Raw genomic sequence first — 72089 nt, 5'->3', positions numbered from 1 at the left:
ATTCCCTAACCTGATACCCTACAGCAGTGGTTCTCAACCTTCCTAATGCTGCCAACCCCTAAATACAGTTTATTTATTTACAGTATTTATATTCTGCCCTTCTCACCCGGAAGGGGACTCAGGGCGGATCGCATTATATACATATAGGGCAAACATTCAATGCCCATATACACATAGAACCGAGACAGAGACAGACGCAGAGGCAATTTAACCTCATGTTGTTCCTCATGTTGTGGTGACCCCTAACCATAACATTATTTTCATTGCTACTTCATAAGTATAATTTTGATACTGTTATGAATAGTGATGTAAATATCTGATATGTATGATGTATTTTCATTTACTGGATCAAATTTGGCACAAATACCCAATACGCCCAAATTTGAATACTGGTGGTGGTGGTGGTGGTGGATTGATTTTGTCATTTGGGAGTTTTAGTAGCTGAGATTTATAGTTCAGCAATACAACTATAGATCTGGACCACATTTGGCACAAAAACCCACTACGTGAATACTGGTGGGGTTGGGGAAATTAATGTTGTCATTTGGAAGGTTGACAGTTCAAAGCCTGGGTCAAGGTGAGCTCCTGACCTTTACCCAGCTTCTGCCTACTTAGCAGTTCGAAAACAAATGTGAGTAGATAATTAGGAACCACATTAAAGCGGGGAGGTATTTAGACTCAGCGTTTTGATCAGAAAAAGGAGGAAATTTAAGAACAAAGAAAGCTCTTTGGCAGGGAGATGGCCGGAACTGAGCACAACCTCCAAAGATGCCGAAAGATGGGAAAGCCTATATATACCTCTATTGTCTGTCTTGTTATTGTTATAATCAGCATTGAATGTTTGCCGTATATGTGTTCTGTGATCTGCCTTGAGTCCCTTTTGGGGTGAGAAGGGTGGAATATAAATACAGCAAATAAATAAATAAATAAATTCCATTGCTCTTTTTGTGTGTGTGCCAATTGGCTTTCTTGGGTTGGCCTTTCCATTGGATAGAAGAAGGTGACAACAGAATTATAGCAGCAAATTTGACTTAGGAAAAGGAAGCAAATAGGTGTCTAATTTGTTTTCATTGCTTTCTCATTGCCAAGCAGAATAAAATACACTTGTTGATTTTTGTGCCTCCATGTGCATCCCCACTCCCCAAATTGTCTGGTTTTGGGTAGCAATCACCTTGATCTGGGGTGCATGCTGCCATATACCTTATTATATACCATACACCATTTTCCCCTTTGCTTCAGAGTACAAAATAAACTCAAGCCCATTTTCCAAATGTCTCCCCCTTTACCATCTCGTTTTTATTTGGCCCTCTTATCTGTTACTGCCACCATATCTATTTTAGGCTTTCCATTTTCTTCTGAAGGAATAATATGTCTAGAATTCTGACACTCTATATAAGGTCAACATAATTGTGTGTGACGCTGCTGTAGTAACCTGTGCCAAGGCTTTAGGAGAATGCTACTGTGATTTCACCACTAAATAAATATTTGCTTTTGTTTCACTAAATCAATACAATTTTAAAGGACAACCCCTTTTATCATTTTCTAGAAATTCCCATTTGGTCCTTCAAAGCTGATCTTGACACAGAGCAAATCTATACATGTTTACTAGGCCTGTGCGATCAATGAAAAAAAATGTTTCAGTACTCATTACAAAATTAGGGGGTGGGTAAAATAGTTTCTAAAGTGTTTCCAAAATTGGATGGGATCTGTATCATAACTATAACGAGTCAGCTACTTTTTTTGTTACTTTTCATTAAATAATTGTGCCAATGGGGAAACTTTCTCCCTCATTTTTAGAGCTATTAGCATGAAACTTGCTATGATTATAGGACACATTTACCACTGTTAGTCCATCAAGTTTCAGAATGTTTCACTCATCTATGAATTTTTAGGGAATTTTCAAAGTTTTTACAAACAACATTTGTTTAAAAACTACAAGAACTATTTCCTTGAATTTTCTGTCCAATGACACAAGATAGCAGGGGATCATTCCCCACGGGTTTCAGAAATATTCATACATCTACTGATTTTTGGGAATTTTTCCAAGTTTTGACAAAAATGTTTTGTTTTTTTTAAGTCACAACAGCTATCTCATTGAATGTCTTTAAGCAAGGGAACTTCAATTTAGGAATTTCTTCCCATCCCAGCCCTGATTTGCTTATGTTGAAGTATCAGTCAATCCTCCTTTTTGCAGATTCAACAATTTATTGAAACTCTGGTTACTGCTATGAGGGATAAATCTTTCCCCTATGCTAATTGGGGCTTTCTGATGCTGAGCAAAATTCTGGGAAATGTAGTTTAGGACAGAGCTTTTTGAAGTTCTCAAATAATATGCTGGGTCCAGGTTGGTTCATCAAGTGCTTTGCTATGGCTGACTTCTCTGGTTGAGTTAATGTTCAGTGCCTTTCATGTTCCTTGATTCGTGTTTGGGCAATGCTTCTGTGTTTGGTGGTCCTTGTGTAGACTTGTCCACAGCTGCATGGTATATGGTAGACTCCTGAAGAGGTGAGATGATCCCTCTTGTCCTTTCCTGAATGTAGCATTTGTTGGATTTTCTTAGTGGGTCTGTAGATAGTTTGTAGGTTGTAGTTCTTCATCAGCTTCTCTATGCGGTCAGTGGTTCCCTTGCTGTATGGTAAGAACACTTTTCCTCTGGGTGGATCTTTGTCTTTTCTTTTGTGGCTTGTTCTTGGGTTTGCAGCTCTTCTGATGTCTGTGGTGGAGTATCCATTGGCCTGTAGAGCCCAGTTTAAGTGGTTTAGTTCACCTTGGAGTAGATGGGGTTTACAGATTCTTTTTGCACGGTCTGCCAGGGCTTTGATTGTGCTCCTTTTTTGACTTGGATGATAGTTAGAGATTTTATGAAGTTGGAGTTTCTATCCATGTGGGAGGGTTTTCTGTAAACTGTGTGTCCCAATTTTTGATAGGGTTTGTGGATGACTAGAACATCTAGAAATGGCAGTTTTCCTTTGTTTTCTTTTTCCATTGTGAATTGGATGTTTGGGTGGATGCTGTTGAGGTGGTCCAGGAACTTGTTGAGTTCTTCTTCTCCTTGGCTCCAAATGGTGAAGATGTCATCCACATATCTGAACCATATAGTGGGCTTTTTTGGTGCTGTTTCTAGGGCTTGTTTTTCAAAGTGTTCCATGTAGAAATTTGCTATGAACAGGCCGAGAGGGTTCCCCATGGCTACTCCATCTTTCTGTTCATAGAATTCATTGTCCCACTGAAAGTAGCTTGTAGTGAGGCAATGGTGAAATAGGGTGTGAAGTATTTTGGCCACATCATGAGAAGACAGGAAAGCTTGGAAAAGATCATGATGCTGGGGAAAATGGAAGGAAAAAGGAAGAGAGGCCAACCAAGGGCAAGGTGGGTGGATGGTATCCTTGAAGTGACTGGCTTGACCTTGAAGGAGCTGGGGGCAGCGACGGCCGACAGGGAGCTCTGGCGTGGACTGGTCCATGAGGTCACAAAGAGTCGGAAACAATTGTGTGATTGAAGAAGGAGAAGAAGTCTTCTGGGAGTCCTATCTTCTGATGGTATACCAACATTTATCTGGTTGTACTGATCCATTTAGTTTTCATGGCAAGAATACTGGGATGGATTGCCAATACCTTCCCCAGGGATCATATTTAGTCTGTAGAGTGAGATGGATGGATGGTATCCTTGAAGTGAATGGCTTGACCTTGAAGGAACTGGGGGCAGCGACGGCCAACAGGGAGCATTGGCGTGGACTGGTCCATGAGGTCACGAAGAGTCGGAGACGACTGTGTGAATGAAGGAGAAGTAGTCTTCTGGGAAATTCTGGTTGATTGGTGTGATGGTGTCTGCTACTGGGACCTTGGTAATAGAGACACCACATTGAAGCTGATCAGTATGTCCTTGGTGCTGAGCTTGAGATCGCTGATTTTTTAAATGAAATGGGCTGAGTATAATTAAACAGCATAATTTTTCTGTGGGGTATTGATGTTAAGAATCCGATTATTGTCCCTGCACCACGAGACCAAGCTGTATCATCTGTGAATTTGGTAATGATATTACTATGGTGCATGGAGGTCCAATCCAAAGTCTGTTGGAAGGCACACATTCCCAAAGAAAAATGGCCAAAGAGAAGAGTGTCTAGTATTTCATTCTTTGCAAATGCTAGGAACTGGGGGGCTGGAGGCAAATTTTATTGAGGGACAGATTTTTTTTTCAATTGGGTTGGGCCAAGCCCCTATTTTAGTCCCCCCCCCCCCCAGGCGACACCCCTGCAGAGCACTGAAGGAGAAAGACTTTAGCTCCTAAATGGAAATCATAATTCACCCAGCTCCAAGCCTGGCTGCGTTATTTTCTGGAGCTCGGATTCCGTTTTCTCCAGTATTGATCAGTCCTTTCGTTCTCATCAAAAGGCTGTGGCAGCCGAGGTTTCCAAAGCAAAACAAAATGGGGGGAGATGAGGAGGGATCCATATAGTAAAATGGCTGTTGGTGGTGATGATGATTTCCAGGCGTCTATAAAGGACATCAACAAAAAAAAAAAGCCTTAGTCTCCTCTCTCTCTCCCCCACCCTCTTGTTTCTGACAGATGTGGCCATTTAACAAGTTTAGGCCGAAACGGGTGTATAAAATGCACCCATTTAGCTCTGACAGGGCAGATTTCACGCCCTGTCTGCCCTGGTTGTAAATTCTCCCTCCACCTTCTCCTCTAGGCACCATAGATCACCATTTCACCCAGAGAGCAAAGCAGAAGGAGCTCTGGGGCTTCAGGATGCCCTCAAGGCAGGGGCTCCTCTTTGGCAAGTTGAATTGTAGGTATGGTGAGGCTCCATTATTAGCAAAGGAGAGAGGAGGCAGCTTGGTTGCTTTTGTTCTTGTGTGTCTTCAAGTCCTTTCCAACCTGCTTTCCTGGCAAGACTGATTCAGAAGAGGTTTGCCACCGCCTTCCTCTGGAGCTGAGAGAGTGTGACTTGGCCAAGGCCAACCAGTGGGCCTCCATGGTCGAATTGGGATTTCATAGAATCATACCAGTTGGAAGAGACTACATAGGCCAGTGGTTCTCAATCTTCCTAATGCCGCGACCCCTTAATACAGTTCCTCATGTTGTGGTGACCCCCAACCGTAAAATTATTTTTGTTGCTACTTCATAACTGTAACTTTGCTACTGTTATGAATCGGAATGTAAATATCTGATATGCAAGATGTATTCACTGGAACACATTTGGCACAAATACCTGATACACCCAAATTTAAATACTGGTGGGGTTGGGGGGCGAGTTGATTTTGTCCTTTGGGAATTGTAGTTGCTGGGATTTATAGTTCATCTACAATCAAAGAGCATTCTGAACCCCACCAATGATAGAATTTGGCCAATCTTCCCACACAGAACCCCCATGATGAACAAAAAATATTCGAGGGATTTGGGAGGAATTGACAGTGATTTAGGGGAGATGTAGTTCACTCTACATCTCCCCTATGAACCCAAACAATGATGAATCTGGACCAAATTTTGCACTGCAAGACACCGAGAAAGCCTGCTTTCCCCTCTCTGCTTGGAGTCTCTTTGGAGATCCCTCTGACACCTCCTCACAACCTCCGCTGGGATCCCGACCCCCAGGTTGAGAAACGCTGACACAGGCCATCCAGTCCAACCAACTGCCATGCAGGAAAAGCACAACCAAAGCACCCCTGACAGATGGCCATCCAGCCTCTGTTTAAAAGCCTCCAAGGAAGGAGCCGCCACCACACCAAAAGGCAGAGTGTTCCACTGTTGAACAGCTCTTACAATCAGGAAATTCTTTCTAATGTTGGAATCTCCTTTCTTGCAATTTGAACCCATTGCTCCCTCTTCCTTATAACATCCTTTCAAATATTTACACATGGCTACATCTCCTCTCAACCTTCTCCTTGAACCCTGGTCTTCAGAGTTGCAGGGCACATCTACACTTGGGTTGAAAACATCTCTGGCTGGTGCTACACTGGCCATTTAATGCAGTTTCAGAATGCAGTGTAATTGCATAGAGATTGATTATATGAATTTACACTGCCATATGATGGAGAATAATGCAGTTAAACTGCATTCTGAGGGCCCTTCTGGACAGGCCCTAAATTCCAGGATCTGATCCAAGGTTTTCTGTTTATCCCAGATTATCTGGCAGTGGGGACTCATATAATCCAATTTAAAGCATTAAACCTGGGATCAGATCCTGGGATATAGGGCCTGTCTGGAAGGCCCTGAAACTGCCTTGTATAGCCAGCGTAGATGGGGGGGCTCAGGCTAGTTCTACATTGACTCATATGATGCAGTTTTAACTAAATTATATTGTTCTATACACTGATCATAGCTATGGTCCTAGTCCTATCTATCTGACCCAAGGTTCATCAAAGGCAAATAAGTCGTATACTTGAACTACTTCCTTTGCTGGTAATTTCATATAGTTTTTCACTTCTTCCAATATCATTAGGATCACAGCCTGAGTAAGTAAACAGTAAATTTTCTAAATTTTCCCTAGAGGTGCAACTACACCAGTGGGTTTTTTCAAGAAAAGTAGCAATCCTGCATATCAGATATTTTCATTTTGATTCATAACAGTAACAAAATTACAGTTATGAAGTAGCAACAAAAATAATTTTAGAGTTGGGGGTCACCACAACATGAGGAACTGTATTAAAGGGTAAGTAAGGTTGAGAAACACTGAAGAATTCATGCAGTTTGACACCACTTTAACCACAATGGTGCAATGCTATGGGATCTTGAGGTGTGTGTGTAGTTTTACAAGGTCTTTAGCCTTCTCTGCCAAAAGGGTTAGGTCCTCAACCAACTACAAAGCCCGGGATTCAATAATATTGAGCCCTGGCAGTTAAAATGGCATTACAGTGTTTTAATTGGACAGTGTAGATACACCCTGAGACTGCTGTTGCTACCGTATTTTCCCGAAAATAAGACTGTGTCGTATATAAATTTTTGCTCCCAAAGATGCACTAGGTCTTATTTTCATTTTATTTTTCCATGAACAAGAATTCACATTTATTGTTGAACCAAAAAAATGAACATTTATTATATACTGTTCAGTAGTTGTCATCACAAACCAGCATGACCAAACTGTGCATCCTATCAAGAATTTCATGTTACTACCACTATTTTCATGTACAACAATCTATGGTACATGCATTTATCAATCCTGCATGCTCTGGTGTTCTGTTCGGAGGGCATGCTTCCAAACAAAAGCTTTGCTAGGTCTTACTTTCAGGGGAGGCCTTATATTTAGCAATTCAGCAAAACCTCTAGTAGATCTTATTTTCAGGGGATGTCTTATTTTCGGGGAAACAGAGTATATAGGAGTGGGCCTGAAGGCACCTTAAGCATCCCAGCTTCTAAATAATTTTACCCCATCTGCATTCCTTTCTAAACATATAAGACCATTACATCCAGATTTATTGTGTGTGTCATCTATCTATCTATCTATCTATCTATCTATCTATCTATCTATCTATCTATCTATCTATCACCTATCCATCCATCTAAGCACCCTAGTCTAGTTAAGTCCTGGTTATCTCTGGTTCTTTTCCCATTTCCTCAAAATCTCATACAAGAGCAAGAGCTCTCTAAATATGAACTTCAGATCTGCAGATGAGGGGCAGCTTCGCTTCTTCAAGTGGCCCCGAGCTGGCTTTCAAAGGTCCCTAATAAAAATTGATCTCCCCGGCTTTTTTTGCGGCACTTGGAAAATTGGCTCGTTGAGAGGCCTGTAATATCGGGAGCAGGGCTTTTTTTCCCTCCCCTGAAATGACAGATGAAGTCATAAACAAGTTTGATCTCCGAATCAAGCTTCGATAAATATTAAACACAGTCTCTCTTTCTTTCTTTGTCTCCCCCCCCCCTTTGGTTCTCGGTCCCCCTCCCTGGGTGCCACGTGTGGATTATGATATATGGAGCGTCCAAACTTTAAAATAAGGAAATACTAGAGAAAATGATCTCAATAAATTTTCTAAGTATAAACGTTGATTATGTTTCGATTTTCATTCAAGAGGCTATGCTGCTCGGGTTTCCCCCCTCCTGTTGGTGCAAATGACATCTCGCAATAGGCTTTGGGGTGGGGGTGGGAGAAAGGGATGGAGAAAGAAAGGGGAGGGAGGGAGAAAGGGAGGAAGAAAGGAAGGAGTGGCGTGGTGGTGGTTTTGGAGCCCGAGCAGTGTACAATTCATGCAATCTGTGGCTGGAAAATGGGAAGGGAAAGAAAAGGGAAAGGGAAAGGGAAAGGGGAAGCAAAGGAAAGGAAAGGAAAGGAAAAGGAAAGGAAAAAGAAAGGAAAGGAGAGGAAAGGAAAGGGGAAGAGAGGGAGGGGATAGAGAGGAAGGAAGGAAGGAAGGAAGGAAGGAAGGAAGGAAGGAAGGAAGGAAGGAAGGAAGGAAGGAAGGAAGGAAGGAAGGAAGGAAGGAAGTGATGGTGCTGGAGGAGCTGGAGCAGTGTACAATTTATGCAATCTATGGCAGTGGGAAATAAATTGAATAATATATTGAAAAACAAAAAGAAAGAAAGAAAGAAAGAAAGAAAGAAAGAAAGAAAGAAAGAAAGAAAGAAAGAAAGAAAGAAAAGAGGAAGGGGAGAGAGAAGAAGGAAGGAAGAAAGGAAGGAAAGAAGGAAGGAAGGAAGGAAGGAAGGAAAGAAGGAAAAAATGGTGGTGGTGGTGGTTTGGGAGCCGGAGCAATGTACAATTCATGCGATCTGTGGCTGGAAAATGAGAAGGAAAGGAAAGAGGGAGGGAAGATGGAAGGATGGAGGGTGGCGGTGGTTTGAGAGCCCAAGTAGAAAGGAAGGAAGGAAGGAAGGAAGGAAAGAAGGAGTGGTGGTGGTGGCTTGGAAGCTTGAACCACTGTACAGTTCATGCGATTTGTGGCTGGAAAATGAGAAGGAAAGGAAAGAGGGAGTGAAGATGGAAGGATGGAGGGGGGAAAGAAAGAAAGAAAGAAAGAAAGAAAGAAAGAAAGAAAGAAAGAAAGAAAGAAAGAAAGAAAGGAGGGAGGGAGGGAGGGAGGGAGGGAGGGAGGGAGGGAGGGAGGGAGGGAGGGAGGGAGGGAGGGAGGGAGGGAGGGAGGGAGGGAGGGGTGTTGGTGATGGTTTGGGAGCCCAAGCAGAAAGAAAGAAGAAAGAAAGAAAGAGAGAGAGAGGAAGAAGACCACGACGAGGAGGAGGTGGTGGTTTTTTGGGAGTCTAAGCAGAAAGAAAGACAGAGAGGAAGGGAGGGAGAGGGGAGGGCGAGAGGAAGGAAGGAAGGAAGGAAGGAAGGAAGGAAGGAAGGAAGGAAGGAAGGAAGGAAGGAAGGAAGGAAGGAAGGAAGGAAGGAAGGAAAAGGGAGGAAGGAAGGAGTGATAGTGGTTGGGCAGCTGGAGCAGTTTATAATTTATGCAATTGGTGGCTGGGAAATGAATTGAATTATATATTGAAAAGCGGAAGGAAGGAAGGAAGGAAGGAAGGAAGGAAGGAAGGAAGGAAGGAAGGAAGGAAGGAAGGAAGGAAGGAAGGACGGACGGAAGGAAGGACGGACGGAAGGAAGGAAGGAAGGAAGGAAGGAAGGAAGGAAGGAAGGAAGGAAGGAAGGAAGGAAGGAAGGAAGGAAGGAAGGAAGGAAGAGGTGGCGGTGGTTTGGGAGCGCGAGCAGTGTACAATTTATGCAATCTGTGGCTGGGAAATGAATGGGGTAATTTATTGGAAAACAGAAAAGTCAGGCAGATTGGATCAGCATAGCCTATCCGAGGCCCTCTATCCATCAAGTTCCAATTAACCACCTCACCCGAGAGCTTTAATGTGTTTCCAATCTAGTGGCCTGATAGACTCATCAATTCCTCGGGGAGAAATTAAGGAAATCGACCGCCCCTTGGCGTCGGGAGTGTCATTCCTTTCTGCAACTATATGTCAAATTAAAAACACAATTAAAATTTAAACTGTTTCAATCAGAGGGTGCCCCGCAACCTATGTTTCACTTAATAGAACTTTGATGAAAATCTGATGCTTCCACTCCATCACGAGAGAGCCATTCGGGTGGAGGAGAGCCGGGGATCCCTTGGATTTAGTTTATTTCATTTGTATTTAAGAGAAAGAAACCAGGGGTGCGTCTACACTATAGAATGAATGCATCTTGGCAGCGCGTTCACTGCGGTGGCAAGAGTGTCTTGAGAGCTGCAGTTTGACAAGGCCTTTACCCTTAGGTGCATCTACACAGGGAGCTATAGTTTTACAAGGTCTTGAGCCTTTTCTGCCAAAGAGTGTTGGTGCTTCACCAAACTACAGCTCCCAAGATTCCATAGCATGGAGCCATAGAAGTTAAAGTGGTGTCAAACTGCATTAATTCGACAGTATAGATACACCCAAAGCTTTCCCCTCATCCCTTCCATCTTATTAAAGTCTAACATTAAATTATCATGAATGGTGTCATTGATTCACAGAAAACTAGTGCATCTCGGATGACCACTTTAGCTTCCAGGGCTCAAGGTTATAGGGCACATATTCACTGGATTTTTGTGTTTTCCTCGGTTCCAGAAGCATTTCTCCTGACGTTTCACCCACATCTATGATAGGCATTCTCAGAGGTTGTGAGGTCTGTTGGAAACTAGGCAAGAGGGTTTATATATCTAAGGGAAGTCCAGGGTGGGAGAAAGAACTCCTGTCTGCTGGAGGCAAGTGTGAATGTTGCAATTAATCACCTTAATTAGCATTGAAAAGTCTTGCAGCTTCAAAGTCTGTCTGCTCCCTGTCTGGGGAGGAATCCTTTATTGGGAGGTGTTAACTGACCCTGATTATTTCTTGTCAGGAATTCTCCTTTTTTTTTTTTTAGTATTCTTTATTTATCCACAAGCATGTGGATAATTTCAATAGAAATCTTTTAAATAAACAAAACCCAGATGCCAGTATTTTTTTTTAAAAAAACTCTAAAATCAGGACCCTAAATAAAGAACAACTGGGGAATTTCCAACGGGAAACAATCAGGGCCAGCTAACACTTCTCAACAATGATTCCCCCAGGCAGGAAGCAGCCAGACTTTGAAGCTGTGGGGCTATTTAGTGCTAATCAAGGTGGCCAATTGCAACATTCACAATGACCTCAAACAAGAGTTCTTTCTCCCACACTGGACATTCCACAGATGTAGAAACCCCCTTGCCGAGATTCCAACAGACCTCACAACCTCTGAGGATGCCTGCCATAGATGTGAGTGGTTGAAGTGATATCACAATGCATTCATTCTAAGGACCCTTCCACACAGCCATATAACCCAAAATATCAAGGCAGATAATCTACAATATCTGTTTTGAACTGGGTTATCTGAGTCCACACTGCCATATAATCCAGTTCAATGTGGATTTTATACAGCTGTGTGGAAGGGGCCTCAGAATGAATGCAGTTTGATATCATTTTAACTACTGTGGTCCAATGTTATGGAATCATGGACGTTGTAGTGATGTCAAACTGCATTGATTCTAATGTAGATACATTCTGAATTGATATCCCTTTAATTTTTCAAAGAGAAGGGAAAGAGAAAGAAAACAAATAGGGCAGCAGTTTTTTTTCTGATTTCAGCATGAGCTTTTGTGGATATAAACCCACTTCTTCAGATGCAGTATGGCATGGTGTTAAAGCCTCAGGTTATGAAGAACATTCATACAGTTGAGGGAATGTAACAGAATGTAATAGGATCCAGACAGAAGTCAATATTATGGCACTTGTTCTATATTTCCAAAGGGCTACCTTTTAGATCTTTAAAGTGGTTTGTTAGTGGTGATGTGTGAAAGTAATAAATCTATTTACACAAAATTAGTTTTCCTGAGTTCCATACTCTTTTCAAGGAGATTACCTTTGTTATATGTACTCTAGCATGGCTTCTTGTATTAATACATGCAACTTCCATGAAGCCATTGCCTTTGTTCATACCTCTGCTTGGATTGAAATTGAGTGCTTCAATATCTCTCTGAACTGCACCTGAAGAAGTGGGTTTATATCCATGAAAACTCATGCTGAAATAATAAATAGTTAATAAGCCGCTTATCTCTACAATTAATTGTAGGCGAGGAAGAGAGGATTTGGGCACAAGATTGGCAATGGGAGGATTGCAATCTCCTCCTTGGGTGCATCTGAACTGTAAAATTAATGCAGTTTCACATCACTAACTGTAATAGCCCAATGCTATAGGATAATAGGAGTTGTAATTTGGTGAGATTCTACAAGGGTAGGATAAGACCATATAAAATCCAGATTATCTGATTTGACAATCTGGATTACATGAGTCTACACTGGGTATGGGCAAACTTTGGCCCTCCAGGTAGTTTGGACTTCAACTCTCATAATTCCTAACAGCCAGTAAGTTGGCTGGGATTTCTGGGAGTTGAAGTCCAAAACACCTGCAGGGCCAAAGTTTGCCCATGCTTGGCCTACACTGCCATACAATCCAGTTCAAAGCAGATAATCTGGAGTTTATATGGCAGTGTAGAAGGGGCCTCAGCTTTGTAACAGCCACACTGGTTTCCTCACACTTGTATTTAACTATTTACCAATAGGTAGACACACAGGAAGATCTTCCAGATGTTTGCTATCATATTTAAACCCACCCTCAATGAGGTCTGCAGTGGACAATGGTATGCTGAATGTAAGAGTTCAACAGAAAGGAATTTGAGTCCATGTAGTCCATCATCATCATCATCATCATCATCATCATAACTTCAGACAGGTTAAAGAGATGTAGGTTGCCCCTAATTTCATTGCCACCTTCTTCTTGATATTCCATGAGAAAGCCTTAGAGGTTGCAAACAATGTCAAGCACAGCTTGGGAGGAAGAACATCCCAACACACCAGTTCCTAGTTTAAGATTCCAGGAAGATCTAAATATATGAAGACCAGAAAAGGACTTCACTGACCTCATAAAGGAGGTGGATGTTAGCATGTGAGGCAAGACAAGACAATTTATGGAGTTCAGAAATGTTTACACTTTCCCAGACTGACTTGAACAACAGCTGTATTCAGCTTTGATATTTTCCACAGGTATGCAATGTCTCATTGAAACCAATGGGCTTAACTCTACATCAGCATAGACCAGTGGTTCTCAACCTGTGGGTCCCCAGATGTTTTGACCTTCAACTCCCAGATATTCTAACAGCTGGTAAACTGGCTAGGATTTCTGGGAGTTGTAGGCCAAAACACCTGGGGACTCACAGATTGAGAACCCCTGGCACAGACTTACAATTTTTAAAGAGTGTGGTTGCAAGCAAGCTTAATTACATGTATAATGTATAGGGTCACACTGTCATCAAAAATATTTGGAATATGGGTCTATTAAGAAGATGGACTAATTTTGAATTATAGCTATGGACTCAGTCATCTCATCCTGAATCTTTTAATTCATTTTTGTCAACATCAGTGGGAAAACAACTATGGATACCAATAATTAAGTGTCAATGATGCAGATGGAGCTCAGGGGTGTTTATTGTGAAGTTATTTCCATTATTTTCAAGGTTTACTCACAAGAAAATGTCCCTATATCTGCAACCTTATATATTCTTAAAGAGAGCATCAACGATCTCATCACACTAGAGCACTGGTTCTCAACCTGTGGGTCCCCAGATGTTTTGGCCTTCAACTCCCAGAAATCTTAACAGCTGGTAAACTGGCTGGGATTTCTGGGAGTTGTGGTTCTCAACCTGTGGGTCCCCAGATGTTTTGGCCTTCCACTCCCAGAAATCTTAACAGCTGGTAAACTGGCTGGGATTTCTGGGGACCCACAGGTTGAGAACCACTGTGCTAGAGCTTGGATCCACTTTAAATCCACTTTAGGGAGGGGACTTTAAACAGCTCATCAAGATAGGTCCTGGTCCTCACCAAACTACAAACCCAGGAATTCTGCAGGAGGTAGAACTGGATTTAAAGTGGATTCATGCTCTAGTGTGATGAGACAGCAAATAAACTCATTAAATGTACAAGGCATTACCCTCTGATAAACACTTTCAGCAGGATTGGGGAATATTTGGGCCTCCAGATGTTTTGGATTTCAATCCTCTGAAGCTCCATGCAGCTAATAGAAATGGGAAGGGTGTCCAATTTTCCCAAGTTCCACGTTTCCTCCAACCTTGATGCATAGGATGGGACTACACAACTATATGAATACTGGACACAATGAGATAAATCCAAGGTAGAGTAAACTCCTTGAACCAGTGGAATGTCCATATGTGTTGGCTTGCCATTTCAACCATAGCTTGGTTTGGTCTGCTCTAGTTGTAACTAGCGACTGTATTTAGGTCAATGAGTGATCTCCCTAGCCTAAGTTCAACAGCTAGTCTCAGCTATAGTAGAAACACTGAATGATTGGTGTTGGGTGTCATCGTGGACTCCACAAATCTCCAGTCCCCAATGAGTAGCTAGACTAGAAAACAGGATTAGAATAAGGGAACCCCTTCTCTATTCCCATGCATGCCTTCCTAGAAGGGGCCTTTCCTAGAACGCCCTTTCCTGTCTCTACTCTTCCTGCTTGGCCAATATCACCTCCCTTATTTGAAGATGTAGCAATGTGATCTCTTTGAGATATGAGGTAACTTCCTCACTATTGGTATTTTGATTGTCCCTAGGCTTTGACCACATGGTCAGCCTCCATTACTTCTTCTGCCTTTTGTTCTCCTCCTGAGAGGAGAATACACAACTATATGAATACTGGACACAATGAGATAAATCCAAGGTAGAGTAAACTCCTTGAACCAATAGAGTATCCATATGTGTTGGCTTGCCATTTCAACCATAGCTTAGTTTGGTCTGCTCTAGTTGTAACTAGCAACTCTATTTAGGTCAAAGAGTGATCTCTATAGCCTAAGTTCAACAGCTAGTCTCAGCTATAGTAGAAACATTGAATGATTGAGATTCATTTCCTCAGCAAGAACTTGGCTTGATTAGTGGGGTCCTGATTTTAGAGTTTTTAAATACTGGTAGCAATATTTTGTTCATTTTCATAGTTTCCTCCTTTCTATTGACATTGTCCACATGCTTGTGGATTTCAGTGGCTTTTCTGTGTAGTCTGACATGGTGGTTGTTAGAGTGGTCCAGCAGTTCTTTCTCCCACCCTGGAACTTCCATATATATATATATATATATATATATATATATATATATACACACACACACACATACTATGAGCCATCTAGAACCCTAAGATCGTCTGGGGAGGCCCTGCTCTCGGTCCCAACTACCTCGTAAGCGCGGCTGGTGGGACCGAGGGACAGGGCCTTCTTGGTGGTTGTTCCTCAGCTGTGGACCACCCTCCCTAGTAACATTCAATAGGCCCCAACTCTTCTGGGCTTTAGGAAAACCTTAAAGACATGGTTATGCGCATAAGCATTAAATGAATAAGTAAAATGACTGACATGGTCTGGATTAAGATTTCTGCATGAGGATCTGGGATGAATGGACTCAAACCTACACATGTTGGGTTATCTAGCAATCATGCATGCATTTTCAATGTGGGATGGTTTATGTAGTTAGTTTTGTTTGTTGCTTAGTAGCCTGAAGCCAAAGCTGCATTCCAGAGTTGATGGCACCATTTTAAGGGTTTTGCATGTGATGTGGGAAATGGGAGTATACTTCCTGGAGACATACAGGAATTTGGGGCATAAAAGAAGAGACTTTCTTTTGTTCTCTCTCTTCACCTCTTTCTGCCTCTTCTTGCTCTTCCTCTTTTTGGCTCTTCATCCAGCCATGCTGCCTGATGTTACTTCTTGTTAAGAGATAGGTAGTATCCTGAACTGTATTCTTTTGGAACTAAGATTTTTTACCTGTATGGCCATCATCATACAAGATTGTGAGCAAACATATTTTTACTATTTTACTTCTGATGTTTATTTTATGCGCATGACTCTTTTAAAAGGAAAGTGAGGCTGGCTGTTTTGCTTTTTCTCAACTCTGCTCACATAAACTCCTAGGGTTCTGTATTTTTGTTACTCTGCACCAATATCTAACCATATTGGTATCATAATCCTAATAGGTTATGAATATATTCCTAATAACACATGTTTCTAAATTTTGTATTCTATTATATGTTTTTTTTATTCTGTATTGTTATTTTGATTTGTATAAGTTGTTCTTTTAGTGCACTGTTTTTGGGCATTGAATTTTGCCAATTTATGTAAGCCGCCTTGAGTCCCCCCCCCCCCTCGGGTGAGAAAGGTGGGATAAAAATGCTATAATAAATAAATAAATAAATAAACCCCCCTTGCCTAGTTTCCAACAGACCTCACAACCTCTGAAGATGCCTGCTGTAATGACGTACGAATTTTTGGTTTCCAGATGTTATGTTTAATGGTGTGTTTGTGTTTTAAAAGGGTAAGTATTACAGTTACTGCATCTCAGCACTCAGAGGCTGGTTGCCATGGAGAAGTAGGCAGAGCCAACTGCCGTTTAGTTGAAGAAGTGCAGAGTTTAAAAAAGAGAGTCAGTCTGTGCTCTGATGAGGCACAGGGAAGATTGATCCTAGGTTGAGGGGATCAAGGAGACTCAATTGTTCATTTTGAGTCGGTTTAAAATAAATTTGGTGACTTATTTAATGTAGTCTGTGTCCTGGTGATCGTATATCACAGGGGTGACTGCGGTTCAAAAGTAGCAGAGAAAGAAGTGGCATTTTAGAGAGTTTGACTCATCTCATTCCAGTATTGTAACTGTTAATAAAAATACCCTAAGTGAGAAACAACATTGTAACTACTAAGCTCTGTGCCTGAATAAACTTGTTCTTGTTTTTCCAACATCGAAGCCTCTGTGGCATATATTATAAACCAAGTTATGCTACCATCTACAGTGAATAAGAAGAAGAACGAAAAGTAAAAGGTCTCCTCCCTGAGTCTTGGGTGGTTGCATCTTTACAAATTGGTGGCAGTCGTAATTAGTTCCTTACACCTGCCATAGATGTGGGCGAAACCTCAGGAGAGAATGCTTCTGGAACATGACCATACAGCTCGAAAAACTCACAGCAACCCATGAAAGCCTTCACAACACAATCCTTCCCTCACTCAAGAGTAAGCCCTGTGGAACCAAATGGGGCTTTCTTTCCAGCGTGGAAATGTCCTCGCAGAGAGCCTTGCATCTACAAAACCTGTTCCAGCTCCGAACCTCAGACCCACCGCCGAGCCCCACTGAACCCCTGCTGCTTTTTTGGGACGTCGGAGGGGGGGGGGGGGTGGAGGGAGAGAGACCCAGTAACTCCACCAAATCGGACCCCGAAAGGCTAACGTGCCCATTGGCGAGAGCACCAAGGTCACCACCGCTGACGAAAAGAGCACAGAGGAACAATAGATTCATTTGAAACAATATTTTACAGACGCTTGGCGATCAATATGAGCTGCTGTATTATGCGGGGCCAATCTGTTAATGCTCTTAATGGGCTTCTCATTCCGTTTTGCCCACACTATGCTAAGTCGATAGAGCAAAGTGATTATTACAGAGACACTTGCAGGCAGCGAGTGGGAGATTTAAAGGGCGAGGCTGAGGCCTAACACCGTTTTGAATTTCCAGCTGAACCCTACACCCACCCCTTTCCCCACAACCTTGCCCTTGATTCGCTTTGGTTTCAGAAAACCCTTCTTAAGGCCCTTCCACACAGCCATATAAACCAGAATATCAAGGCAGAAAATCCCACAATATCTGCTTTGAACTGGGGGCCCTTCCATACAGTCCTATATCCCAGAATATCAAGGCAGAAAATCACACAATATCTGCTTTAAACTGGGTTATCTGAATCCACATTCAGATAATGTGGGATTTTCTGCCTTGATATTTTGGGATATAGGGCTGTGTGGAAGGGCCCTGGGATATCTGAATCCACACTGTCATATATCCCAGTTCAAAGCAGATAATGCGGAATTTTATTCAGCTGTGTGGAAGGGGCCTTAGAACTGGGACAAGTTTCTCTTCCTCTCCCTTCTAAGCGCCATCCCTTTGCCTCCTGCTCCAGTGAAACTTGCCTAACATCCCAGTTCTTGTTGTCATCCTTCCTGGGGGAAAGGTGGCTCATATGTATATACCAAGCTGGATGCCATGAGTTTTCCAGGTTGTATGGCTATGTTCCAGAAGCATTCTCTCCTGACGTTTCACCCACATCTATGGCAGGCATCCTCAGAGTTTGTGAGGTCTGTTGGAAACTAGTCAAGTGGGTTTTATACATGTGTGGAATGTCCAGGGTGGGAGAAAGAACTCTTGCCTGTTGGAGGCCAGTGTGAATGTTGCAATTAATCACCTTGATTAGCATTGAATAGCCTATCAGCTTCAAAGTCTGGTTGTTTACTACGACATCAGACTATACAGTGAAGCCATGGAAATCCATAAGCATGTGGACAAGACTTACAGTTTCAGAGCCTGGCTGATTCCTGTCTTGGTTGGGAGGTCTTAGTTGGCCTTATTTGTTTCATGTCTGGAATTCCCCTGCTTTCAGAGTGTTGTTCTTTATTTACTGTCCTGATTTTAGATTTTTAAAAAAATATTGGCAGCCAGATTGTGTTCATTTTCATGGTTTCCTCCTTCCTGTTGAAATTATCCACATGCTTGTGGATTTCAGTGGCTTCTCTGTGTAGTCTGACATAGTGATTGTTAGAGTGGTTGAACATTTCTGTTTTCTCAACCTGGGTCCAGGTTGGTTCATCAAGTAAGTGCTCTGCAATGGTTGACCTCTCTGGTTGAGTTAGTCTGCAGTGCCTTTCATGTTCCTTGTTTCCCGTTTGGGCAATGCTGTGTTTGGTGGTCCCTATGTAGACTTGTTCATAGCTGCATGGTATATGGTAAACTTCTGCAGAGGTGAGAGGATTCCTCTTCTCCTTAGCATTTGTTGGATTTTCTTAGTGGGTCTGCATATAGTTGAAAGGCACTGCATGGTATATGATAGACTTCTGCAGAGGTGAGAGAATCCCTTTTGTCCTTTGTTGGACGTAACGTTTGCTGGATTTTCTTAGTGGGTCTGTAGATAGTTTGTAGCAGAGCAATTGAGGAACCAACTTGGACAAAGCATATTATTTGAGAAGACAGAAATACTGGACTACTTTAACAACCACCATGTTAGACTACAGAGAGAAGCCATTGAAATCCACAAGCATGTGGACAATTTCAACAGAAAAGAGGAAACCATCAAAATGAACAAAATCTGGCTACCAGTATTTAAAAAAAACCTCTCAAATCAGGGGAGTAAATAAAGAACAATATTCGGAAAACAGGGGAATTCCATACAGGAAACAATCAGAGCCAGCTAAGACCTCCTAACAAAGAATTCCTCCAGGCTGCAAGCTGCCAGGCTTTGAATCTGCAAGGCTGTTCAGTGCTAATCAAGGTGGCTAATTGCAACATTCACACTTACCTCAAGCAGACACGAGTTCTTTCTCCCACCCTGGACCTTCCACAGATATATAAACCCCACTTGCCTAGTTTCCAACAGATTTCACAGCCTCTGAGGATGCCTGCCATAGATGTGGGCGAAACTTCAGGAGAGAATGTTTCTGGAACAAGGCCATACAGCCCGGAAAACTCACAGCAACCCAGTGATTCCGGCCATGAAAGCTTGCAACAACACATATCTACCAACCTCTTCTGTCTGTGTTTTCTGCAGCTCTGCCTCGCTGGGTTCAAATCTCCCCTCTCCAAAAACCAACCTCTTCTGACTTCTTCCCCTGGCCAGAAACTGGCGGCTGGGGGAAGATCTATATATATGTAATATGTAGACCTGGTGGCCGGCTGTTTTCTATACACAGCCAGCTTCTATTTACTCCTAAATAAAAGAAATACATGTGTGTTGCGAATACAAACACCCAAGCGAGCCCTGTTCATTCGAGCTTTGAAGAAAGGAAATGGAAGGGGGGTGGAAGAGAGAGAGAGAGAAAGAAGGAACCAAGGGAAAGATGAAGAATGGTGTCTCCCTCTCTGTCTATCGCCTGGCAAACAAAGGCAGAGATTTGTCAGAGTCCAATTTCAGCAATAAACAGAAGTGGCGGTGGAGTGGCTGCAGATTAAGAAACAGGCTCGGAATTGAGACCAAACACTCTTGGTGATTTCCTAGACATTATTTCAACCTTTAAAAAAGAGGATAGAACAAGTCACTGGAGTTGGAATGGCTACCTACTTTCATGTTTGTTTGTTTTTTAACCCAGCGTTGCCCGGGTTATTTGAAAAAGTCGATTTTTATTTGTACAAAATGCATAAGGTTATGGGTGAACTACAACTCACATCATGCCAGGTTAACCCCCAGAAACGCCATCAGTACTTACAGTTCTTTATGTTGGGCAAGTATGCTCTGGATGCATCATCGGTGAGGTTCTGGCTGTAGGATAAACTACAACTCCCACTATGGTGAATCAGTCCTCTCAAATCCCTCCAGTAGGTTGAGTTAAGCATTGAGGTTCTGTGTGCCAAGTTTGGCCCAGGTCCATCATCAGTGGAGGTCACAGTTTTTCTGGTTGTGGATGAACTACCACTCCCAGAAAGGAAGGTTAGTTCCCTCCACACCCTCCAGTAATCAAATCTAGGCCTATCAGTTATGTGTGCCAAGTTTGGTCCAGATCAATAGGAGTTTGGGTTCACAGTGCTCCCTCGATGTAGGTGAACTACAACTCCCCCAAATCAAGGTGAATTTCTCCCAAAGACCTCCAGTATTTTTTACTGGTCATGGGAGCATTGTGTGCCAAGTTTGGTCCAATTCCATCTTTGGTGGAGTTCAGTGTGCGCATTGACTGCAGGTGAACTATACATCCCAAATACCAAAGCCAATTCCCCTCAAAACCCACCAGTTTTCAAATTTGGGCATTTCGGGTATGTTTGGTCCTGATCCATCTTGGTTTGGATTCATAGTGCGCTCTGTATGTATGTGAACTAAAAATTCTGAAAACAGAGGAATTCCAGACATGAAACAATCAAATGAAACAATGTTTGGTCGAGATCCATCTTTGTTTGGATTCATAGTGCGCTCTGGATGTATGTGAACTAAAACTTCTAAAAATAGAGGAATTCCAAACATGAAACAATCAGGGTTAGCTAACACCTCCCAACAAAGGATCCCTCAGGCAGGAAGCAGCCAGGCTTTGAAGCTGCAAAGCTTTTTAATGCGAATCTAAGTGATTAATTGCAACATTCACACTTCCAACAGACAAAGAGTTCTTTCTCCCACCCTGGACTTTTCACAGAGAGAGAGAGAGAGAGAGAGAGAGAGAGAAACTCCACTTGCCTAGTTTCCAACAGATCTCACAACCTGAGGATGCCTGCCATAGATGTGGGCGAAACATCAGGAGAGAATGCTTCTGGAACAAGGCCATACAGGCCAGAAAACTCACAGCAACCCATGATTCCGGCCATGAAAGCCTTCAAAGGAAGAAGGCTCCAGTGGGACTTTCCTTCTCCCAGGACGCAGCCTGGCCTCTTGCTGCTCAAGGAGTCGCACAGGAAGGAAAATCTCTTTGGAAGCTGTCACCCTTAGCCTCCATCCGCCCTGTTATTAAATCGAGCCTGGTCTTAATGAATGGCTGGAGGAGGGGGAGAGGAAGAGAGGAGAATCGCCCCGGGGGGCTTGGAGATTTCCTTGGGATTCAGTCGAAGAAACCCCGCCGCTTTGCTTGAGTGTCGACGCCAGGGAAACGCAATTTGCGCCCCAGCTTTGGTTACATGCTTGGAGAGACTTTGAGAAAGAGACTGAAGGAGAGAGATTTAAAGAAAGGACGAGGAAGCTCTACAGTCTTATCTGAAAAAGACATTCCCTCACTAAGGTGTAGGAAAGAGAGGAGGAAAGTGTGGCCACGCCAGAGAGAGATGAGGTCTGGTCTCTGGATTCAGTCGGGGTGCGAAATTGGAGACTGTAAAACTAAAATGTGGAAAGTGTTACTTTCTCATCCATGTTACTGAAAGATCATGATCATTAGCTCAAACCTTGACTCCTTTCAGATTCTGAGGCTCTCGTTTTGAAACAAGGGGGGACTCTGGGTTCGCTCTGGTCTCAAGTTAGGGACCTTTTGGTTTTGTAGTCAAGGCAAGAACTGTGGCTCTCCAAGGGCGCATCTGCAGTGCAGAATGAATGTAGTTTGCTGTGTTGTCGAAGGCATTCATGGCCGGAATTCCGGGCTGTATGGCCATGTTCCATACCTCACAACCTCTGAGGATGCCTGCCATAGATGTAGGCGAAACGTCAGGAGAGAATACTTCTGGAACATGGACATACAGCCCGGAAAACACACAACTATCCAATGTAGTTTGACATCACTTACACTCAGTGTATGGGATGTTAGGAACTGTCAATTGGTGAGGCACCAGTACTGTTTTGGCTGAAAAGGCGGAAGACCTTGTGTGACTACAACTCCCCTGATTCCTTAGCGTTAAGCCATGGCAGTTCAAGTGGGGCCAAACTGCGTTAATGCTGCAGTGCGGACCTAGCTGCCCTCTCCAAATGGGATGTGACTGCTAACTTGGTTAGAAAGTGTTGGGTTTCATTCCTGAACTGCACAAGTCTCTTGTGTCATCAAGGGACCTTCCACACAGCCCTATATCCCAGAATATCAAGGCAGAAAATCCCACAATATCTGTTTTGAACTGGGTTATCTGAGTCCACACTCGGGCCTCTTACACGCAGCTAAATAAAATCCCACATTATCTGCTTTGAACTGGAATATATGGCAGTGTGGACCCAAATAACCCAGTTTAAAGCAGATATTGTGGGATTTTCTGCCTTGATATTCTGGGTTATATGACTGTGTGGAAGGGCCTTCAGATAATGTGGGATTTTCTGCCTTGATATTCTGGGATATAGGACTGTGTGGAAGGGCCCCAAGTTTCCAGTCCTCAGTGATAGCAAGTCTGTAATCCCAAATCGTACTCAGGAATAGAAGCTTATCCTACCTGGTTCTGAAGTTTACTTCTGGTACTCTGCTATATTTATGATGGAACCACCCCAATTGAGCGTTATTTTAAGCCTAACAGCTCAGATTTCACAACAGAAAGGGATCTAAGGCCATCTGGCAGGATGTGAGTGAGGTTGAGCCCTTCTACATTGCCGCATCAAGTCCAGATTCTTTGCTTTGAACTGGATTATATGATAGTGTAGACTAGACTCATATTTTGTTGTTTATTTGTTCAGTCGTTTCCAGAGCTCCCTGTCGGCCGTTGCCACCCCCTCAGCTCCTTCAAGGTCAAGCCAGTCACTTCAAGGATGCCATCCATCCATCTTGGCCTTAGCCCCTCTTCTTTTTTCCTTCCATTTTCCCCATCATTATCCTCTTCTCTATGCTTTCCTGTCTTCTCATTATGTGGCCAAAGTACTTCAGTTTGCAGCTAATATCCTTCCCTCCAGTGAGCAGTCGGGTATTATTTCCTGGAGTATGGACTGGTTGGATCTTCTTGTGGTCTAAGACTCATATAATCCAGTTCAAATCAGATAATGTGGATTATCAATGTTGATAATCTGGATTATATGGCAGTGTAGAAGAGCCTGTTATGTTCTTCAAGAAACTCTCGAAAACATTCCACCTTCAAGGAAATTTAAAAGATGGATTACACAGCCCAACAACAGCAAAGAAAGGTCTTGGTTTTTAGGTCTGCTCATGGGGTTCTTTGGGGCACTGATTCAGAAAACTGAATTCCAGAAGCATTTTCTCCTGAAGTTTCACCCACATTTATGTCAGGCATCCTTAGAAGTTGTGAAATATGTTGGAAACTAGGCAAATGGGTTTATATATCTGTGGAATGTCCAGGGTGGGAGAAAGAACTCTTGTCTCTTTGAAGCAGGTGTGAATGTTGCATTTCACCATTTTGATTTGCATTGAAAGGCCTAGCAGCTCCAAAGCCTGGCTGATTCCAGCATGAGGGAATCCTTTGTTGGGAGGTGTTGGCTGGCTCTGATTGTTTCATGTCTGGAATTCCTCTGTTTTCTGAATGTTGTTCTCTATTTACTGTCCTGATTTTAGAGTTTTTTTAAATTTTGGTAGCCAGATTTTGCTCATTTTCATGGTTTGCTGCATTTGGTGGTCCCTATATAACTTGTCCACAGTTGCATGATATAAGGTAGACTCCTGCAGAAGTGAGAGGATCCCTCCTGTCCTTTGCTGAACTTCACATTTGTTGGAGAGTCTGTAGATAGTTTGTAGGTTGTGTTTCTCCATCAGTTTCCCTATGTGGTCAGTCGTTCCCTTGATGTGTAGTAAGAACACTTTTCTTCTTGGTGAATCTTTATCTTTACTTTGATGGCCTTGCAGCTCTTCTGATGTCTGTGGTGGAGTCTCCATTGGCCTGGAGAACCCAATTTAGGTGGTTCAGTTCACCTTGGAGGATCAATTGATCAAGGAGATCAATAGCAACATTCATACTTGCCTCAAACATACAAGAGTTCTTTCTCCCATTCTGGACTTAACATAGTTATATGAACCCCAACAGACCTCCAAACCTCTGAGGATGTCTGACATCAGGATGTCAGGAGAAAATGCTTCTGGAACATGACCATACAGCCTGGAAAACTCACAGCAATGATAATGCAGTTGGCTTGCATCAGCTCTAGTTTCTTAGATATGGTTATCATGATTTCTTATGAGTGAGCACTGCAGATGAAGGCATTTATATGTTCTGTATCTCAAAAACTAGACCTGTTAGGGGGAAACTGTTGGAAATCTGATGCCATTTTTTTAAAATTAGCAGGTCAAACATACCCAGAAAGAGGCACAATATTTGGGGCACCAAAATGTGTGTTTTTGAAACTCTTTCAGTCAATAGAGCTAAACCCTGAGAGCAGTTCCAGGCGGTTTTGAAGTTGCAGTTTGGAGCTGGGATGCTTTGGAGGGGAAGGGAGGGTCGAAAGCCCATAAGCAGCAGGTGTAACATATAAAAAGCCAGATCAAGCCCTAAGAGGGGGACAACAAGCGGAGCTGGTCTCCAACTGGTCCTATCTCGATTGAAGAAAGGCAGGGTGAGCTAGGAACCGTTTTGAAGGCACTAACCACAAATAGAGAAGTTATTTTTCTCGTGCGCCCCGGCGCTGCTCAATGGGAAGGGGTATTTGTTCTTGCAACAGGCTTTTTTTAATGGATTGCTAGCGGCTTGGCCTAAAGTTAGTATTGCAAACAGGCCCGTGTTTGTAGGTGACACAAGGAAGATGGTATTTTGACTCTGAATTTCTGTTTATTTTCCATTTATCACGTAGGCCGGGAGGTTTTAATCCCAAACGAAGGGAAAATAAAAGGGCTATCTTTTCTCCTGGGTTGTTTCTTTTCTTTGTGATTTTTTTTGTCAAGCATGAAACTTTGCCTCAATTGTATACATACACACACACACAAATGATTCATGCCCGTTTTCTATAAACGGAAAACGATATTATCTCTTCAAAGCCGGCCCAAAAGTTAGACTCAATAACGCCAATTGTAGCTGAAGTGGGGGAGAAAATAAAGAAGTCACCAAGGAAAATACTGGCGGCTGGGTCAATTTTTTGTGGAGTGAACAATAACTATATTTTTATTGTATTTAGATGGGTCGCAATAATAATAATAATAATAATAATAATAATAATAATAATAATAATAATAATAATAAGGGAGTTTATAGAATCTTTGGAACCAAACCTAATAGGAATAGGTTTAAAGGGAGGTTAGATAGGACTTCCATCGAGGTGAACGGGCTTTTTGGGAGAGTCCTGGGTTTGAAATGGATTTGATTGGAACCTCCTGCACTCTGCAGCTCTCAAGCCAAGAAAAGGGAGAAAAAGCTGTATGACACACTGCAGAATTAACGCAGTTTGACACCACTTAGTGGATGCTGTGAAATGTTGGAAGCTGTATTTTTTGCAAAATCCTTTGCAAAAGTGTTGCCGAAGGCTTTCATGGCCGGCATCATTGGGTTGCTGTGAGTTCTCCGGGCTGTATGGCCATGTTCCAGAAGCATGCCCTTCTGACGTTTCGCCCACATCTATGGCAGGCATGCTCAGGTTGTGAGGTCTGTTGTGTTTATATATCTGAGGAATGCCCAGGGTGGGAGAAAGAACTCTTGTCTGTTGGTGGCCATTGTGAATGTTGTAATTATTAGCATTAATGGCCTTGCCAGCTTCATTCCTGCCTGGGGGAATCCTTTGTTCGGAGGTGTTAGCTGCCCAAGATTGATTCATGTCTGTAATTCCTCTGTTTTCGAGTCTTGTTCTTTATTTACTGTCCCGATTTTAAAGTTTTTTAAAAAAAATACTGGCAGCCAGATTGTGTTCATTTTGATGGTTTCCTCCTTTCTGTTGAAATTGTCCACATGCTTGTGGATTTCAATGATTTGTGTGGTCTGACATGGTGGTTGTTAGAGTGTTCCAGCCTTTCTGTCTTCTCAAATAATATGCTGTGTCCAGGTTGGTTCATTAAGTGCATTTGCTGCTACAAACTATCTACAGACCCACTATGAAAATCCAGCAAATGCTACATTCAGTAAAGGACAAGAGGGATTCTGTCACCTCTGCAGGATTCTTCCATATACTATGCAGCTGTGGACAAGTCTACATAGGGCCCACCAGAAGCAGCATTGTCCAAATGCGAATCAAGGAACATGAAAAGCACTGCAGACTATCTCAACCAGAGAAGTCAGCCATAGCAGAGCACTTGATGAACCAAGCTGGACACAGCATATTATTTCCCAGGGTTCGGGAGCGCGCGGCGTCTCGCGCCTTTGGACTAAGCGGCGCGCGCGCACACCCGCTGCAAAAACTGCATCCTCTCTTTTATCTCTGGCTTTAGGCCTGCGACCCAGCGGGAATTTATCCCTTTGTGTGTCCGCAGTCCCGCTCTCCTCCGCTGAGTCAAAATGTTCGTGCATTTCCAAATTACACATCCTAGGAACACATAGCATGGAATCACAGCAGTTAACGTGGCATCTAAGAGAAGTATAGATGGCCTTAGTACTCTGAGAAACCAGGGCCATGGAAACCCAATAGCAGCCTCCGAGGAAACAACTTCCACACAGCTGAATAACATTTTGGAAAATAACTGCACCCAGTCTCTGGGAACATATCCTTTTGAAAATACAGTAGAATCTCACTTATCCAAGACTCACTTATCCAAGGTTCTGGATTATCCAAGGCATTTTTGTAGTCAATGTTTTCAATATATCATGATATTTTGGTGCTAAATTCATAAATACAGTAATTACAACATAACATTACTGCGCATTGAACTACTTTTTCTGTCAAATTTGTTGTATAACATGATGTTTTGGTGCTTAATTTGTAAAATCATAACCTAATTTGATGTTTAATAGGCTTTTCCTTAATCCCTCCTTATTATCCAAGATATTCGCTTATCCAAGGTTCTGCCAGCCCGTTTAGCTTGGATAAGTGAGACTCTACTGTAAATGGCAATCATAACCTTATAGAAAAGGGAAAATGATGTCATATCCGTTTGGCAAATGTGAATCCCAATGAACATGTGAAAACCACCTTTTGAGAACCACTAGTCAAGAAAAGCAGACCTTGTTGGAAGACAACCCTTTGAACAAGTGATATTCATAAGTATTTTTGTAATGGCACACAGGTAACTCAGCAGTTAAACTGAAGAACCATGTCTTTGAACCGCCAAGGACAAAGACATGCTACTACAAAAATATATTTGGTTAGCAGAGGATGGTTGTTTCTTTGACCTTGTTAGAAGTCAACCCTTTGAACAAGTGATATTCACAAGCATTCATGTAATGGCACACAGATAACTCAGCTGTTAAACTGAAGAACTATATCTTTGAACTGCCAAGGACAAAGACATGCCACTACAAAAATATATTTGGGTAGCAGAGGATGGTTGTTTCTTTGACCTTGTTAGAAGTCAACCCTTTGAACAAGTGATATTCATAAGCATTCATGTAATGGCATACAAGTAACTCAGCTGTTAAACTGAAGAACCATGTCTTTGAACTGCCAAGGTTGACTTCTAAGAAGGTCATGCTATTCTTGACTAGTGGTTTTCAAAAGGTGGTCTCCACATGTTCATGGAGATTCACATTTGCCAAACAGATATGACATAATTTTTCCTTTTCAATAAGGTGGTGATTCCAAAGGGGTACCTGTCAAGAGACTGGGTGCAGTTATTTCCAATAGATTATGCCCAATATTTGCAGTAGAAAAGCATCCATTCTACACAGAATGAGAGCAGAAACAGAGAGAAGAAATAGATAAATTCCTAATTTTCACATAGGAGACATGGGGAAGGGAAACCCTTAGCCTATACTAAGCTAACTAAACCGTTCCTCATTGAGGACTTGAGACTTGAGCAGTGTGGGGTTGAATTCCAACAGATCCAGCCAAACACACATACACATTCAGGACAGCCTGTTGGGGAAAGCCACCCTAAAATATAGCAAAACATCAAAAAATCAAGAGATATACAAAAAGTTGAGCATTCAGCTCATTAGTCAGCAGAGGGTGAGATGTGATGTGGCTGTAAAGAATTCAGAGTTCAGGCAGGCAAAGATGCAGAGTCCAATCTTACTGCCTCATCATACTAGAGCATGAATCCACTTTAAATCCAGTTTCTGCCTCGTGCAAAATTCTGGGGTTTGTACTTTGGTGAGGCCCAGGACCTGATTGGCTGAGCTGTTTAAAGCCCCCTCCCTAAAGTGGATTTAAAGTGGGTCCAAGCTCTAGTGTTTATTTACAAGAATAAAGAAAAACTGCATTTCTAAATAATCAAGAACTGGGTCTGAGCTACTCTAACACCCATCTCTTCTAAGGTTTCAAAGAGGGGGGGGACCAGTCAGTACATCTCTCTGACACACATATCTCAAAGCGCACATTCTCTCCATATTTGGACTTAAGAAACAGAAGTCAAAGTAAAGGCTTGTGGTTGGAAATAGCAACCTCTCAAGCCTTTCACTATTTATTTGTTAATGTATATATTTGCTAACCTGTATTCTATGTGTATGAATTGCCAGATTGATTATATCTCTTTGGTATGGGAAGAATTATAGACATGTGATTGTACTGAGCATGTTCAGACTCAGGACTCCATTTTGTATTTTAAGTGTCTTCTTAACACCTTAGTGGAGGTGGATGCATGTTTTGCACCAGACCTCAGTGGAGGTAGATGCATGTTGCTGTTAGGACTTCAGTAGAGAATTATGACATATGAACTTCAGTGAGTACAACTATACCTAAAGACTATTGATTAAGAAGGATATTCTGTGTACTCAACACACAGAGAGAACTACATCCTTTCTGTAACTGAACTTTAATAAGAAATGTCCCTGTATGGTGAATTAATACAAGATGTTTATGAGTAAATAAAACTCTGCTTTTTTTATCTCTGAATGTATATTTCAAATTACTCCAAAGCACACAACTCTCCATACTAAGATGTAAGATTCTATGTGTATGTTGAATTGCCAGTTTGACTGTATCTCTTTGGTGTGGGAAGGGTTATAGACATGTGATTGTACTGAGCATGTTCAGACTCAGGACTCCATTTTGTATTTTAAGTGTCTGCTTAACACCTCAGTGGAGGTGGATCATGTTGCTGTTAGGGCTTCAGTACAGAAGTATGACTTAATAAATAGTCCTAAAGACTATGGATTATTGATTAAGAATGACACTCTGTACTCAACACACAGAGAGAACTACATACAATCTGTAACTGAACTTTAATAAGAAATGTGCCTGTATAATGACTTAATACAAGATGTTTATGAGTAAGATATATTATTTTTCCAAGAAGACTGGGGTTTTTTTATCTCTGAGTGCATGTTTTAAACTAAGAATTTTCAAGGGACTCTGTATCTTTTTGGCAAACTGCAACTGCAATTTCAACGTCAAAAAAACAACCATCCTCTGCTAACCAAATATATTTTTATAGTGGCATGCGTTTGTCCTTGGCAGTTCAAAGACATGGTTCTTCAGTTTAACAGCTGAGTTACCCGTGTGCCATTATATGAATGCTTATGAATATCACTTGTTCAAAGCACACAACTTTCCATACTAAGATGTAAGAAACAGAAGTCGAAGTAAAGGTTTGAAGTAGGAAAGTATCCATGCTACACAAGCAATGAGAATGAGAGCAGAAACAGAGAGGAGAGAAGAAATAGATGCACCAGGTTGTTCGCTGACAAATCATAAATTTATTCGCTTTGTGACTGTGCTTACCTGAATCCCAAGAAGCCTTCAAACAGCCAGATTGGCGTCGCCTCTTCCGGTTTGTGGCGGCTGCAAAGGGCTTTCCACTTCAGGCCAGCTTTGCTGGCTGCTTAGGCAAACCTAGTTCCCTTTTTTGGGTCAGGAAACAATGCCGCCTCTGTCTGTCTCTGTGCCTCCCATGTTCAAGGCACCTGTTCGCTCTCCTTTCCTCAAGTCTCCGTCTGTCATAATTATTGCTAAGAGCCGCGGTGGCGCAATGGGTTAAACCCTTGTGCCCATTGGATTTTGCTGTCCTAAAGGTTGGGTTGCTGACCTGAAGGTTGCGGGTTCGAATCCGGTACATGACAGATAGGATGGTAACCACATCCAAGCAGTATGTTCTCAAGTTGCTTCTGACACTTTAAATATTTTGTTTTGGAAAAAGACACACACAAAAAACCCCCCACCACAAACACCACCATCAGGACCATCCTCATGAATGAACAAGTTTCCTTTATTGGCTTTCTTCCCCCTCCCTTCAACCACAAGACACGGATGTATTCGAACCATTTGCAATAATAATAATTTTAAAAATAGAGGGAGGGGAAGAAGAATAAAACAAACAAAAGGATTGGGGAATATACAGAGAGGAAAATAATAAGGAGATGACCTCCCAAGGCCCCCAACCCTCACCCCCCCCCACCCCAAACAGACAAGAAAACTGTACAGAATATAGCAAAGTTAACAATTCCTCTGAAGAGTCTGATTGTCCATCACTTAAAGCGCCCCAAACACTGGCGGAGAGTTCAGCAGCCCCGGAGTGGAGTGGAGTCGCCCCGGGTTTGTTTCTCTCTCTCATACACACACACTGTGCACCTCGTTTCCCCTCAAAATAAGAGATTATCCCCCAAAATTCCCCTCGCTTTCAAGATTGCTCCCTATTGCACACACAGCCAAGCCAGAGAAGGTAAGGAGGTAGGAAGGAAGGAGAACGCGCCCCTGAAATCACAACATAAACAACCTGCAATAAATAAGAAAGGTGTTTTCAAAAAGGGTTCCTTTCAAAAACCGAACCGGGTTCTTTCTCGCCTTTCAGTGGAGAAGAATGCCCTGGGAAAAAAATTAACAGATTGCTGAGAATTTTCCGGGCCAAGTTCAGGAAGCATTCTCTCCTGACGTTTCACCCACATCTATGGCAGGCATCCTCAGAGGTTGTGAGGACTACTGGAAACTAGACAAGTGAGGTTTATAGATCTGTGGAGGGTCTAGGGTGGGAGAAAGAACTCTTTTCTGTTGGAGGCCAGTGTGAATGTTGTAATTAATCACCTTGAGTAGCATTAATGGCCTTGCCAGCTTCATTTCTGCCTGGGGGAATCCTTTGTTCGAAAGTGTTAGCTGCCCCTGATTGATTCATGTCTGGAATTCCTCAGTTTTCAGAGTGTTGTTCTTCATATACAGTCCTGATTTTAGATTTTTTAAAATACTGGTAGCTAGATTTTGTTCATTTTCATGGTTTCCTCCTTTCTGTTGAAATTGTCCACATGCTTGCGAATTGAAGTGTTTATTGTACTAGCCATAGGCCATGACATCAGTAATATACAACCTTTATAAACACTTTTCAATATAAACATTAAAACGTTTTCAAAAATTAAAACTAGCTCTTTAAGATTATGATAGCAGCAACATAACAATGACAGTGTCTGATTTGTATCATCCCAAACCATCACCATTTCCATTTCTGACCTCAAGTATGGATTTTGCTACTTTAGCTCTGATCTTTTGGGCTGCAATTGCTTGTGGATTTCAGTGGCTTCTCTGTGTAGTCTGACATTTTGTTGAAATCATTAAGTACCTCTTGAAGGGAGCTAATGGGGACACAGCATTTCTGTGTTCTCAAATAATATGCTGAATCCAGGTTGGTTCATCAAATGTTCTGCTATGGCTGACTTCTCTGGTTGAGTTAGTCTTCAATGCCTTTCATGTTCCTTGGCTCATGTTTTGTCGCTATGTCTGGTGGTCCCAATATAGACTTGTCCATAACTGCATGGTATATGGTAGACTCCTGAAGAAGTCTTGTCCTTTGCTGAAGATAGCATTTGTTGGATTTTCTTAGTGGGTCTGTAGATAGTTTGTAGGTTGTGTTTCTTCGTCAGCATCCCTATGCCGTCAGTGGCTCCCTTGATGTATGGTAAGAACACTTTTCCTCTGGGTGGATCTTTGTCTGGCTTGTTCTTGGCCTTGAAGGTCTTCTAATGTCTATGGTGGAGTCTCCATTGGCCTGAAGAACCCAGTTTAGATGGTTCAGTTCACCTTGGAGGAGCTGGGCTTCGTAGAGGTCTGCCAGGGCTTTAATTGTGCGTCTTTTTTGACTTGGATGATGGTTAGAGTTTTTATGTAGGTATCTATCCCTGTGTGTAGGTTTTATATAAACCCAGTTGTTGATTTGGTTTACAGATGACCAGGACATCTAGAAATGGTAGTTTCCCTTCATTTCTTCCAACCCTAGATTCCTGCAGAGGTAAGAGTTCTTGAATTGTCTAACAGACAAGAGTTCTTTCTCCCACCCTGGATTTTCCACAGATATATAAACCCCACTTGCCTAGTTTCTAACAGACCTCACAACCTCTGAGGATGCCTGCCATAGATGTGGACGAAAAGTCAGGAGAGAATACTTCTGGAACATGGCCACACAGCCCAGAAAAATCACAGCAACCCAGTGATTCCGTCCAGGAAAGCCTTCGACAACACATTCAACAGAGTCTGTTTGAAACGGCACCAGATCAGTTTAGGCTTTCTAGCCACTGCTTTCGTTTTGGGGAGCATTGTTTTGGCACCGTCGGGACAACAACAACAAGGAGATTTCCCTCCCTCTTTTGCTCCATTTTAAAATAGAATATTATATTTTTTTTAAAAGAATAATCAAAGGTTACACGCTATTCAGGACTGACAGTTCTTTTGGGGAAAAGAGCATGATGATAATAATAATAATAATAATAATAATAATAATAATAATAATAATAATAATAACAAGAAGAAGAAGAAGAAGAAGAAGAAGAAGAAGAAGGTGATGTTGATGATGATGATGATGATGATGATGATGATGATGGAAAAACCCCGCCAGAAAAGAATCCAAATCCAGCCAGGAAAGTAGGGAAGTTTCTCAGGCCTGGTTTGCTGTAAGTTTTCCGGGATTTATGGCCGTGTTCCAGAAGCATTTTCTCCAGGCAGCCATTCTCAGAGGTTGAGAGGTCTGTTGAAAAACTATGCAAGTGGGGTTTATAGGAATTCTAGGCATTAAATAATCAGAGGCAGCATATCACCTCCCAACAAAGGATTCCCCCAGGCAGTAAACATCCAGACCTTTCTGTGTTATTATTATTACCAATATCATTTACTCTTGGGGGTATGATTTATTTATTAGGAAGCAGCCAGGCTTTGAAGCTGCAAGGCTAATAGGTGCTAACCAAGGTGGCCAATTGCAACATTCACACCTGCCCTAAACAGACAAGAGTTCTTTCTCCCAACGTTTTGTGTCACAAGCGACTTGAGAAACTGCAAGTCGCTCCTGGTGTGAGAGAATAGGCCATCTGCAAGGACGTTACCGGGGTACGCAGGGATGTTTGATGTTTTACCATCCTGTGGGAGGCTTCTCTCATGTCCCCGCATGGGGAGCTAGAACTGACAGATAGGAGCTCACCCTTCTCTGCAGATTCCACGACTTGGGGCTCCTATCCTTGAATTAAAATAAGTATCTAGAGTAAGTCCTTGGTATTCACTGGCAGGGATACCACCCCCCTTGAAAATTTTGGGATTTTTTAAATGGTTTAATCATGAATTTTAACTGGTTAACCAAATCCCCATGAGTGTCCACTGAAGTTTATCAATGATGCCTAATTTCTAAATTATTTTGCGTTATGGAACTACTCTTCAAGATTCGCTCAAAATAAAAGTTTAATCCCCCCCCTACCCAAAAATTTTTTTTTCTGGCTATGGTCCTGTGCACTGGGGTTTGGATTCAGGAGCTGGAGCTGACAGAGGAAGCTCACCCGCTCTCTCCGGTCAGCACAAGGGTTTAACCCGTTGCGCCACCTTTCTCCCACCTTGAACATTCCACAGATATATAAACCCCATTTGCCTAGTTTCCAACAGACCTCCCAACCTCTGAGGATGCCTGCCATAGACGTGAGTGAAACAATGCTTCTGGAACATGGCCATACAGCCCGGAAAACTCACAGCGACCCAGTGATTCCGACAATGCATTTGGACAGATTGCATCAGCTCTTGTTTCTTAGATGTAATTATCATGATTTTCTATGGGTGAGCAGATGAAGGCAGCCTCTGAGGATGCCTGCCATAGATATGGGCGAAACAATGCTTCTGGAACATGGCCATACAGCCCGGAAAACTCACAGCAATCCCGTGATTCCGACAATGCATTTGGACAGATTGCATCAGCTCTAGTTTCTTAGATGTAATTACAGTAGAGTCTCACTTATCCAACACTCGCTTATCCAACGTTCTGGATTAGCCAACGCATTTTTGTAGTCGATGTTTTCAATACATTGTGATATTTTGGTGCTAAATTCGTAAATACAGTAATTACATAGCATTACTGCATATTGAACTACTTTTTCTGCCAAATTTGTTGTATAACATGATGTTTTTGGTCCTTAATTTGTAAAATCATAACCTATTTTGATGTTTAATAGGCTTTTTCTTAATCTCTCCTTATTATCCAACATATTCGCTTACCCAACGTTCTGCCGGTCCCGTTTATGTTGGATAAGTGAGACTCTACTGTCGTTGTTATCATGGTTTTCTATGAGTGAGCAGATGAAGGCAACCTCTGAGGATGCCTGCCATAGATGTGGGCAAAACAATGCTTCTGGAATATGGCCATACAGCCTGGAAAACTCACAGCAATCCCGTGATTCCGACAATGCATTTGGACAGATTGCATCAGCTCTAGTTTCTTAGATGTAGTTATCATGATTTTCTATGGGTGAGCAGATGAAGGCAACCTCTGAGGATGCCTGCTATAGACGTGGGCGAAACAATGCTTCTGGAACATGGCCATACAGCCCGGAAAACTCACAGCGACCCAGTGATTCCGACAATGCATTTGGACAGATTGCATCAGCTCTAGTTTCTTAGATGTAGTTATCATGATTTTCTATGGGTGAGCAGATGAAGGCAACCTCTGAGGATGCCTGCTATAGATGTGGGCGAAACAATGCTTCTGGAACATGGCCATACAGCCCGGAAAACTCACAGCAATCCCGTGATTCCGACAATGCATTTGGACGATTGCATCAGCTCTCGTTTCTTAGATGTAGTTATCATGATTTTCTATGGGTGAGCAGATGAAGGCAACCTCTGAGGATGCCTGCTATAGATATGGGCAAAACAATGCTTCTGGAACATGGCCATACAGCCCGGAAAACTCACAGCGACCCAGTGATTCCGACAATGCATTTGGACAGATTGCATCAGCTCTAGTTTCTTAGATGTAATTATCATGATTTTCTATGGGTGAGCAGATAAAGGCAACCTCTGAGGATGCCTGCTATAGATGTGGGCGAAACAATGCTTCTGGAACATGGCCATACAGCCCGGAAAACTCACAGCGACCCAGTGATTCCGGCTGCGAAAGCCTTCGACAACACATCTCTCTAGACTGGGATGGCACGGACAAAAGGGGGGATTAGGAGAAGGTCCTAATGCCAAGGAGAAGGTCTTTCCTTGCTTTGGAGGAGGAGGTGGCAATCCGGATTGAGAGGGAACAAAGGTGAGAAGCGGATTGGGTCAGGGGCGCGCTCGCTCTGTCTCTTTCCTTCCCAATACTCTCTCTTCCAAGCCCGTCTCTTCCTTCCTTCCTTCCTTCCTCGCCTCCCTCTCTCCCTTCTCTCTCTCTTTCTGGGCTCAGACAGGCCGCAGGAGCGGGACAGAAGTGACCACAGGGTGCGAGTAGTAAACCGGGTGCGGGAAGGTGAGCAAGGGCTGGCTGACTGGGGCGCCCCCCGCGGGTCCCGCTCCTGCCCCCGCCCCAGCCGGCCCCCCGTTGGCCCCGCCGCCCCCGCCGCCCTCTCCCTCGTGGTAGAGAATAGGCACACGCACGATGCGCTGGGCGGCGGCGTGGCTCAGGTTGGCCGCCTCCAGCTCCGCCGCCAGCTGCCGCTTCCACTTGTTGCGCCGGTTCTGGAACCAGATCTTGACCTGAGTCTCGGTCAGGTGGAGCGAGGCTGCCAAGCCGGCCCGCTCCGAGCTGCTCAGGTAGCGCTTCAGGTCGAAGGTGGACTCCAGCTGGAAGACCTGGCTGCGGGAGAAGACGGTGCGGGTCTTCTTCTTGCGGCAGGGCTTCTTCTCTTCGCCGCCGCCTCCTCCTCCTCCGCCTCCTCCGTCGGGCTCCCGCTTGGACCAGTCCTCGGCGCCGCTCTCGTCCTCCTTCTTGCCCTCCTCCGAGTCGCTCTCCTCCAGGATGATCTCCTCGGGGCTCTTGGAGTCCAGCAAGTCCTTCGCCTCCCGCTCCGCCTTCGCCAAGGCCTCGTCCGGAGAGTCCCTGTCAGTGCCTCCCGAAGCCGGGGAAGAGTCTCTCCGCAGGGATTTCTCCAGCGACACTGCCACAGGCGAGAGAAGCAAAGGAGAGCGTTAGCGGCGTCAGCCTCGCCTTGCGCATTGAAGCTCCAAGAGCGAAGGCCCCTTCCACACCTGAACAAAAAGAGCCTCCCGTGGCCTAGGGAATAAAAGCCTCCTGACTTGAAAGTTGGGTTGCTGACCTGAAAACTGCCAGGTTCGAAAACCACCCGGGGAGAGCGCGGATGAGCTCCCTCTTTCAGCTCCAGCTCCATGCGGGGACATGAGAGAAACCTCCCACAAGGATGGTAAAACATCAAAACATCCGGGCGTCCCTTGGGTAACGTCCTTGCAGACGGCCAATTCTCTCACTCCAGAAGCAACTCGGTTGCTCCTGACCGAAAAACAAACAAACAAACACCTGAACAAAAGCCCCATTTTCTGCTTCCAACTGTGTGGCTTTGAGTAGACAATCCTCAAAGGAAGGCCCGGATGCGGCCCTCCAAGGTCATTTACTTAACCCCCCCCCCCCCCCTCAGATTTAGACTTAGTAAAGTTAAAGGTTTCCCCTGACGTTAAGTCCAGTCCTGTTCGACTCTGGGGGTTGGTGCTCATCTCCATTTCTAAGCCGAAGAGCAGGCATTGTCAGTAGACACCTCCAAGGTCATGTGGCCGGCATGACTGCATGGAGCACCCTTACCTTCCCTATTGATCTACTCACATTTGCACGTTTTTGAACTGCTAGGTTGGCAGAAGCTGGAGCTAACAGCGGGCGCTCACGCCGCTCCCGGGGTTTGAACTTGGGACCTTTCAGTCTGCAAGTTCAGCAGCTCAGCGCTTTAACACACTTCGCCACCGGGGCTACAGTTTTAGACTTAGGCTCACCCAAAGTCTGAAATGACTTGAAGGCACACAACAATAACAACCCTAATTGACTAACTGCAAGTCACTTCTGGTGTGAGAGAATTAGCCAACGTTGCCCAGGCGCCCTGATGTTTTTATGTTTTTACCATCCTTGTGGGAGGCTTCTCTCATGTCCCCAACTGGGAACTGGAGCTGATAGAGGGAGCTCATCCACACTCTCCCGTGTTGGGTTGGATTCGAACTGGCAACCTTCAGGTCAGCAATCCAACCTTCAAGTCAGCAGTCCTGCCGGCACAAGGATTTAACGCACTGCGCCATCAGGGGCTCCTATTTTCTGCCTTGACATTCTGGGTTATGTGGCAGGGTGGAAGGGCCCTATCCACATAATAATAATAATAATAATAATAATAATAATAATAATAATAATTATTAATAATAATAATAAACACTTGGGAAGTGTCCCCACGTGTGATCCAAAACAACAGCCAGCACATTGTCTGCTGTGGACTCAACTTGTTGTGTTTCTAATAATAATAATAATAATAATAATAATAATAATAATAATAACAACAACTTTATTTTTGTACCCAACAACAATCCTAATTAACTTGACTATCTCATTGGCCAAAAGCAGGCCCACACTTCCCATTGAAATCCTGATAGGTTTATGTTGGTTAAAATTATTCTTATTTTTAAATATTGTATTGTTCTTTCATTGTTATTTTTTTGTTTTTGTTTTGCAGTACAAATAAGACATGTGCAGTGTGCATAGGAATTTGTTCGGTGTTTTTTTTTTCAAATGATAATTCAGCCCCTCAACAGTCTGAAGGATTGTGGACCAGCCCTCTGCTTAAAAAGTTAGAAAACCCCTGCTTCAGATAGCTAGCCCCAGATGGGACCAAAAATTGGTCCATTTCACTTATTATTGCTCTGATTCTCATTGCTCCCATATGACTTATGCATTTTACTTATTAGCCTATCCTTAAATGATTGTTGCACTAGTCCACCCACCCATGACGATAAGTGACATTGATATTAGTTTCTGGTTTGATGCCTTTTTATATAGCGTTACAATGTTGCTGTCTTAGTCTGTCTTACATTGTTGTAATGCATTTTATGTAATTATATTTTAGGCTTGGCTCCATGTAAGCTGCCTGGAGTCCCTTTGGGGAGATGGAGGTGGGTACAAAAATAAAGATAATAATAATAATAATAATAATAATAATAATAATAATAATAATAATAATAATAATAATAAGTGGATTGAAGGCCCTTCCACCCTGCCACATAACCCAGAATATCAAGGCAAAAAATAGGAGCCCCTGATGGCGCAGTGAATTAAACCCTTGTGCCGGCAGGACTGATGACTTGAAGGTTGGGTTGCTGACCTGAAGGTTGCCAGTTCGAATCTAATCCAACCCCGTGAGAGTGTGGATGAGCTCCCTCTGTCAGATCCAGCTCCCAGGCGGGGCCATGAGAGAAGCCTCCCACAAGGATGGTAAAAACATCAAAACATACGGGTGTCACCTGGGCAACGTCCTTGCAGACGGCCAATTCTCTCACACCAGATACAAAGCACATGCCACCGACCAATCTTTCACCCACGGACAATTTCAACAGAAAGGAGGAAACTATGAAAACGAACAAAATCTGGCTACCAACATTTTTAAAAACTCTAAAATCGGGACAGTAAATGAAGAACAGCACTCTGAAAACAGAGTAAATCCAGACATGAAACAATCAGGGCCAGCTAACACCTCCCAACAAAGGATTCCCCCAGGCAGAAAGCAGCCAGGCTTTGAAGCTGCAAAGCTTTTCAATGCTAATGAAGGTGATTAATTGCAACATTCACACCTGCCTCAAACAGACAAGAGTTCTTTCTCCCACTCTGGTCCTTCCATTGATATATAAACCCCACTTGCCTAGATTCTAACAGACCTCACAACCTCTGAGGATGCCTGCCATAGATGTGGGCAAAACGTCAGGAGAGAATGTTTATGAACATGGCCATACAGCCCGGAAAATTCACAGCAACCCAGTGATTCCGCCATGAAAGCCTTCGACAACACAAAACCATGGTAGCCATATCGAAGGCCCCTTCCACACAGTTGTATAAAATCCACATTGAACTGGATTATGTGGCAGTGTGGACTCAGATAACACAGTTCATAGCAGATATTGTGCCTTGATATTCTGTGTTATATGGCTGTCTGGAAGGGCGCTAAGAAACTACAACTCATGCCGTCTATCCAATGCGATTTTCTGACTCAGAGCCCCAAATAACCCCAGGAACAGGCCTAAAAGAAATGTGTTGTTGGGGTGTGTTATTATTATTACTAATATTCTTTAGTATTACTATTATTATAACTATTGTTATTGTTGTTTATTCGTTCCGTCTCTTTCCACTCTTCGTGACCTCATGGACCACCCCGTCTGTAATAATTATTACTATTATTATTTATTAATTAGTAATAATAATTATTATTACTATTATTACTATTATATATTTTACGCTCCGCTTTCCTCTCTCGCTCGAGACCCAAAACGGCTCAAAAAAAAAAAAAGGAAAATAGGTCTGTCTCCTGGAATAAAAAATCATTTTTTAAAAAAGCGAAAGCTCTTGTTTACAAAATTAAAATGAGAAAGACAAGAAAATGCTTATTATTAGTTACAGCCAAGCTTATTAGATGCTTCAGCCTTGCCTTGTTGCCCTTTTCAGCTCCGTGGGACTTAAAATCCCGAGTTTCTCCCCCACGGAGCTCGAATAAACCAGGCCAAGATGAAGACACTGCTTCTCGGAGAGTTTCAATGGCACACAGCTCTCCAGAAAGACAAGTTTTGGCAACCCGGCCCTGGTTTAGTCTAGGATAAGAGCCTCTGGGATCAAGGGGCCTCAACCTGGAAGCCCGGTTTAAACAGTTTGAAGCCCGGCCTTTGCCAATAATCGGTTTTTCCAAAGCAACAAGAGGTTTTGTGCCAACTCGCCCGGTTGGGACGAATAAGCCTCACCATTTCTCCTGCCTGATTGACACCCAGCAGTTTCACTGACACTGCAAAGGGTTGAATCGGAGGGTGGAAGCGACTTCCTAGTAAAATAATTCAAAGACTGCAGTTTCAAGTCAGTGAACTTTGGGGTGGGGACTTTCTCCTTCTTGGACCCGCATTTGGGACCAAGACCCACGTCGGAAAGACTTCCTTGGAAGTAAGTCCTGATCAGTTGGAAGGGGATTTACATCCAAGGAAAAGGAATTTAGATTTGAGAGAGAGAAGGCAACAATCCAGTTGAACCAAGCAGCATAAATCTCTCTTAGGAGATCCAACGTGGCACAGCAATGGGGGAATATGGAGAGCTATGGGACTAAAGTGCTTGATGGTCTACTGGTTTGAAGGGCCCACAATCCTAGCTAGCGAGTCTACTAAACCTGAGATTACTGAGAAGTTTCCACCTAGTTGATTTTGGAAGATCCAGCTAGGAAAATTTGCCCAGAGAAGGGGGTCTGGTCTTGGGAGGAGGCCTGGAGGACAAGAACAGGAAGGAAAGCAACAAGGGAAGATCTAGGAGACAATGGCCCTCCCTGGGACGAGAAAGATCAAGAAGAACCTTCAGCTTCCCAGTGTGGGATGGATGAGAAGGATGAGTGGGTGGGTGGATGGTTAAAGAAGGGGAGAAGGCCAGACAGATCAAGAAGGACCTTCAACTTCCCAGTGTGGGATGGATGAGAAGGATGACTGGGTGAGTAGATGGTCAAAGAAGGGGAGAAGGCCAGATAGATCAAGAAGAACCTTCAACTTCCCAGCATGGGATGGATGAGAAGGATGAGTGGGTGGGTGGATGGTCAAAGAAGGGAAGGAGGCCAGACAGACCAAGAAGGACCTTTAACTTTCATCGTGGGATGGATGAGAAGGATGAGTGGGTGGGTGGATGGTCAAAGAAGGGGAGAAGGCCAGACAGATCAAGAAGGACCTTCAACTTCCCAGGTGGGATGGATGAGAAGGATGAGTGGGTGGGTGGGTCAAAGGAGGAGGGAGAGGTTGGCCCTGGAGAAGGCCAACATTAAGGAAAGCAGCAAGATAGGAGAGAATGGAGTAACCTGGGATAAGGAAGACCAGGAAGACCCAGAGATAAGTGGCAAGGTGGTATGAAGTGGCTATGGGAAGAAAGGCAGGGATAGAAATAATAATAATAATAATAATAATAATTATTATTATTATTATTATCTTATTTGCTGTGTCATAATAAAATAAAATAATAATAGTAGTAGTAGTAGTAGAGGGTTAAGTGGGTCAAGGGAGGTAAGGAAAGCAACAAGAAAAGAACTAAGAAATTATGGGGAGGAGGAAGATCAGGAAGAACCTTCAGCTTCCTAGAATGGAGTGGACAAGTGGCAAGGTGGGAAGGAATCAGTATGGAAAGAAAGACCAGCTAGAAATAAAGAAATAATAATAATAATAATAATAATAATAATAATAATAATAATAATGATGATGATGGAATGGACAAATGGCAAGGTGGGATGGAGTCACTATGGAAAGAAAGACCAGCTAGAAATACAGATGATGATGATGATGATGATGATAATAATAATAATAATAATAATAATAATAATAATAATAATGATAAGAGGGATGAGTGGGTCAAAGGAGGAACCTTGTCTCTAAGAACAGCCAGGAAAGCAACAAGAGAAGAGATAATAGATGATGGGGGCAGAGGAAGAGCCTTCAGCTTCCCAGAATGGAAGGGACAAGTGACAAGTTGTAATACATGGCAAGAGGGATGAGTGGATGGGACAAGGAAGAGGGCCTTGTTTGGAGGAGCGACAGTAAGGAAAGCAACAAGGGAAGAGGTAAGGGCCCATGCTTAGGAAGGCCAGGAAGACTCTTGGCTTCCCAGAATGGAGGGGGCAAGTGGAAGGGTGGGATGGAGTCCACTATGGGGAGAAAGGCAGGCTTGAAATAATAATAATAACACTGAGTTGCTGTAAGTATTCCGGGCTGCTCCTCACATTTCACCCGCATCTATGGCAAGCATCCTCAGAGGTTGTGTGGTCTGTTGGAAACTAGGCAAGTGGGGTTTATATATTTGTGGAAAGTCCAGGATGGGAGAAAGAACTCTTGTTTGTTTGAGGCAGGTGTCAATGTTTTGGTTGGCCACCATAATTAGCATTGAATAGCCTTTCAGCTTCGAGGTCTAGTTGTTTACTGCCATCTCAGACTACACAGAGAACCCACTGAAATCCAAATTTCAACAGAAAGGAGGAAACCAAGAAAATGAACAAAATATGGCTATCGGTATTTTAAAAACCTCTAGAAATAGGGCAGTAAATTAAGAACAACTTTCAGAAAACAGAGGAATTCCAGACATGAGTTAACACCTCCCAACAAAGGATTTCTTCAGGTAGAAAGCACCCAGGCTTTGAAGCTGCAAGGTTATTCAATGCTAATCAAGGTTGCCAATTGAAACATTTACCCCTGCCTCAAACTGTGTGGCCCAATTGTTGATTTGACTAGGGGTCCTTCCACACAGTCATATAACCCAGAATATCAAGGCAAAAAATCCCACAGTATCTGCTTTAACCTGGATTATCTGAGTCCACACTCAGATAATGTGGGATTTTCTGTCTTGATATTCTGGGATATAGGGCTGTGTGGAAGGTCCCTGGGATATCTGAATCCACACTGCCATATATTCTAGTTTAAAGCAGAAAATCTGGGCTGTGTGGAAGAGGCCTAGGACATCTAGAAATGGCAGTTTCCCTTCATTTCCTTCAAACCTAGATTCATGCAGAGGCCAGAGTTCTTGAATTGTCCAACAGACAAGAGTTCTTTCTCCCACCCTGGACTTTCCACAGATACATAACAAGTTTCCAACAGACCACACAGCCTCTAAGAAGTCAGCCTCACAGCCACACAGCCTCATAGACGTCAGGAGAGAATGCTTCTGGAAATGGCCATGCAGCCGGGAAAACTCAGTGATTCCGGTCATAAAAGCCTTCGACAACACAATACATAATAATAATAATAATAATAATAATAATAATAATAATAATAATAATAATAATAATAATAATTTTCTGTGTCATACAATAAAATTATTATTATTATTATTATTATTATTATGTCCAACGTGTGATCCAATACCACAGCTATCATAGTGATCTTGTTTGCTGTGTATTAATCTTGTTGTGTATGAAATAATAATAATAATAATAATAATAATAATAATAATAGTGTCCAACGTGTGATCCAATACAACAGCTATCATAGTGATCTTGTTTGCTGTGTATTAATCTTGTTGTGTATCAAATAATAATACTAATAATGTGTGATCCAATACAAGAGCTATTATAGTGATCTTGTTTGCTGTGTACTAATCTTGTTGTGTATCAAATAATAATAATAGTGACACTTGGGAAGTGTTCGACTTGTGATTTTGTGATACGAAATCCAGCATATCTATCTTGTTTGCTGTGTCATAATAATAATAATAATAATAATAATAATAATAATAATAATAATAATAAAAAATAGTGTCCAGTGTGATCCAATACAACAGCTATCATAGTGATCTTGTTTGCTGTGTACTAATCTTGTTGTGTGTATAATAATAATAATAGTGTCCAACATATGATCCAATACAAGAGCTATCATAGTGATCTTGTTTGCTGTGTACAAATAATAATAATAATAATAGTGTCCAACATGTGATCCAATACAACAGCGATCATAGTGATCTTGTTTGCTGTGTACTAATCTTGTTGTGTATCGAAGAAGAAGAAGAAGAAAAGGAAGAAGAAGAGGAGGAAGAAGAGGAAGAGGAAGAAGAAGAGGAAGAACATACCCATTGGCATTTTAGAATGTTTTTATGAATGTTGATGTAAGTTAATAATTTTTAATCTGATTTATAGTGTATTATATAATTTTTATATGTGTGTTTATTGTAAGCCGCCCTGAGTCCCCTCTCGGGTGAGAAGGGCGGGATATAAATGTCGTAATAAATAAATAAATAAGAAGAAGAGGAAGAAGAGGAAGAAGAGGAGGAAGAGGAGGAAGAAGAGGGAGAAGAAGAAGAAGAAGAAGAGGAAGAAGAAGAGGAGGAGGAGGAGGAGAAGGAGGAAGAAGAGGAAGAGGAATAATAATAATAATAATAAGAAGAAATAGTGTCCAGTGTGATCCAATACAACAGCTATCATAGTGATCTTGTTTGCAGTGTACTAATCTTGTTGTGCATCAAATAATAATAATACTGTCCAGTGTGATCCAATACAACAGCTATCACAGTGATCATGTTTGCAGTGTACTAATCTTGTTGTGTATCAAATAATAATACTAATAATAGTGTCCAGTGTGATCTAATACAACAGCTATCATAGTGATCTTGTTTGCTGTGTACTAATCTTGTTGTGTATCGAAGAAGAAGAAGAAGAGTAAGAAGAAGAGGAAGAAGAAGAGGAAGAAGAGTAAGAAGAGGAAGTGGAGGAGGAGGAGGAAGAAGAGGAAGAGGAAGAAGAAGAGGAAGAAGAAGAAGAAGAAGAGGAGGAGGAGGAGGAGAAGAGGAGAAGGAGAAGGAGGAGAAGGAGAAGAAGGAGAAGAAGAGGAAGAAGAAGAAGAGGAGGAGGAAGGAGAAGGAGAAGGAGAAGAAGAAGGAGAAGAAGAGTAAGAAGAGTAAGAAGAGGAAGTGGAGGAGGAGGAGGAAGAAGAGGAAGAGGAAGAGGAAGAAGAAGAAGAAGAAGAAGAAGAAGAAGAAGAAGAAGAAGAAGAGCAAGAGGGATGAGTGGGTCAAGGGAGGGACCTTGTCTCTAAGAATGAGTAAGGAAAGCAGCACGGGAAGAGGCTGGGGGTGACGCCTGGGCGGAGGAAGGCCAGGGAGTCTTTTCTCTCGGCTTTCCCGGGGTGCTTGGCGGTTGCTTACCTTCCGTCCTGGGCAGGTGTCCTCCGGCGGGGCTCAGGCTGTAGGGATACCACCAGGCCGGGCTCCTCTCCAGGTAGTGGGCGGGCAAGGCGAACCTCTGCGCCGGGATCTCGAAGCGGGGGAAGGCGAGGTCGGCGACGGGGGAGAGCGCGAAGCCGGCCCCTTCCAGCGCGCCTTTGGCCACCGGCGGGAAGAGCGCCCGGGGCTGCTTGGGCGCCGCCTTGGGGTGCGGGTCCCCATTGAGCAAGTTCTTGATGGAGAAGGGAGACTCTTTAGGCGGCGGCGGAGGCGGAGGAGGCGGAGGAGGAGGCTGCTGCTGGGGCTGCGAAGCCGGCGGGCTGGGGGCGTCGGGTCCGGTCTCCGGCATCTTCCTCTTTCCCTCCCTCCTTGCGTGGCGTTCACACCGGGCTCCGGAGTGGCTCCCAATTAGCCGGCAACATCGAGAAAGCTTGGGAGGTCCGGCGGGAGAGACTAGAGGGCGTCTTCAACGCTTTCTCCCACCAAAACGTTCGGATTCACGTTCGGCAGCCGGGCTAGAGAAAGCGAGGGAGATAGAGAAAGCGAGAGAAGGAAGGAGGGAGGGGAAGGAGGAAAGAGAGAGAGGGAGAGAGGGAGGCCAGGCAGCAGCCTCCCCCCCCCCGCCCCGCCCGTGTGTGTGTTTCCCTACCCCGCCATCTCCACGCCCCCCTTCGCTTTGGTCCTCTTGGCTCCGGGCGAAAGAGAGCCCGCCTCTTATTGGCTTTAGAGATAGTCCAATTAGGCAGCAAAGGAGGGGAAAGGCTGAGCACAAAAGGGGGTCTCTCTCTCTCTCTCTCTCTCTCTCTTTTTCTCCTTCCTCCCCCGGTTCTTCCACGCGAGCCACTTTCTCGCTCTCCCCACCACAAAGAAGGATGTCTATCTCAAACACACACGCACACGCTTCTTCTTTCTGCTTCGAAACAAGACGGGTGAAAGTTTGCCTCTATCTACAACCGCGGGTTTCGTTATCTTCAAAGTGTTGAGTTCAATCCACCTTGAACTGCCTTATATGCCAGTGTGGACTCAGATCATCCATATAACCCAGAACATCCTATAACCCAGAACATCAAGGCAGCGAATCCTTTCTTTAGTAGGAATTTTCCAGCCCATCCCTGATTTCATTACGAATCTTTTCGAGCCCCGCATTGACTTCGGCCCCTTCTACACTGCCATATAATTCAGATTGTCTGCTTTGAATTGGGTTATCTGAGTCTATACTGCCATATAATCCAAATCATTTGGATTTTATATGGGAGTGTAGAAGGGGGTCTCCTTTACGACCTTTTTCAGCCCATCCTTGTCTTCATTGGACATTCTCCCAACCCCGCATTGACCCCATTAAGATTGTTTTTCCCCACCATCATCATTCCAGCCCATCATTGACTGTATTAGGATTTTTTTGCAGCCCATTATGATCTTCATTGTGGTTTGCAAAATAAAAATTGGATTTTTTTGCATAAATATTGGATATTTATTATTATTATTTTATCCTTGAAGTTACTGGCTTGACCTTGTAGGAATTGGGGGTGGCGACAGCGGACATGAAGCTCTGGGATGGACTGGTCCATGAAGTCACGAATAAATAACAATGATCTTCATTAGGAGCCCCCAATTGGCCAGTGGGTTAAACTGCTGAGCTGCTGAACATGCTGACCTAAAGGTCGGAGGTTCGAATAGGGGGAGCGGAGTGAGCTCCCGCTGTTAGCCGCAGCTTCTGCCAACCTAGCAGTTTAAAAACATGCAAATGTGAGTAGATCAATAGGTACCACTCCTGCGGGAAGGTAAGGGCACGCCATATATTCATGCCGGCCACATGACCTTGAAGGTGTCTAAGGACAATGCTAGCTCTTTGGCCTAGAAATGGAGATGAGCTCCAATCCCCAGAGTCGGTCACAACTAGACTTAATGCCAGGGGAAAACCTTTATATTATTAAATGTCTATTTCGATGTATTGTCTGTATGGTTTTCTTTCCGCAATTGAATGTTTGCCTTATATGTTGGAAACCGCCCTGAGTCCCTTTGTAGAGATAGGACGGAATACAAATAAAGTTATTATTATTATTATTGACACAAAGACATAGTAAGACACAGCAAACGAGCTGGATTTCGTATCACAAAATCACAAGTCGGACACTTCCCAAGTGTTTAGGACTGTGTGATGCAATTATTATTATTATTATTATTATTATTATTATTATTATTATTATTATCATTATTATTTCCTCAGCAGCATTGTCTTCAGAAGGAATTCCAGCCCCTCGTTGACTCCATTAGGATTTTTTTTTCCGCCATCCAGTATGATCTTCATTATGATTTTTTTTCTAGCCCTTTATTTTGGAATGTTTAAACGCCGGGCTTGAGATCCAGATCCAAAGCTTCTCATGGAGCGATTTTCCCCAAGAGAAATCAAAATAAAGGAAGACTTATATAGACCTAGAGATAGACCCTGGTGCCATTCCCAAATGTCCCCAAAGTTTTCGAAAGAGACTGGAAAAAGGAAGCGACGGGAGGCCGGAAAAAAAGACATGAAACAATCAGAACCAGCTACCGTAGTAACTCCCAACAAAGGATGCCCCCAGGCAGGAAGCAGCCAGGCTTTGAAGCTGCAAGGCCATTCAGTGCTAATCAAGGTGGCCAATTGCAACATTTACACTTGCCTCCAACAGACAAGAGTTCTTTCTCCCACTTTAGACCTTCCATAGATAGATAAGCTTAGAATAAGCGGCTTAGAATCAACGTAGAATCAATGCAGTTTGAGATCACTTTTAACTGCCTAAGTTCAATGCTGTAGAATCATGGGAATTGTAGTTTTATAAAGGGGTCCAAGCCAAAGAGAGGCGGTGCCCAGCAAACTACAAATCCCAGGATTCTAGGGCATGGAGCTTTGGCAACCCGCATTACGTTTGCAGTGTAGATGCTCCTCTCAATGAGTTTTGGAATGAAGCTTTTTGTAGTTCTTCAGAGGACCCACTAATTTGTAATTTTGTAAAATAATGGTCTCTTTCTCATTTGAGCTGGGGGTTAAGGAGACGACACTATTTTTTAAATTTTTGCCAGAGGAAATGATTTTGCTCACACTCCCGTGAAATCCAAAGGGAGAGGTCTTTAGAAGTGAATCGAAATAGCTGGATCAATCAAAATAACGGATTTGAATTTATTATTATTTAATTATTCTTATTTTTTGCTTCCTATCTCGTTGCAAATGTCTCAACGAAGTGCTCCTCTCTAACCCGGTTGAAGGGTTCAAAAGCCAGGTTGCATTTTCCCAAATCTTAAGGTGCATCTACACTGTAGAATTAATGCAGTTTGATACCACTGCCAGCATGGCTCAATGCTATGTAATCCTGGGAGTTTGTGGTTTAGTGAGACACCAGCATTCTTTGGCAGAGAAGGCTTAAGGTAAAGATAAAGGGTTATTAAGTCTAGTCGTGTCTGGGGGTTGGTGCTCATCTCCATTTCTAAGCCGGAGCCGGCGTTATCCGTAGACACCTCCAAGGTCATGTGGCCGGCATGACTGCATGGAGCTCTGTTATCCTGAGACTTGTGAGAAGGCTTAAAGACCTTATCAAATCACAAGTCCCAGGAACTCCATAGCATTGAGCCATAGCAGTGCTGTCAATCTGCATTAATTGTACAGTGTAGATGCATCTGCTTCTCCAAAGGACACCGCTTTGACATCTTAAGGCATTTTCCCTGAGGTTAAACTCATACCTCTCTTCTGTTTCTTGGGTGGAAGTTGAGGGGAAATAGAGAAATTGAAAAGAGAGGAAAAATTCCTTGAATGATATAAATACCTAGTGGAGATTTTCTTCCCATATCCGCGCAGCCTGGAATCGAACTAATATCTCTAATTTTCAATACATTCAAAACCGGATAAGAATGAAGATCCCAAAAGGGAACAAAACGAGGATTGGATGAGATCCTCTTTTTCCCTTGTGTTTCACATTCTTCCTTAGAAGAAAATGGCTCTTCTCAGAAGCCTTTGAGAAATAAAAAAAAAAGTATATACACATAGGGGCATCGTTCTGGATGCAGTATTTATTTGGTGTGAAAAGAAAGCTTACATAAAACTGAAATACAACAACAAAACTAACCAAAAAACGAAAGGCAAAGAAGTGTTGGTTGCTCAGCAATAACTTGTCCTCAGATGATGATGAGAGCAGTAACAATAATAATAATAATAACAACAACTAAAGCAATAACAGTAGTAATAAAAATAATAGCAGCACTAACAATAATAACAATAACAGCAGTAATAGTAATAATTATACTAGCAGAAACAAAAATAGCAATAACAACAGTAATAAAAGTAATAGCAACAGCAACAACCATAAGAATAACAGTAATAATAACAATAACAGCAACAATAATAGCAATAACAACACTAATAAAAGTAATAGCAGCAGCAACAACCATAACAATAACAATAATAATAGTAATAGTAGTAGTAATAATAACAATAGCAGCAACAATAATAGCAATTACAACGATAGTAAGAAAAGTAAAAATAGTAATAATAATAACAGCAGCAACAATAATAGCAAAAACAACACTAATAAAAGTAATAGCAGCAGCAACAACCATAACAATAACAATAATAATAGTAATAGTAGTAGTAATAATAACAATAGCAGCAACAATAATAGCAACAACAACAACAACACTAATAAAAGTAATAGCAGCAGCAACCATAACAATAACAGTAATAATGATAATAGTAATAATTATAGCAGCAACAATAATAGCAATAATAACAACCATGGTAATAAAAGTAGTTGCAGCAGCGACAACCACAATGATAACAGCAATAATAACTGTAATTATAATAGTAATAGTAAGAATAATAGCAGCAACAATAATAACAATAACAATAATAGCAATAATAGCAAACAATAATAGCAAAACAAACAAAAATAGTAATAAAAATAATAGCAACAACAACCATAACAATAACAGTATAATTACAGTAATGATAGTTATAATAATAATAGCAGCAAAATCATAGCAATAACAAAAATAATAGCAGCAGCAAGAACCATAACATTAACAGTAATAATAATCATAATAGCAGGAACAATAATAGCAACAACAACAACAGTAATAAAAGTAATAGTAGCTGCAGCAACCATAACAATAATTGCAACTATAACACAGTAATAATAATAATTAATTACAATAAAAATGTTAGTTGGTATAAAATAATAATATTTTAGGTGGCCGTGCTATACACTCCTTTGCATCCAGGGAAAGGATGTAAGTACAGTTTGTAAGAATTGTGCTTTTTATACTGAGAGCCATTTGTCTTGGGTGTTTTTTTTCTGAATTAGCCATGAGTGCTGCTCCTCTTTTCTATTTTACACCTATGGGGCTTCCAGGACAATGGTTTGAAATCACAACCATGCAAAAATAATCGTCCTAACTTTCTCACTTTGGAAAACTACAGCGGACAGCGCCCTCTCTCGGTCTTTCATGGGATTAAAATAGATTATTATTGTTTCAGGGAACTTGCCTGGGACAAGCAGCAGCAAACTGGATCAGACCCTCCCTCAAGATCCACCAGGTCCTAAAATCTTACTGTGGACCTTGGCTCAGCCATTGTCCCCTTTGTGAAGTAAAAATAGCCAAAGTTTGGTCCTTATAGTCCCCTTTAAATAGTAAGTAGTAAGTAAAAGTTTATTTGTATACCGCCCTCTCTCCCAAAAGGGACTCAGGGCGGTTTCCAATATAAAATCAGCATAAAACATTGTACAATAAAACACTGAAAACACTATAAAACGCTATAAGAATTAGAAACGAAAACAAAACATAACAATTGACTAAAACAATCACATAAGCAGAAGGAATATAATCACTCAAATAACATGAATCCGCAAAGAAAGAGGGGAAAAAAAGACCACTGGGATGGAGGAGAGGATGGCCTGGAGGGACCACTAGAACTAAAATGCAATGTGATATTCTAAGATGCTTTGGGGCAGAGGAATAAAGTGCAGTGTTTCAAGTCAAAGAGGTGGCCTGTGCGACTACTATAGCTATGGGCTCGGTTATCCAAAGGCGCAGCGGAAAAGCCAGGTTTTAAGCAGCTTTTTGAAGGAAGCCAGGGTGGGTGCTTGCCGGATCTCCTCCGGAAGGGAATTCCAGATGGGGAGCAACAATAGAAAAGGCCTGCTCCCTCGTCCCCGCCAACCGAGCCTGGGATGGTGGCGGGAGCGAAAGAAGTGCCCTACCGGATGAACGAAGAGGACGAGTGGGTTCATAGCGGGAGATGCGGTCACAAAGGTAGGCGGGTCCCAAACCGTTTAGGGTTTTATAGGTAAGAACCTGCACCTTGAATTGGGACCGGAAAATAATCGGTAGCCAGTGGAGCTCCTTGAACAGGGGAGTAGATCTCTCCCTGTAGTTTGCTCCAGTTAACAACCTGGCAGCCGCACGTTGGACTAACTGAAGTTTCCGGGCCATCTGCAGGGGCAACCCCACGTAGAGTGCATTGCAATAATCCAGTCTAGAGGTGACTAAGGCGTGGACCACCGTGGCCAAGTCAGACTTCACGAGGTATGGTCGCAGCTGGCGCACAAGCTTTAATTGTGCAAAGGCCCTCCCGGCCACCGCCGACACCTGAGCCTCAAGTGTCAGTGATGAGTCCAGGAGGACCCCCAAGCAAATACTAGTGACATCCCAAAATGTAAGAATTTTTTACTTAAAGAGTAAAAAATTACTTTACTAAATACATATATTTAAGGCACTGAATCATTCAAACCTTTCTCATAACCCACTCTGCACATAGTGAGCAATTTATGTTTAACACGACTGCTGTAACAGACTAAGGCTGGGGCGCCTTCTGCACAGCTGTATAAAATGCACATTGAACTGGATTATATTATGGTGTGGACTCAAATAATCCACTTCAAATCATATTATCTGACAAGATATTCTGGGTTATATGGCTATGTGGAAGGGCCCTAAATCTACACTGCACTATATCCCAGGATCTGATCCCAGATTATCTGCTTTGGCCTGGATTATATGAGTCTACACTGCTAGATAGTCTGGGATAAGATAAGATCAGATCCTGGGATATAGGGTCAGTGTAGATCCAGCCTAAGACCCCATCTACACTGCCATATAAAATCCAGATGATCTGTTTTGAATTGGATTATATGGCAGTGTAGACTCATATGATCCAATTCAAAACAGATAATGTGGATTATCTGCTTTGGTATACTGGATTATATGGCAGTGTAGAAGCGGTTTAAGAAGGCTGTTCCTTTGTCTTCCATGGGGCCTGTTTCCACGTGTGTGTTGGTGCTGTGGTCTTATGGTGACCCCATTCATTTCATAGCGTTTTTAAGCAGCAAATATTTATTTTTATTTATTTACAGCATTTTTATTTCACCCTTCTCACCCGAGGAGACTCAGGGAGGCCTACAAAGATCGGCAAAATTCAGTGCCCAAAATACAGTCATTAAAAGCAAAAAAATACATACAAATCAATTAATAAAACACTATTAAAACACATTATAAAATTTAAAACATCTGTGTGATTGAAACCATTCCTCCAGGACCTCGTGCTTAAACCTTGATTCAAACCATGTTGACTTAGGTGATTATTCATTGAATGCTTGGGCACACAGCCATGTCTTTATTTATTTATTTATTTATTTATTTATTTACAGTATTTATATCCCGCCCTTCTCACCCCGAAGGGGACTCAGGGCGGATCACATTATATACATATAGGGCAAACATTCAATGCCCATATACACATAGAACTGAGACAGAGACAGACGCAGAGGCAATTTAACCTTCTCCTGAGGGGATGTTCGATTCTGGCCACAGGGGGGAGCAGCTGCTTCATCATCCACTGTGATGGCACCTCCTCATTTCAACGTCGTAAATTAGTTAAATTTGCCTCTCCACTTTATAAGTAGTACCTTATTTCCTACTTGATAGATGCAACTATCTTTTGGGTTGCTAGGTCAGCAACGAGCAGGGGCTATTCTTTATTTTTTAATTTATGGGTGCTCACCCCGCCATGGGCTGGCCTCGAACTTATGACCTCATGGTCAGAGTGATTTATTGCAGCAGGCTACTCACCAGCCTGCACCACATCTTGGCCCTTTCTAAAGCCTTTCTAAAGCCCAGAAGAGTTGGTACTTGTCAGATGTTGTTACAGAGGGTGCTCCACAGCCGGGGAGCCACCACCAAGAAGGCCCTGTCCTTCGTTCCCACCAGCCACGCAAAGGTGATTTCCAGTTCCTTCCTCTGAAATATAGCCAGCAACACCTAATATTAATTGGTCATCTCCCATCCAAGTACTAACCAGAACTGACTCTACTTACTCCCCAAACCAGGTGAGATTTGGTGCCTTTATTAAAGCCCCCTGCTTCCATGCAGGATGATAGCTTAACACAGTGGTTTTCAACTTGTGGGTCCCTACATGTTTTGGCCTTCAACTCCCAGAAATCCTAACAGCTGGTAAACTGGCTGGGATTTCTGGGAGTTGTAGGCCAAAACACCTGGGGACCCACAGTTTGAGAACCATTGGCTTAGAGAACAATCTCATGTATGTCTTGCCAGAAGCTGTTCTCATAGAGGTATTGGCATGGCCAGTACAAATTCAGGACTTAAATGTCCACTGCTCCACCATTTATCAAAATCCACAAGCTTAGTATTATATGAGCAAAAAAGTATGGGTTTGTGGAAGTAGAATACGGCTTTTGTTTCAGCCAGGATGTGTTCATCAGCAGCACAAGGGCATACTCAGAAGAAATATAAGTACTCGGAAGGCTAGATATTTGATCAAAAGGGAGCCAGAGCCAAAGATCAAGCTATCTTGCCTCTGTCCCAATATTTGTTTAAATATTTATGGTGAGTGGTGTTGAAAGAGAGAGTGCTTCTATTTCTGGCGCTTGCCTAGTGACGTCTCTTGCACTGCAGTCTTAGAGGGTTTGTCTGCTTAATGCCATTCACTTCAATAGGATGGAAGCATGCCTTGCTTACTGCAGCAGTTAATAGAATAACATTGGAGTGCACACCAAGATCCAGTGATGACATGGCAGAAAGGAAAGATATGGAAGCAAAACCAGAAGAGAAACCCATGGCATCTGCATCTGGTTACAATCTTAGGATGGGAGAGAGCTGCATATATGTAAACTTGGTTCTTTCCAGGACTGCAAGCATTTCTAATATCCAAAAGCTACTGGAAGACCTCTCCTGCACCCTGAAGGGTCAGCAACACTCAAAATTAATTCAGTTAATTGTTTTGTGCACTGTCACATGGGCCCCTTCCACACAGCTGTATCACTTCCTACTTCCTTTTTCTCTAGCTGTAACAACTGTCAGCATTGTTGCTCTGAACTAACCTGACTGCTCTTCATTCGGATTGCCTGGAGTGGATGCGACCAAAATTATCCCAGTTGATCTGGATATTTAAACCAAAATTGTGAGGATGGAGCATGAAAGCATTCATAAAATAGTGCCAGTTCAACTTAAACAGAATTAGACATTTCACTTTCACCATTTTTGTTGGTAGGAATGAACCACCGAGTATCCCTTACCTCAAATGCTTGGCATCACTGTTGGAAATAGCAACCTTCTTCAAGCCTCTATTAATTAGTTTTATATATGATTCTGTTTGCTTACTGTATTGTATATGTATGTTTTGGTATGTAGCTTTGCCTTTGCTCTATGTTTCTTGAGATAGTGGGAGTGGCTGCAGATCACATGATCAGATCTGGGACTGCTCTGATCTCAGACTCCATTTCTTAGACTTCAGACTCCATTGGAGCAGAGACACTATTAGACTATGGACTGTTAAGAGCAAACTCATGTTGCTGTTGATAGTAAGAAAAATGCCGTGTGTTATCTGCACAGAGAAACCACTTCACATCTATCTGTAACTGAATTGACAAGTTATGTACCTGTATGCTGAATACATGAAGGTTGTGAGTAAACCAAATATGTTACTTTTAACAAAGACTACTTAATTTTTTTTGAGAGCATGATATAGAAACAAGATATTTTATGAGAGAGTAGATGTTTTTGGACACTTAAAAGAGCACTTCTGAAACTGCTATTTATAATGCATTGGCATAATCTCTGTTTCTAACAGATCAGAAACAACTTGGTTATCAATCTAACTGCTGAAAACCAAACTGCCTTGCATAAGTTCATGTGGTTATATACCACTGAAGAGAAGATTTTACTCAAAGTTTTTGGCTCTTCTCTGGAAGATCATACTTTTACAAAAGGTTATGCTTTTCAAATCATTGTGAATGCCACTATTCTCCAAAAGGTTATGGAGATTCTGGTTTTCTGAAAGGTTATGGTCTTCAAAAAGGTCATGTCTTTCCAAAAATAATTTTTGATTTCACCCCCAGATTTTGAAATACCTGTATTTGCATATATTATGTGCATAATGAGATATCTTGGAGATGGGATATTTCAGTTTCAGTACTTTCCAGACTTAAACATAACTGTCATGATGGATGACTTGCCTTATAGAAATATTGTTAAAGATAATGGAGATTAAACACGAGAATAACTTTGAAATATGGGGAAAATAATTTTAAAAATGTCTATGCTGTTGCAAGTTAAAATACTAATATTTTTCTCAGTTTACTTTCATCTAGGTTTTACGTGAGGGAGGCAACTGGACCGAAGAACAAACTAAATCCAATTGTTAGGGGGTGCCTATTGAATCAATCGGACTTATGCGAGTATTGATTTAACAAGACTCATTTATTCAGTGGGTTTGCTCCAGCTGGAACGAGCAATTGGGTTTAGTCCAGGACATGAGAGCCAATGTGGTGCGGAGATTTGAGCACCGGATCAAGACTCTAGAGGCCTGGGTTTGACAGCCTTCCTTTGGCTTCCCAGGAATTGTGTGTCCCAGAAGGAAAGCAGGAGAAGAGAAATCTAAGCAAAGGAACTTAAATGGATTAGTAGAAAGATGGTATATAAATGTAGCGAATGAATAAACAGAATGAAATATGTCATGCCATGGCAGGCAGAAGAGATTTTTCTGCCTGCGGTAGAACAGCAAATGTGCAACCCACACCACAGTTCAGATGCATAGCACCCAAGGCTGGTCCATTCATTTTGGTAAAGAACGGAGGCAGAAAATACCACAAACATTTCTCCCTGGGAATAGAAGTATGTTAAGCAACGAAACAATTTGTTGTCTTTTCAGGACAACTGCATACACAACCCAGTTAATGCTATTGAATTGATCCGTATCATAAATGCTAGGTCCTCGACAGACTTTCTGGAAATTTTAATATACACAGTGTCAAAACTGCAGCCCAACTATCATCTGTATTTGAAAGTTTAGTGTATATGTGTAGCACTAGTTGGAGGAAGAGACACTCCAAGCCTTTGGACCTGCAAAGCGAATTGTATTTTTACTTCATGAGATCCAATGGGGCACAAAGCTTGGAAACGTTGTCAAAGATTTTCATGGCCAGAATCACTGGGTTGCTATGAATTTTTCAGGCTGTATGGCCATGTTCCAGAAGCATTCTCTTCTGATGTTTCACCCACATCTGTGGCAGGCATCGCAGTGGTTGTGAGGACTGTTGGAAACTAGTCAAGTGAGATTTGTATATCTGTGGAAGGTCCAGGTGGGAGAAAGAACTCTTGTCTTTTGGAGGCAAGTGTGAATGTTGCAGTTGGCCAGCTTGATTAGCATTGAACAGCTTGGCAGCCTGCCTAGGAGAATCCTTTATTGGGAGGTGTTAACTGGCCCTGATTGTTTCTTGTCTGAATTTCCCTGTCTTCAGAGTGGTGTCTTTATTTACTGTCCTGGTTTTAGAGTTTTTTTAAATACTGGTAGTCAGATTTTGTTCATTTTCATAGTTTCTTCCTTTCTATTGGAATTGTCCACATGCTGTGGATTTCAATGGCTTCTTTGTGTAGTCTGACATGGTGGTTGTTAGGGTGGTCCAACATTTTTGTGTTCTCAAATAATGTGTTGTGTTCATCGAGTGCTCTGCTATGGCTGACTTCTCTGGTTGGATTAGTCTGCAGTGCCTTTCAAGTTCCTTTATTCGTGTTTGTGTTTGGGCGGTCCCTGTGTAGACTTGCCCACTTGTCCATGTCAGACTACACAGAGAAGCCACTGAAATCCACAAGCATGTGGACAATTACAACAGAAAGGAAGAAACCATGAAAATGAACAAACTCTGGCTACCAGTATTTAAAAAACTCTAAAATCAGGAGAGTAAATAAAGAGCAACACTCAGAAAATAGGGCAATTCCAGTCAAGAAACAATCAGGGCCAGTTAACACCTCCCAACAAAGAATTCCCCCAAGCAGAAGACAGCCAGGCTTTGGAGCTATACCAGGCTATTCAATGCTAATCAAGCCAGCCAATTGCAACATTCACACTTGCCTCACTTTGAACATTCCACAGATATATAAACCCCTAGTTTCCTAGTTTTCAACACCTCACAACTTCTGAGAATGCCTGCCATAGATGTGGGTGAAACATCAGAAGAGAATGCTTCTGAAACATGGCCATAGTAAAGGTCTAGTTATGTCTGACTCTGGGGGTTGATGCTCATCTCCATTTCTAGGCCGAAGAGCCGGTGTTGTCCGTAGACACCTCCAAGATCATGTGGCCGGCATGACTGCATGGAGCGCCGTTACCTTCCTGCTGAAGAGGTAGATCTACTCACATTTGCATTTTTTCGAACTGCTAGGTTGGCAGGAGCTGGAGCTAAAATCGGGCACTCAAGCTGCTCCCGGAATTTGAACCTGGGACCTTTCGGTCTGCAAGTTCAGCAGCTCAGCGCTTTAATGCACTTCGCCACCGGGGTTCCTTGCAACATGGCCATACAGCCTGGAAAACTCACAGCAACCCTTGGAAAAAGTATTTTCAGGACTATCAAATTCTCCACCCGACATGGATTCTGGGAGTGATGGCCTCAAAAAGGGATCAATCTCACATTTCTTCAAAAGTCTTTGCCATAAAAGTCACTTTTCCAAGCCCCTTGCAGGATGTCAGATTGCAGAAATGCTCTGGATCCAATGACTTCAGATTTTCCCATCTAGCAAGGAGCTGTCCAGCAGCTGTAATCTTTTCCTCTCCTTCCTTTTCTCCTTTTCCTTTTTCAGAAGCTATCCATTGAATCACAGCTGTGAAGTAAACTCCTGCCTGCCAGGGTCATCCCGAAGATTTATGACACTCCCTGAAAGACTTGGGGTCTATAAAGCTATGAATGGATTACACTAATAACATTGATCATATATTTTTCAATTGAGATAACTTTTTTTAAGGACATGGTGAGTAATAGAACACACCAGAATGAGGGCTACTTACTCAGAATGCTGCAATAAATATTGCCGAGGTACCTTGTATTGCAGGGCTATGTGCATTAGATGGCTGGATCAGTGAAGGGGGCTAGGGAAAAGTCATATATCTATCCGTTTTAGGGCAGAAAAGTCTTGCTCATCATGAGTGACAGGCGTGAAAAGTCTTTAGCATTGTGTATAGCTTTATGATGTTTATATAATATGTATTAATTGAAGAATAAAGGAAAATGAAAGGAGATTTCACATCATGATTTCTCCTTCCTTTACTCCTTGGCAATCCTAGGGAGCAATCCAGAATCACGAGAAGCAATTCAATCCTAATTCATAGAATCATACAGTTGGAAGAGACCACAAGGGCCATCCAGTTCAATCCCCTTCCATGCTGGAAAACACAATCAAAGCATCCCCAACAGATGGTCATGCAATCTCTGCTTAAAAGTCTCCAGAGAAGGAGACTCCACCACACTTTGAAGCAGCATGTTCCACTGTCAGGCAGCCCTTATCATCAGGAAATTCTTCATAATATTTAGGTGAAATAATAATAATAATAATAATAATAATAATAATAATAATAAACTTTATTTTTATATCCCGCCCCTTCTCCCCAAAGGGACTCGGGGCGGCTCACAACAGGGACAAGCCCGAAAAAACAACACAACATATTTGACAAAAACTTAAAACATTTCAACGATACACAAAATAAAATAATGGACAATACATTAAAATCCAAGCAGATAAAATCAGAGTAATTAAAAGCAAACCCCTATAACCTGAATCTATTGCTTTATCACACTGAGCCTGCTGATCAATACAGTCACTTGTTCAGAATAGCAGCCTTCTTGAAGCCTGAGTTCGAGATTCAGGAAGGGATCTTAAAGATAAAAGGGCAAGGTAAGTAAGAAGAGCCCAAGGATGGGAACTGAACTGCGGTTGGATGCGATCTAGGTAGTGGGTTCATCGTATTCAGTAGCCAGATGCTGGAGTGAATATGTGTGTTTTCTGACACCACCACCCAGCATTGATGAGAAATAGTCTTGTGCATTTGCATAGAATCTACCAGTTTCTGTTTGCTTCATTCGTAAGGCCCCGTTTTAGTTTTCGAGTGCCTCTCCCACAAACAGATGCCTTTCCAAATGAGTTTTTTTGTTCCACATTAAAAAAATCAAATATTTTTGTCCCATTGGTGGCAATGGGCGGGCTTCCCATGCCCCTCTTCCCCTCAGTTTTAGGGCTAGAGAGGTGAAACTAATCAGCTCCACTGCCATTTCTCGCTGCCGTTTCCCCCCTTCAATTGGAAGCCTACCTTGTGCCACTGATGAGATCTATTCAACTGTGCAGGCCTAGAAAGGCACTGGCAGGCGTGGGTGCTTTCTGGGCCTGCACACCACACAAACACTCTCTTCCCATGGAGAGTGCATGTGTCGCATGCAGGCCCAAAGTGTCTCACAGGGACTGCAGCTGAGTGCCTCTTACTCATCGCTTGGCTGCAGGTGTGATGTCACAGAGACCTTCGGGTCCTGACCCGGTACTCGTTGCGGACCAGAGCGATGAGGATTTGGGAATTTCGCCGGCTCAGCAAGAGCCCGTTTTCCAGATGTTCCCTGTTGACAATTCAAGCCCAGAGCTCATTAAAAGAGGCCTTGAAGCCGAGTCTGTTCCCAGCGGTTCCCCTCCTTTCCAAAGATAGTTATTTTGGGAATCGAGTCGCTCTGAGAAGGCCAGTCTGAGACGAAGCGCTAGATTAGCTGCCAGAGAGAATGTTAATTAAACCAGTTTCCCTTGGGAGTTTTCAGGGAGGTTTGCATCTGCTGAAGATGTTGTCTCCAGTCAGTTTTTCCCCTGGGAAAAGTGTTGGACACCTGTTTGCAAGGGAGATTTGAAGTCCCTTAAAAGTTCTGCACGCTGGCCAGCCAGTGCGGTGTCAACGTGTCAGTTGGAGTGTTAACTTCGCCTCTAGTCCTTGTGGCGTTCTACTTGTGTGTAGATTGGGCACAACGCCTCGCCTTCGAGTCAAGTCGTATCGCGTTTGGATCCTCTGTTTCCAGCCTTGCCTTGCCTTGCCTTGCCTTGCCTTGAATCCCTTGCCTTGGAACTCTTGCTAAAGATCCGGATTATTCCCCACTCAAACTGCTTGGAAGTTTGAGTGTGTTTTGGTTAACTGGATTTTCACCTTTAAACTCTAATATTGGACATTGAACTTTATAATACTGGACTATATTTGACCTTTCCCAGAAGGTCTATTGATGAACTATATATTCTGCTTATTTTTGTTCTATTTCTTCAATTCTTTAATAAAGATATTAGATTGTTTATTGGCCTGGTATTTGGTTTCCAGTGCTCTCGCAGCCTAGAGTATCACAGCAGGCCCTGAAAGGCACGGGGGCTTTCTGGGCCTGTGCGCCACACATGCAGTCGCTTTCCAAGGAGAATGTGGGTGTGGCATGCAGACGCAAAGCGCCTGCACCTGACAGGGTCTGTAGTCGAGCACTGCTTATGCTAGAGTAAGCAGCACTTAGCTGCACTCTGTGGCAGGCCCTGGCACTATGGGCTTGCATGCCTCATGTGCACACTCCTTGGAAAGAGAGTGCATGTGTGGTGTGCATGCCCAGAAAGTGCCCGTGCCTGCCAGTGCCTTTCTGGGCCAGTCTCAGAGCAAGACCACTGGCAAACATGATGGAGGGCAAGCCCCGGCAAGCCACCAGCAAATGCATGCATCCTAGCCCCGCACCAAAGATCCCACCATGGGTCCACCTGTTGGAATCACAGATGCCTTAAAGGGCCAGACTTAAAAGTGACTTCAAAACAGAGTTTATTGAAACAAAAGAAAAGGGATGCTTAAATGCAGTTCTACTGGTCAAAACTGAAAAACCCAAACCAGACTTGGTCCAAAAGGTAAACAGAAATGTAATCCAGAGCAACAAGTCAAACAAAGCGCCCTAGGCGAAACAAAAAGGCACAGTACACAAATGGTTAACAAAGGGAATTGCAAGAAGAGAAGCGTCATCAGCCTAAGTCCAAGGTTGAAGCAGGAGGAATCCAAAACAGTGTTGCTCCAGTATCCGCAGAAGCAGCGTCTTTAGCCAGGTCCAAACTGCAGATCCGAGTCCAACGCCAAACATGAAACAGGCAGCAGCAAGACTACAAGAAACTTTCCCAATACACAGCACCCAGCACACGAACACACATCAGCACCTTGCCTTCTGCAAAGACCCCTCACCTCTGAACCCACTTTTATCTACAAATCAACATCAGAAGATGAACTGAGCACTGCCCCATCACTATCCCCTGCAGCTGCTCCCAGCTCTTCACGTGAATTCCCTTGACTCTCCCTCCAATTCCTCCATCTCTTGTCAAGACTTAGATACCCCCAAGAATCAGTTGGATCTCCTGATTGCCAGTCTTCACTCCCAGAGAACCCCATAAAGGTATCACTAGTTGTTGGTGCCTCACAAACAGCTTGCACTTCTCTTATCTTAGTCCAATCCATGGTTTCTCCTTCTTCTCATTCACTCATTGACCCATCATCCCCAGAGAATCCCTCAAATGACTCCTCCTCTGTAGGTACTGTAAGTATGTCCCGGATCCTCTTTCTCTGCTGCTCATCATCAGATTCCTGCTCCTGAGTAACCCTTTCCCCCCTTCTGGCACCCATACTACTGTTTGTAACGTTACTCACAGGCTCTACTACAACACCACCCCTGGCTCTAATGAAGAGACCTCAGCAGTGGTACAAGGTAGGTTTCCCTGAGCACAATCCCTCTCATTTCCTCTATAACTGTGATGCCGAAAAGCAGGCTTGGAGCAGGTACCCACTCTTGCCTGCTTTCGTGTCAAGTTCATTTTCATACTGGGACAGGCCCTCCCATTCCATTCCTCTGAAGAAACGAAATAAACGAAATAAACAAATGAAATGGGAGAAACAAATTTCATACACATGACTAATGAGAAGTCACTTAGAACATGTACAATGTATTATGCTCCATGAAAACAAATAACCTCCTATAATAGTCACAATGATGTCACATTCTATTGCTTTGCCAGGATTAATTTCCCCTGAATAATGCTTTACTCTACAAATGATCCAGAAAGTGACTTTTGTTTAGAAAACTGCACTGTCAGGTCAAAAATCTGAGATAAACATGACAGGAAGGCAACAAGTTAGTAAAGTATACATGAATCTGAATTATAAAACTTTGTTTAGCTTTTATGTAAGGCTCAATTAAGACACGCATGCATCTATACAGCTATGATGTTTTTGGTATTAAAAGAATACTCAGGATCCCATTTAATGATCAGTCATAAGGCCAGTTATCTCATATTTACATTTGCAAAGGGCATTTCTTATCTAATTAGTGTTTACTAAAATGGTATTGGATTGGATTTTGGATTTAATTGGATTGATACAATTATTTTATTACAATTTCAATACAGTATTAATGAGCTAATGTCCACATGGATCAATTGTGTAAATGTGATGTTTGAGATAGCTTCTTCTTATGATTGGAAGTGCCTGCTTGGATTGTTGTATGGTAGAGGGATTTCTGTAATAAACCTCACCCTGTTTGAAAACAATCTCGATGAGCTAGTTAATAAGCTTGAAGAACAATGGTAACCCAAATAAGAAACATTGCTTACCTTTATGGTAAGCTAGAAATATTTCTGGAGTAAATATTATTTTCAAGAACATTAGATGCATTGATTGAATAGGACATGTTAGGCCAACACTGATAGAATTCAATGAGGCTCCTTTTGTTGAGGTCATCAATTAGATCTAACCTAAGAAAGGCGAAAGGTAGATAGAGATGCTCACCTATTCTTTTTCTTCTTCCATCTCAGGTTTCCAAAGAACACAAGAAACAGAAGGAAGAGTTGGGCCAGATTACCCAATGCAATGGCTTGAGCTACTATTCAATACTTTCAGTAGAACAGGACCATAAACCATGCCAAGGAAAATAGGAACTTAGTTTATTTACTTAATTAGATTGAAATTTGAATGGTTAGTTTGTTTCTATATACACATATTTATACACAATGGCACATTGTTTATTTCATTGTTTATTTACACACAATACAAATTAGTAAACGCATTCATATATTTATGCAATTGTCTGATCGTTTATAATGTCATATGGCACAGCAGTGCCCTCAGCTGGCTAACAAAAATATGTATATTTTACAAAATATAGAATTTTAAGTCAAATAATTTTACGATTATATTGTTGTTGTTGCTATTGTTAGTAACAGATGTAGAGGAGGAAATACAAACCACATTAAAACATAATCTTGAAGATGTTTTGTGTCTTCAAGTTGATTCCAACTCATAGGGTTTCATTGACAAGATTTGTTCAGAGAGGCTGAGAGAGTGTTACCTGCCCAAGGTCACCCAATATGTTTCAATAGCTGAGTGCGGATTCAAAATCTGGTTTCTCAGGATCTTAGGACCCTTCTACACAGCTGCATAAAATCCAGATTATCTGCTTTGAACTGGGTTATCTGGCAGTATAGACTCAGATAATCCAGTTCAAAGCAGATAATGTGGATTATTTGACTTGATATTTTGGATTATATGCCAGTGTAGAAGGGCCCTAGTCTATCACTCAAACCACCACATCACACTGGCTCTTAAAGTGACAAATCCAACCACTACTTTCCAATAGAGGATGGATTTCTTGTTCAGCAATTGGATCACAATTTTACATGAGTTTGAACTAAACAATCAGATTTAGGAAAAATGTTAATATTATAAGTCTAGCCTTAAAACATCAAAATAAGTTCAGAGCTTCTGGTCCTTCCTTTGGTGCACGTTCTCTGGTATTTTCTGTGTGTGCCTACGCACACGCACGCATGCACGACACACGCACGCACGCGCAACGCCCGTGCGCGCACCCGCACGCGCGCACCCCGCGCGAACGCTGCCTTCTCTCTGCTTCTCTCTGCTTTCCTCGTCTTGCTCCGGCCTCCTTCTCCACCGTCGCCTTCCTCCGCAGTCTCCTCTCCCTCTTCGACCCTTGGATCCACGCCTGTCTCTCACCACCCTTCGCCTCCGGCGCAGCGGCTGCAGTCGTGATTTTCCACAGGTGAACCAGTCTCCTCTTCTTCCTCTTTTTCACTGGTGTTCCCAACTGTTGTTCTTCTCCTTTTTTTTTTTTGAACTTTACATATGTATCAATATAGTATAGTCATTTCTGTTGGGGTTTTACAAACATAGGCCATGGCCATGAGTTACCGTTCCTGTTTTCCTGTTTTCCTCTTCCACAGTTTTGTTACTGACAGTTATTCCGTTTGTCCTTTCCCCTCGTTTGTCCTTGTCTTTTAATTACAGTGCATAACCGACCTTTCTTCTGCCGGCTCCCCAGTTTTCCTCAGACCAGTAAACTTCCAGTCTAAGGTTTTCAGTAAATTCCACTCTGAGGTTTCTCTCCAGTCAACATTCCTGCTCGGGCGTCTCACCTTTGCAGAGTAGCTTCACTTTTTTCCTTACTTTACTGTTCTTGACCAAGATTTCTTTAGTTTAAAATAGTGGCGGCGTTCTGCCCCTTTCAGATGGAAGGTACCTTTCTCCACACTCTGCCCGCCTTGCCTGCCAGCACCGTTTCTTTGTGCCCAGGGTCTCCGGCTTTGCACCTCCTGCCTTTGTCCAGCAGTTTGAGAAAAAGAGACACGCTCTATCGAGTGTTTGGAGAGGTCAGAACGCAGAGCTTTCCAGGAGCTTCAGCGTTCTGCTGCAACCGCCATCTTGCCACTACCGGAAGTCTGAAAATTGAACGTAATCTATTGGGAAAGGAACGGAGACATGAAAGGCAGGTGTCTGGTTAATTGCAGTTAAAGATTGTTTAATATGTATGACAAAATTCAAAGGTTTTGTATGTAATGAAAGGTATGAATTGGATGTTAAGAAATGCATAATATCTAAGTATATGTGTGTGAATAAGGTATACTTAAATGCTTAAAAGGTGAGAAAGGAGGAAATAGCCGATAGGGTATGGGAAGAAAATAAGAAGGCAATATCACTCTGATTATTTTAAGTTTTTCAAGGTTTATACATTTGTTTTGAAAGGAGGAAGTAAAGAGGAATTAAGGAGGAAGTAAGAAGAGTACTTGTAACGCTGAGATGAGTGTAGCAAAGAGCAAAATGGAAAAAGAGAAGGAAAAGGAAAAAAGAGGGGCTGGGAGAAAAGATTCACTTACGGATGACTATAGTCTAAAAGATGTAATGTTTGAAATTTTAAAATTACAAACGGAGGTAATCAAATTACAGGAGAAACAGGACATCCAATTTAATAAGGTAAAGGAAGAAATGATGAATATGAGGAAAGAATTGAAGGAAGAGATACAGACACTGGTTAAGGCAGAAATAAACAAACTGAAAGAGGAATTGGATATAACAAAACAAGAGGGAATGGCGAGAGCAGAAGAAAATAAGGTAATCTACAATAACCAAAAGGAAATGAGGAAAGAATTGAAAACAATTGATAAAGAGATAAAAGCAATTAAAACTCAACAGGAAATTACAGAAATAAAAGAAAAAGAGTCACAGTTAAGATTGCGTAATGTTCAGGAAATAGAAAACGAAAACACCAGAGAAATATGTGTTGAAATAATAGCCGATATAATTAAAAAAAACAAAGGATGAGACTGAAAACGAAATAGAGAGAGCATACAGGGTGTACTCCAAACACTCTAGAAAATATAGCACACCAAGAGATATTGTGGTCCTCTTTAACAAGAAGAGGATAAGGGATGAAATTTTAACATATAACTCTAGAATACCAACCATATACAAAGGGGGAAAAATAGCAATTCTAAAAGAATTCCCAATATCGGTTATGGAAAGAAGACGAAAATATTACTTTTTAACTGATGAATTGAGAAAAAGGAACATCAGATTTAGATGGGAAAGAATAGAGGGGCTGATGCTAACATGGGAAGGAAACAGGAAATGGATCACAAGTGAGCAAAGTGCAAAAATCTTTTTTGAGAAATATTTGAAAAAAGACAACAAGGAAGATAGGAAGGAGGAGAGGAAGGAAGAAAGTCAAGGGCAAGGAAAGAGCGAGGAAGAAGAAAAGAATGAAGGGCTCTGAAGTGATAAGGAGGAAATGGGGAGAATTAAAAAAAGATTTAGAGAAAAATCACCGGAGGATCTTATAAATTTGCTAGCCTCATACAAGGACGTAAAGGAGGGAGGAATAGGGACTAATCAAGATGATGATGGCACAAAAGTTTAAAATATATTGAAATAATGTGAACGGTTTTAATTCACCTAATAAAAGAAAGAAAATTTGGCACCACATAAGAAAGGGCAAATATGATATAATTTGTTTGCAAGAAACACATATCACACATAAACACGTGGCACATCTAACGCAAAACAGTCTAGGCAAAACATATTTTTCCTCGGGCTCTGAAAAAAAAGGGGGGTAGTGACATATATAAGCGATAAACTCTCATCAAATATGGTGTTCAAAGATCAGGAAGGGAGAATTCTAGGTACAATGATCAAAACAGGGAACAGAAGAATATTAGTATGTAATATATATGCACCGAATGGTTGTAAAACAAAATTTGCTAATAGCCTACATCAAAAGATTCTAGAGCAAGAATACGAGGACCTAATACTACTGGGAGACTTCAACGGGGTTTTGGACGAAGACATAGACAAATCAAATCAAAAGGGGTCAGGTAAAAAGAGGGGGCGAGGAAAGCTACTGCCAAGATTCACACAGTTGAAGGAAGATCTAGGATTATTGGACATCTGGAGGCACAGAAATGGCAGGGAGAGAGATTACACATTCTTCTCACATAGACATTCAACCTGGTCACGGATCGATATGATCTGGGGGACAAAACTGATAACATCGCAAGCAACTGCCATTAAGATCTTACCTAGGCTGCATTCCGATCACGCACCTATTGAAATTTTAATAGAGAACGAAAGGAATACAAATAGAGAATACAGATGGAGGTTGAACGATTTGTTGATAAAAGACCCCTCAGAACAAGAAAGATACAAGGGACTACTAAGGGAATATTTTCAACTAAACAGGGAAGAAGATACTGACATAACCCTCATATGGGAGGCGAGCAAAGCGTACATAAGAGGACATTTCATTCAACACAGTATAAGGAAAAATAAAGACAAAAGAGCAAAACTGAAGAAATTAGTTGACGAGATAGCCAGCTTAGAGGAGAAATTAAAGATTAATCCTAAAGATAAAGAAATTATTTTTAAATTGGAGGTTCTAAAAAGAAATGTAGAAGAACAAAATTTGGAAGAAATAGGGAAAAAAATGACATATGTAAAACAACAAAACTTTGAGAACGCAAACAAGGTAGGAAAGTGGTTAGCGTGGAAGGTGAACAAAAGAAAACAGTCACAATGCATTGACAAAATTCAAGAGGAAGACATCGCATACTATGATAGAAAAGGAATAGAAAATCAATTTGTGAATTATTACAAGAATTTATACTCAGAAGACATTTCAAAGGAAAAGGTGGTACAATACTTAGGAGAGCAAGACATAAAAAAACTAACAGAAACGCAAAGAGAAGTCTTAAATAAAAAAAATAGAGCTAGAAGAAATAGAGAGAGCAATAAAAAGACTACACAGTAACAAAGCATCAGGCCCGGATGGTTTAACAAATACATACTATAAAACATTTCAAGACATTTTAAGTATACCTTTACAAAAGATTATGAATCAAATCCTAGAAGGAGAAAGGATCCCGCAAACATGGGAGAATGCCAACATAACATTAATACCAAAAAAAAAACACAGACAACTCCAAAGTTTCAAATTATAGACCAATATCATTGTTAAAAGTAGACTATAAAATATTTACGAATATCTTAGCAGAAAGGTTAAAAAAAGTATTGGTCGAAAGAATTTACGAAGATCAATGTGGCTTCCTACCTGGAAGACAACAAAAAGAAAATATAAGAATTTTATTGAATGCAATTGAGTATTACGAAAAAAACCGACAAAAAGAAGTGGCCTTTCTATTCTTAGATGCCGAAAAAGCATTTGACAGTGTAAACTGGTTCTGCATGCACGAGATTCTCTCAGAAATGGACACAGGATATTACTTTCAAAATGCAATAAGAAACATCTACTCAAAACAAAGGGCAAGAATTATTATAAACGGGCAACTGTCGGACACCATAGAGATAAAGAAAGGGACAAGACAGGGGTGCCCCCTATCACCTTTATTATTTATATTAACATCAGAAATATTGCTGGAAACAATAAGGAAAAATAAAGAGCTGAAAGGACTAAGTACAAAAAATAACAGCTATAAGACACGTGCATACGCGGACGATATCGTATGCATTATAGAGGAACCCACAGATAAGATCAAGATGTGGCTCGAAGTAATTGAGAAGTTTGGGGAGATAGCAGGAATAAAAATAAATAGAAGTAAAACAAAAATTCTGACAAAGAACATCTCACAACCGCAGAAGGAGGAGCTACAACAGAAAACAGGGATAGAGATAGTCAAAAAAGTCAAATATTTAGGGATCGAACTAACAGCAAGCAACACTCAACTGCAAAAAAACAACTATAGCAAAAAATGGAAAGAGCTGAAAAAGAAAATGGCAAGCTGGGATACTTTACATCTGTCTTTATTAGGAAAAATTGCTGTTATTAAAATGAAAGCTCTAGCGGAAGTGTTATTTCTATTTAGAAATTTACCCATTCTAAATAACAAAAAAATCTTGAAGGAGTGGCAGAGAGAGATCAATAAATTCATCTGGGGCAGAAAGCGAGCGAGGATAAAGTTCCAATACATGAAAGATGACATCCGGAGAGGAGGGTTGGGAGTTCCCGACATTCAACTGTATTATGACTCTGCCGCACTGGAAGGGGTAAAAGAGTGGGCTATTTTACGGAAGGCTAGGATATTGGCATTAGAAGGACAGGACTTACACAAAGGATGGCATGCCTATTTATGGAAAAGGAAAGGCCATAAAGAAAGACATTTTAACAATCATTACCTGAGAAAAGCATTATTAGTAACATGGGAGAAATACAAAAACAGATTTTATAGGAAAACACCACTATGGCTCTCTCCATTAGAGTCAGAACATATGAGAGAGATCCCTAGGGAAAGATGGTTAACATACAAACAAATGATAAAAATAGAAAATCAGGGAATAAGGTTAAAATCATATGAGGAGGTTAAATAATCTATAACCTGGCTAAATTACTGGCAGCTTAGGGAAGGATATAAAACAGATAGTCAAATAGGCTTTGAAAGGAATGAAACAGTATGGGATAAGATTCTAAATCTTGAAAAGAAAGTAATCAAAATGTTATATCAACAGTTGCTGACATGGGAAACAGAAGAGGTATACGTTAAAGAAAACATGACTATTTGGGCAAGAGAGTTCAGGCATACAATAAGGTTTGAGGAATGGGAAAGATGCTGGAAAAAAAGATTAAAATATACATACTCAACATCGTTAAAGGAAAATTGGTATAAAATTTATTTCAGGTGGTACATTACACCTGTAAAATTGGCAAAAATTAATAAGGGTAAAAACGAAGAATGTTGGAAATGCAAAAAAGCGAAGGGAGATTTTTTCATATGTGGTGGGGGTGCAAGATGATAAAAAGGTTCTGGAGAACAATACAGAAAGAAATGGAGACTGTACTACACACAAAAATTGCACTAAAACCAGAGTACTTTCTACTTGGGTTAACAGATTTCTTTGTGGATGCAAATAATGAAAAATTGTTTTTCTTCATGATAAGCGCCGCCAGAATTATGATTGCAAAACTTTGGAAAACAACGGAAATACCCACACTAGAACAATGGACGCTGAAATTGATGGACATAAGAAATATGGACATATTAACTCAGATAATTTAAAAAAAAAACTAATACAAAAACAGACTGGGAGAAATTAAGTAAATACTTTAAGGAAAAAAGAAACTTGGAAATATAGAGAAACATATTGTCTGATAGTAGTCACTCTCAGGTCCCAAGATTATTGTTCGGGAAAGAAAGGGGGAAAGTAAGAAGTAACTGCAGAGCAGGGGAACTGGAAGGCTATATATTGTGGAGAGAGGGTCGCGGGGTAGTGGGTTCAGTTGGTGCGGGGCGCTTTGTTTTTGTTTGTTGTTTATTTCTTTTTTATCTTTTTTCTTTTCTTTTCCTTTTCTTATATATATATGTGTGTGTGTATGTGTGTATGTGTATGTGTATATGTGTATGTGTGTGTGTGTATATATATATATATATATGTGTGTGTGTGTGTGTGTGTGTATGTGTATGTGTACGTGTATATATATATATATATATACATACATACATATGTATATTGTTCTTTTCTTTTATATGTTTTTACATGCGGCTCTCTTCATTTTATTGTATCACTATAATCATAAATAAAAGGTTAAAAAAAATAAGTTCAGAGCAACATGACTAAGCTGAAATATCGTAAAATATATTGATGTCCCTCTCCAATCCCTACTTGAGCTAAGGAGAAGCTGTCTATCAAACATCTCTAGAGAAGCATAAGAGACCCTGAAATCTTTCCCCATTAACTTCAGAGAAGGACGCTTCTACAAGAAACAAATAATACATAGAGGCTCTCTTATGGGAGTAGATAATTGTACATTATACCTAGATCTTATTTCCTTAACTGAGGTTGAACAAAAGCATGAGTCACAGATAATTAATCACTGATTCTGGAAGCTAATAATAGTTGAGACATCAAACTGATTCCTTCATTGGCCAGGACCGAAGAGTATAGACACATTCATTGACAGAAGCAGTTATATCAGTAGATGTTGGAAGGAAATGACAATTTTCTTCAAGCCTCTCCTAGTAATTTGCTTGTATATAATCCTGTCGTTTACTTATTGCATATATATTCTGGTATGCAGTTTTCTTTGCTCTATGTTTCCTGAGAAATTGTGGGAGGGGCTGAAGACCACATGATTAGGGTCTGAGACTGCTCAGACCTCAGATAATATGATATAATAATGACTTTTTTCTTATATTCCACCCATCTCCCCGGAGGGACTCGGGGCAGCTCACATGGGGACCAAGCCCAGCAATACACGATAAAATACAATCACATAAATACATTTAAAACATATAAACATAAAATCATAAAACATAATACATTAAAACATACTCAAGCAATAGCTATAGACAGGTGCAGTGAACATATTCCACTGGGGGCAAGGCAAATGTTGTCTGTATTCAGTATCTTATAAAGCTCTGCTGAATGGACCAGAAAAAAGAAGTAATTGGGTCTAGGTGAATGTAAGGGGCAGTCGTCAATTTATACCAATTTAATCAAGCACACATTTAAATAAGTTTTCAGATTAGACTTTGAGACCGCTC

At 41.9% G+C, this 72089-nt stretch overlaps 1 protein-coding gene across 1 annotated transcript; it reads right to left on the bottom strand.

The window, feature by feature from the left end:
* Positions 1–30550: 30550 nt before the first annotated feature.
* hmx3 (H6 family homeobox 3) lies at positions 30551–46093 on the bottom strand. Its single transcript, XM_008106732.3, has 2 exons — positions 45402–46093; positions 30551–36672 (listed from the first exon to the last, which is right to left on the bottom strand). Exons 1-2 carry the CDS (start codon positions 45766–45768, stop codon positions 35978–35980), a joined length of 1062 nt encoding a protein of 353 aa, XP_008104939.3. The 5' UTR covers positions 45769–46093; the 3' UTR covers positions 30551–35977.
* Between the last annotated feature and the right edge of the window lie 25996 nt (positions 46094–72089).

The sequence above is a fragment of the Anolis carolinensis genome, chromosome 3 (assembly GCF_035594765.1).
Source record: "Anolis carolinensis isolate JA03-04 chromosome 3, rAnoCar3.1.pri, whole genome shotgun sequence".
NCBI lineage: Eukaryota > Metazoa > Chordata > Lepidosauria > Squamata > Dactyloidae > Anolis > Anolis carolinensis.
Note: the sequence above shows the minus strand (reverse complement) of the source record. Positions and strands in the feature narration are given on the sequence as shown.

What these genes read in the sequence shown, in the direction of transcription:
- hmx3 (XM_008106732.3), bottom strand. Translation starts at nt 45,768, where the DNA reads ATGCCGGAGACCGGACCCGACGCCCCCAGCCCGCCGGCTTCGCAGCCC. An exon ending in ACACCTGCCCAGGACGGAAG is followed by an intron (nt 36,673 to 45,401) that starts GTAAGCAACCGC and finishes CGCCTGTGGCAG; the next exon opens with TGTCGCTGGAGAAATCCCTG.